Source organism: Protopterus annectens, chromosome 2.part1, assembly GCF_019279795.1.
Source record: "Protopterus annectens isolate FY-2018-M chromosome 2.part1, PAN1.0, whole genome shotgun sequence".
Classification (NCBI taxonomy): Eukaryota; Metazoa; Chordata; order Ceratodontiformes; family Protopteridae; genus Protopterus; species Protopterus annectens.
In genome coordinates this window covers 1,134,336,125-1,134,408,213 of record NC_056729.1, presented here as the reverse complement: position 1 = coordinate 1,134,408,213, position 72,089 = coordinate 1,134,336,125, and positions in this window count along the sequence as shown.

The window sequence follows — 72,089 nt, the reverse complement described above, 5'->3', positions numbered from 1 at the left end:
AGCAGGCTCAGGTTGTTCCTCCTCTGAGTCACACTCTGCCTGTGATGACCTTGGCAATGGTGGGGGGCTGTTTGGCCCATGCCTATGCTGGTCCTGCTGCAGCTGTTTTTACAGGATCATATTATATAGCATAGCACATACCATGACAATTTGGGTACATGTAGGTGGTGAGTACTGCAAGGCTCCACCAGATGTGTCCAGGCACCAGAATCGTGACTTGAGCAGCCCAAACACACGCTCAATTACATTTTGTGTTTGTGCGTGTGCTCATTATGGCATTCCTGTTCAGGTGTGTGTGCATTTCTGATGGGTGTCATCAGCCATGGCTCCAGTGCATAGCCAGCATCCCCCACTAGGTGACCATGTGGGATGTCCCCATTGGCAACTGTCTGGTACAGCTGCGTCAGATGCCAGATATGGGAATCATGATAGCTTCCAGGGCAGCCAGCACACACATTCAGTATTATGCCCTGGGCATCACACACGACCTGGCAGTTGATGGAGGGGAAGACCTTGTGGTTGAAGTAGACCCTACACTGCTCACCGGCTGGTGCTTTGATGCATATGTGCATGCAGTCTATTGCACCCACTACCTCAGGGTATTCCGCTATTTGCTGGAAGAGACGCATATTGCTGGCCAATACCTCATGGGAATTGGGGAAATATACATGATCACCGACATGTACTGACATGGCATCCAGGAACTGGTGCAGTACCCTAGATGCTGATGCCTGTGATATCCCCATCATATCACCAGTTGGTCTCTGGAAGGTACCTGTTGCTAATATTCTTAGGCCAACACATACCTTGGTTTCCATTGGGATGGGTTCCCCTCTGTTGGTTCTGTGTGTGAGGCGTGGCCTGCACAGCTCAACAATTTGCTGCAAGAGGTCTCTGTCCACTCTATAGTGCTCCACTATCTCCAGCTCATGTAGCCCCTGGTAGGTTACCCTGGTCCTGTACACTCTTCTCCGTCTCCTCACTGTGGGTTGTCCAGCAGCATTTCCATTGTCACCACGCTCAGCATGTTGCATATGTCGCCTTATAACAGCAATGGCAGCCCCTAACATTTCTTTGTCTCAGTAAACCTTTTTCACTTTTCACTTCTATTAGCTTACTGCAGTGTCTCTTGTGAGAAACATAATGGACTGTTGTTTGCAGAGTTTTAAGTGCTAGGCTGAGCTGGGCTAGTGTACTGCCTGTGTAATTGCCTGATTCTGATTGTTTTCACCTGCTAGCTCTGCTAGTACTCCCTGGTAGTTTCCTACTATTTGTTGTGCTTCCTATTTCCTTTCAGTTTCCTCGGGGGTCAGCGCCGTGCACACAAGCGCAAACACACTCACAGCAGCTCACACTCGCGCACACATGCTTACACGGACTACAACTTGCTTATTCAGGTTAAAATACACGCGCACCAGTGCAAAAGCACTTATAACACTTTAAACTGCCTTATACATGCTTACTCTGGCTTAAACGCGCGCACTCATGCTTACACACGTGCACACTGTCTTACTCGGGTTTACAAGCCTGCACACGCGCGCATACCCGCTCAGCAAGAAACTTTGATGTTATTCATGGCATACACCTTCCATTTCTTGCCTTTACCTAGCCTACCTGTTGACACACCTCTTTCAATGATGTGTAAATGACAGCTGACACATGCCACTCTGCTCCAATGAGCTTCCCTTCTTTCATACATACCTCACTCGTGATGTCACCTATCTTCTACTCTGTTACTCCCCTTATCCTACTCCTACACTCCACTGACTGTGCTCATTTGCTATGTAAACCTGCAATTCACTATCCTAACCCTCCTTTGCATAGGATTGCCTACTAATGCTTGGTTACATCTCTTAGACTGTGCTTCCCCCCTTAGCAACCTCTACTCGTTGGCCATGTTGTCTTCAGCCTGCCATTCCCTTGCATTGTTAATTAACAATTTAAATAAAATCCACATTTGTGGGTTTTAATTTTTATTTTTCTGGTTTTTAGAGCGCAGCCCATTTGCGCGGTGCTGCGCTATGCTTAAACATCGGAAATCGGAGTAAAAAAATTATTTTTTTTTTTTCATATTGCATCAGGAAACATTGCCATTGGCCATATATTTGGCCATTGACATGCTTCCTACACTGGATGCAACCTTTATTTGGAGCTGTCATGGCTCCGTTTTGCTATTTGTCAACTGAGTACATTTCTGCAGATAACACTGCTCTTACTCGGACAGGTTCGGGTTTCCTGAATCGCAAATCTACCTCATTTGCATGCCTTTCACCTGCAGTTGAGGTAATTTGCATAACCCAGCCCTGTCTGTGTAAGAGCCGTTTTAGGAGCTCTCTTGCATGTCCCTGCAGGCTGTTCCTGGATTGCTCATCGGACATGATGGCTGCATGGAGTCTTACTCTACTCTTAGACTCCGTGCAAGCCATCGTAAATCCGGCCCAGTGTTTCCCCTATACTAGTATAATCTCCTCTCTTAGAGCATTATTCCATTAATTAAGCTTTCTTTCTCTCATATATATTTATGTGTATGCATGTTGGTTTTAAACAATGTGCCGTATTTGCAAATGGAGAAAAAAAATAACAATTTGCAAAGAACAGAAGAATATAAACTGAATTACTCAAAGCAGTACAAAGCTTAAATTCCTGGTGACTAGAAATTCAAACACTCATTTTAACTCATGATTTTTCTAGGGAGTGCTACCAGAGCAGATAGTGTTGTTGTACTGAATGGTGCAAAAATAATGACTTTCATACTGCTTCAAAAATGTTTAATTCATACTTTTCAAGAACACATAATTGTTTACCCCAGTATTTTCAATTGAGTCAAGAATGTCAATGTGTTGCTTAACTGAATTCAATTTATTTCTTTAAATAAATTTCAGATAGCAGCACAGCATAATTATATTATCGGTTACATGTGTACTGTGAGACATCAACAGACAAAGAATACATTTGCCATCACCTATCACCTATATATATATATTACGCTTGAAAAGACATATATATATATATATATATATATATATATATATATCCATATATCTATATATATATATATATATATATATATATATATATATATATATATATTTATATATATATATATATATATATATATATATATATATATATATATATATATATATATACACATATATATATGGGTCTACTATGACCCATCAGAATTACAATTCATCGAACTGCAATTTCACGTGTCCATTTTTTCAAAAGTGCATTTATTCGAAAATGCACTTTTGCAAAATCTAACTCACCACAACAAAAAAAATACACTAAACATGTATGCAGGGGGGCAAGTCCCCCTGCACCCTTACAGCCCCCCACACCCCTGCTACTTATTTATACTAACTCCGAGATCGGACTACAATGGTGAAAACGGAATATTCCCTTATCCTCACTGTACTGCGATCTACAACAAGAAGCTCCCCTCCCGTACACCACTGAAAAATTAGCAACCTCACTTCGCTGAACTGATTTTCGTGAAAGTGCATTTTCAAATAAATGCACTTTTGTGAAAATGGACTTGCGAAATTGCAGTTTGATGAACTACAATTTCGCTGGGTCAAAGTAGACCTTTTTATATATATACATACACAGACACACACACACACACACACACACACACACACACACACATATATCCATATATGGGTCTACTTCATATGGCTGAATTTCATTTGACTGACTTTCATTTGACCGAAATCAAAATACCTAATTTAAAAAATACTGAAAACTCAATTGACTGAAACTCATAATACTGAAACGTTACAATTCTAAATTTCAAAATACTAACTTGTAAACCATAGATATGCACACTTACAACACCAATGACTAACTCTTTCCAGAATTTAAAAACTACTTACATACTCTCTTAACTGAAACTGGGCAATATAAAACCAAACTAGGTGGGGGGTTACTCTCCCCCACATCCCCCTAACTACATATACTAACTCCAGGATTGCACTACAGTGGGGAAAAGGACATATACCTTTTACTTACCTTACAGTAGTCTACACGCTGCCACTACTGCTGGGAATTCACAAAACATCCGCCATATTACTTGAGAGACTTCCCATAAAAAATTTAAACAGACATACCAACATTTAGAAACACTACAACACTACTTTCTACATGAGTATCTGTATTCTGACAATCAACATTATAAGTTACACTAATTCTTTTTATCACAAGCAAGTCACAGGAGAAGGGAAACCCACATCATGTCTATGGCTTACAATTCAGTATAATGAGATTCAGTCAAATGAGTTTTCAGTATTTTGAAAATTTGGTATTATGGTCTAAGTCAAATAAAATTCATTCAAATGAAATTTTAGTCATATGAAGTAGACCCCCCCAAAAAAAATTATATATATATCTATATATATCTATCTATCTATCTATCTATATATATATATATATATATATATATATATATATATATGCGTACACACATAGATATGTGTATATCTATATGTAGATTTGGGACTCATTTGATTTGTCAAAATTACATTTACTTGAACACTAAATAACCAAGACCACTTATGCAAAATTCCACTATTGTGAACCATCAGTATGCCAAATTACAAATTCCCGAAACAAAATTATTTAAAATGTAAAAACAAAAACACATACATTCTCCAATTTTTATTTTAGAACAGCAAGCCCACCTGAACCCCCAATGTAAGGGGCTGCACCCCCCTAAACCCCCTGCAAATTGTATATACCAACTCTGAGATCACACTACAATGACAGCAAGGGTAGATTTCCCTATCCTTACTGTAGTGCGATCTCCATTTGAAAGCTATAACCAGTGTGAAAATAATATGCTGAAGATTGCTGACACTACTGTCACATCATGCCACAGAACTTGTACGATGCATGAGAAATTGCATAAAGACTGTATATATATATATATATATATATATATATGAAATTCAGTATTTCGAGCCCATAAAGTGGAATCCTGAAAACAACGAAACCTCAGAAGCGCGAAATTCAAAACCTCGCACACCGGAGATTTTGAATTAGCGCTTCTGGTGTTTCACTGTGGTTGTGGATTCAGGTAAGTGTTTATTTGGTAAGGGTTTTAGGTAAGGGCTGTGGTGTGTGTTAGTGTGTTTTGTTGCTGTGATGTGTGTGTGCAAGGAGAATGTAGCTTGCGTGGTGGTGTTTTGTGTGTGTTTGTATGTAGTACGACCTCAGAGTTAGAATATTTAAGTCGGGGGTGTGTGCAGGGCTTGCCCCCCTGCTTTTATGTAGTAGAGAGCTTGTGTTTGTGGGAGGGGAGGAAGGTGTGTGTGTGTGTGTGTGTGTGTGTGTGTATGTGTTTGTGTGTGTGTTTGTGTGTGTGTGTGTGTGTGTGTGTGTGTGTGTGTGTGTGTGTGTGTGTGTGTGTGTGTGTGTGTGTGTGTGGAGTAGAAGCCCTAATTCAAAATCTCCAGTGTGCGAGATTTTGAATTTGCACTTCTGAGTTTTTGTTGTTTTAAGGCTTTGACTTTATAGCCTCGAAATACCGAATATAAAGTTAATCCATATATATATATATATATATATATATATATATATATATATATATATATAGATATATAGACATATGTAGCACAAACAGACCAAAGGTAACCAAGTAACAATCAGCCAAGCCACAGCGTAGTGAAGGAAAAATAAAGCCAAGAAAAAAACTTTTTTACGCGTTTCGTTCACATTTAATGCCACATGAACTTCATCAGAAAAGGTTTACAAAACCCACATTGTGGTTAAATACACTCAATAAGGTCACATGAAATACAAACTAACCAATAGTTAAAGATACCTAAAAAATTATCACAGAATTAAAGACATATTACAAATAGTAAACATAAAAAGACTACTTAGAGTCTTTAAATATATATGTTAAAACATTTAAATTCTATTTAGTTGCAAGAAACATTTGATATTAATAACGTCATTCAACCCAGGTGGTTGATCTGCATTTAACATTATCTGCCATATGGCTTCTCTGCATTCTAAATATACTTTAAAATTACCAGTGTTGCATGTCCTATTCTATCCACTACTCATTTTATATGTGAACATAGGTGCTTTCCCGATTACCGAACACAAATCATTGTTACCAAAAATAACCTTCCAATGTGTATTCTATCCACTACTCATTTTACAATTAGAGGTAGAAATACCAATACTAGTTCTAATAGTTTCTCTTTGGCTTTCCCTATTCCAATATCAAATGAAATGGATTGGATAAGGGGTATTATATCTAACAATTGGAAGGTTATTTTTGGTAGCAATGATTTGTGTTCGGTAATCGGGAAAGCACCTATGTTCACATATAAAAAAACTACTAGTATTAAGACTATAGTTGAATCAGTTAGGCAACCTAAGGATGAGGTAGATATATATCAGGGAACAGTTCAATTCTTTTCAAACATCTAAAAAAGACTATCTATAGTAATGGTCATTACACTTGTAAGACAAAATTTGTTGTTTATGTGGCCATTTGTGATTCCTGTGAACAATTTTATGTAGGCAAAACTATAAGGGAATTACATAAATGTGTTTATGAGCATAATTTGACCATTAAGAAAAAGGACTTGTCAAATGCTCTTGCTAGACATGCTTTAAATTGTAGTTTGTTCAAAAAGTTTAGATTTTCAGTGCTGGAAAGTGTTAACTCTGATTTATTAGCTGGAAATTTTAAAGTATATTTAGAATGTAGAGAAGCCATATGGCAGATAATGTTAAATGCAGATCAACCACCTGGGTTGAATGACGTTATTAATATCAAATGTTTCTTGCAACTAAATAGAATTTAAATGTTTTAACATATATATTTAAAGACTCTAAGTAGTCTTTTTATGTTTACTATTTGTAATATGTCTTTAATTCTGTGATAATTTTTTAGGTATCTTTAACTATTGGTTAGTTTGTATTTCATGTGACCTTATTGAGTGTATTTAACCACAATGTGGGTTTTGTAAACCTTTTCTGATGAAGTTCATGTGGCATTAAATGTGAACGAAACTCGTAAAAAAGTTTTTTTCTTGGCTTTATTTTTCCTTCACTATGCTGTGGCTTGGCTGATATATAGACATATAGCTAGAGTAATGGTGAATGTGGACGAGAGGTGAAGAAGAGAGTACAGGCAGGGTGGAATGGGTGGAGAAGAGTGTCAGGGGTGATTTGTGACAGACAAGGGTAAAGGGTACCAGTAAGAGTGAAAGGGAAGGTCTACAAGAGGGTAGTGAGACCAGCTATGTTATATGGGTTGGAGACAGTGGCATTGACAAAAAGGCAGGAGTCAGAGCTGGATGTGGCAGAGTTAAAGATGTTAAGATTTGCACTCGGTGTGACTAGGATGGATAGGATTAGGAATCAATATATTAGAGGGTCAGCTCATGTTGGACAGTTTGGAGACAAAGCAAGAGAGACAAGATTGCGTTGGTTTGGACATGTGCTGAGGAGGGATGATGGGTATATTGGGAAAAAGATGCTAAGGATGGAGCTGCCAGGTAAGAGGAAAAGAGGAAGGCCTAAGATAAGGTTTATGGACGTGGTGAGAGAGGACATGCAGGCGGTTGGTGTGACAGAGCAAGATGCAGAGGATAGGAAGAAATGGAAAGAGATGATCCGCTGTGGCGACCCCTAATGGGAAAAGCCGAAAGATGAGGATGATGATGATGATGATATATGTATATATATATATATATATATATATATATATATATATATATATATATATATATATATATACATATATATATATATGACCATTATGTTTGTGTACATATATATACTGTATATATATATATATATATATATATATATATATATATATATATATATATATATATATATATATATATATATATATATATATATATATATATATATATATACACACAGATACAGAAACTGATATGTAATATATAACTTATAACTGTAGGTCAAGTGTGTCCTTTGTTCAATGTGAAAAATGTGTGATTAAATATCAGCTGATCACGCATATTAGTTTTACTTGTATGTGAGATTGTAGTACAGTGAGCAAGGGTCAAGGAATTTGTCCTTTCCCCACCTCACTGCGATCTCAAAGATAGTAAATATAATTATTAAGAGTTGTGGGGGTAATGTTTACCTTTTGTTTGTTTATATCTGTTTCCCGCTTTTGTGCTTGATCAGTTTAGATGCTTTGTTTTTCACTTTTGTAACACACACACACACACACACATATATATATATATATATATATATATATATATATATATATATATATATATATGTATATAAGTAGGCACTAATAAACTAAAGCACTACACCCTCTTATACTTCCTTTAAGTACTTGGTTCCCTATTGGTCCTTTTTGATCAGTCAAAAAGTAGTTCCTTATACTATTCTGGCATGTCCAATAGTCAGTTTTGGGTTTACTCTCCAGTCCAGCTGGTGAATCTGGGAATCTTGAGGCAATGTTACAACTGCCTTATGTACACAGACCACCCTCTCCTCCTCCCAACAAGCTTAAATATATGTGAGAGGTGCAACTTTATAGCCAAACTGGAGGCTGACCTCTCTCAACCCAGTACTGGCGCAGTCAATCAGGAGGAGAAGGTAACCACACACACCAGAAATCCAGTCTCACATAGACCTATCGTAACAGCAAACCAAACACATAAACACACAAAAACATACTCGGAGGCTCTAAATAAAAATCTGCCCAAGCAGCAGAGACCTCCAAAGCAGAAATCCAAGCAACCGCTACCCCACAACAATACCCACGTAACACATAGTTCACAAAGTCAGTGTGCCACACAGTCACAGCCCTTAAGGCTAAACAACATACCTAATACACTTGTAATAGGTGAATCTATTGTCAGACACACTAACGTCCCACTCACCAGGCTGAACAAGGAGAAGGTCACTGTAAGCTGCCTGTTGGGTGCCAGGATCCGCCACATAACACAAGCACTCAGGTCACTCCAAAGCAAGTACAAATATGACTCCATCATTGTCCATGCTGGTGTGAATGACCTGAGATGTACCTCCCTGGACTACATGAAAAGAGACATAGAGGAGCTCTCTGATCATGTAGCCCAGGCCGGTATGACCTTGACCTTGAGTAGCATCTTACCCTCACCAAGAATGATGCCACAGTATAAAGACAAAATTATCAATTTTAACAATTGGCTAAAGTATTGGTGTCATTCAAAGGGGATCCAGTGTCTGTCAGCCAGGGATGACATGCTCGACAAGCCACGTTGCTTCACTAGGGACAGCTTGCACCTGTCACCCCTGGGCTTTCGATTATTGGCTAAGGCTCTTGCCACCCCCATAGTGCCTTTTTTAGGTAAGGCTCAAAGGACAAACCCACCTCCATAGACAACACAAGGAAAAAGAAACTAAGGGTAATGCTGCTCAATGCCAGAAGTCTAAACCGCAAGATGCATGCACTTGAGGATCTCCTCAGTATGGAGAATATCGATATCGGTGCAGTAACAGAAACCTGGTTCAAGGCTCCCAAGAGCACCCCAGCACTGCCAGGTTATACCTCATACCATGCTTTTCAGCCCCAAAACTCGGACCGAACCACAAAAAGAGGGGGAGTATCCATATTCATCAAAGATACCCACACCTCCAGGTTAGTGGCACTGCACGAAGCATCGGAGACCATCCATGTGCAACTAACAGTGGGCAAAACTGCCTTTCAGTTTGTAGCCTGCTACAGATTACCCTCCCAAACTCAGGAATCCCACTCAGCTTTCCTGAGAACACTGGAGAATATGAAGGTCTCTCCAAACACCATCATATTGAGTGACTTCAACTACCCAAACATAGACTGGGAGCACTACTCAAGCCCCAACATCCTCGCCCAACGGTTCCTAGAATTTATAAACTCAAATGCTATGGAACAACTGGTCACCACTCCCACAAGAGGGGAAAACATATTGGACCTGATCATCACCAACATGGAGACTCTATGTTCCATATCAGAGGTATACCCCTCATTGGTAGAATCTGGCCATAAATTAATCTCACTGGACATCCATATCCCATCCCCACCCCCAGCCAAGGAAACCACAGTGAAGAACTTCTCAAAAGCAAACTTCACACTTCTCAAAACCGAGGTGGAATCCTTCAAAGCCCCCGGGCCAGTGGAAAATACGGCCCAAACCACAGAATCCTTTAAAATGCATTCTATGGACACCTACAGGAATGCATGGATCATGCTATCCCAAATAAAACCAAGACTCACTCCTCCAAAGGCAGGAGACCTGTCTGGTGGACCCCAGCCATAAATAAGCTATACAACAGAAGGAGGAAGCTACTACATGATAGAGCAAAATCCCAAAAAGGGAAGGCATCTCTGATCAGTACTAGCAAAAAACTACGATCTCTCATAAAATTATCTAAGGCCAGCTTCGAAAGAAAAATTGCACAAGACGCTGAAGATAATCACAAGGCCTTCTTTAGTTATGTCAGGAACCTGGGTGGCGACTCCCAGATATAATCTGAGTTAGTGCAAAAATGACAAAAAATACACTGAACCCACAGACATTGCCAACATCCTGGCAGACAGGTTCAGTGCAAACTTCTTTCCCCCTTCCCCCCCAAAAGAGCAAATGTCTATTCCAACAGAGTGTAGCCTCCCTGACTTCACAGATGCACAGGTGAGAGCTGCCCTCTCCAAAGCAAAAAAGACAGCACCAATGGGACCGGATGGTGTCCCGGGCTGCGTCTTACATGAGCTCCAAGAAGAACTGAACCCTCACATAAAGTCACTGTTCAATCTCAGCCTTACTATAGGATATGTACCCAAGGAATGGCATACAGCAACAGTGGTCCCACTCCACAAAGGTGGTGCCACAATGGACCCTGGAAACTATCACCCTACAAGCCTGACTAGCCTGGTCTGCAAAGCTATGGAGTGTATCATCATGGAACTCATAAACAAAGACATTGGGAACCTCCAAACACTGGATCCTACCCAATTCGGCTTTGTTAAGGGCAGATCTTGCCTGTTGAACCTGGTCGTCTTCTTTGAAACAGTCACCAAGGCCATAGATGAAGGGAAGGTAGTCCACATAGCCTACCTGGACCTCGCAAAAGCCTTCGACACAATACCCCACTCAGGCATCATAAATAATCTCACTAGCTTAAATATCAACCCCTATGTCACAAGATGGGTTGCAAACTGGCTCAGGGATAGAACCCACATGGTCAGAATTGCAGGTGCCATGTCAGACTCTAAACCAGTTACAAGTGGCATCCCACAAGGCTCAGTCCTGGGACCTCTCTTGTTCGGTATATATTTCTCTGAGGTACAGGCTAACATGGGAGGACTGGGTGCCATAATCGACTCGCCGACTGACACAAGCATCCTACAAAAGGGTCTCACAGAGACGGATAACTGGTGCCAGAGCCATGGCCTAAAGCTAAATGCCAAAAAGTGCATAGTCATCCCCTTTGGGAAAAACAAAGTGCCCACAAATTACCGCATAGGTGGTAATCCATTAAGTACGGAAGAAGTAATTAGGGATTTGGAGACCCAAGTAGATAGCAATCTCTCCTTTGACAATCACGTTGCCAAAGTGGTTAGAAAGACCTTCTATATAGCCCACCTTATCAGGAAAGGGTTCACATCTAGATCAAGAGAGGTCATTGTGCCCCTCTACTCATCACTCATCAGGCCCATAATTGAATACAATGCCCCATTTGGGATGTACCTTACCCGACACCTGCAGCAACTGGAAAGACCCCAAAAGTACCTCACCAAGAGGATCAAGGGACTCAGACAGATGTCCTACGCAGTTAGGCTAAAGAAACTCCAGCTCTACTCAGTTGCTTATCGCCTACTCAGAGGCGATCTGTGCCTGACGTATAAAGCCATGTCCAAACCAGAATTAATGGACATGCTCCACCTCAGGAAATCTAAATCCATTAGAGCTACATGCTCCAGGGACTTAAACCTCAGCACAGAAGTAAATAGGGTATGCTGGAGGGACAGATTCATATCCTAGAGGCTCCCCTCATTCTGATACAAAATCCTAATCCATGTTAGGCAGAGCCCCTCAATGACCCTCTTCAAGAGAAATATTGATGAGTGGATGGGAGATCGTAGGTTTACCCCTGGGACAGATGCACAGTAAACTAACCTTAAAAGGGCTATCTTCTGTGACCTACTATACAGAGGCACAGTCAACTAATCTAAAAGGGTGGCGAAAGCCAAACACACTCTGGCTAGGCTTATAAATGCCCTAGGGCAGATAGCCTAGTATCAACCTATGAACCTATATATATATATATATATATATGGATACACACGCACGTAAACACACACACACCCACAGACACACAGACACACACACACACACACACACACACACACACACACACACACACACACACACACACACACACACACACACACACATATATATATATATATATATATATATATATATATATAAATATATATATATGGATACACACACACGCAAACACACACACTCACACACACACACCTAGTTAGGTATGCTAGGGAGAGAGACAAGTGGCGTATGTTGGGCTTTTAATGCAGGTGTTTGCACATGGGCCACTTGTAGATTTTTGCATACTTGTTTAATTTTTTTGGGTGTGCACCCGGCGTCCCGGTATGGTAGGCATGAGGGAAATTTGACATATGGGGATTCAGCATTAACCGATACTGGGTGTTTTCCCACTCTGCAATAGGGACTGCAAGGGTTTAGAGGGCAAGGTATTTTTCACTTTCTGGAATTAGATATTGTGTCTGAATTCATTTCAGGGTTTTCCAGTGGGTTTTCTATCAAATCAGGGGTTTGTGGGGATGGTTTAGTTTGTAATAATTTGCATTTGATAATGGGGAATGAGGTGGTGTTGAAAGGTTTGGTGGAGAAGGAATTGTATGAGGATAGGTTACTAGGCCCTTTTCAATAACCCCTTTTGCCAATTTCAAAGTGTCAGCATTGGAGTTGGTTCCCAAGAAGACTCCTGGTGAATTTCAGTTGATTAATCATTTATCTTTTATGGAAGGGGAATTGGTCAACTCTTTTGTTTGCAGGGAAGATGTGAAGTCTAGATATATGTCATTGGAGGATGCAGTGGCAATGATTAAAGGGTTTAAGAACCCTTGGTCGGTAAAGGTTGATGTTGAATCTGCATTCCATTTGCTGCCAGTTATGTGAGGAAGAGTGGACATTATTGGGTATGATCAAGAATCAGTTTTATTTTGACAACCCCATGACCATGGGCTCCTCAGTGGCTTGTGCCACATTTGAGAAATTCAGCTCTTCACTGGGTCTGGCAGCAAAGGGTGGGTACTCAGAAGGCCATGTATTATCTGGTTGATGTCCTGTTAGTTGGTGAAGGTTTTGAAGGGGCTGTAGAAGGCATGCAGGTGTTTCTAGCACTGAGTGAGGAGCTGAGCATTCTGTTGGAGAAGCAGAAGCTTGAAGGCCCTGCTAAGGCATTATGTTGTTTGGGTCTGACAGTGGATGTGGGGAGGAGCTTTTTCTGTCTTCCTCTTAAGAAGATACAGCATTTGAGGACAAATTGCATGGGTGATGGCTAAAGGTAATGTGTGGGGCATGGAGGTCATGGAATGTTTGAGTCTCTTGAACATTGCATGTTGGGCATTTAGTCCCAGTTTAACTTTTTGTAGGTCAATGGCATTTCAGTTTAAAGGGGAAAGAAACAAGTTTCACTGGGTGAGGGTTAGCAAGTTGGTGTAGGTTGATTGAGAATAATGGTTGTACTTTTTAGACTGTTTCAACAGCATTTCATTTTGTCAGAAAGATTGGGTTAATCAGGATGAAGTATGGTTGTTCACAGATGCTGTGGGGGGTGTATTTTAATGGGGAATGGTTTGCAGTTTTTTGGCTGGAGGATTGGAAGGAAGAGTGAAAGAGGGATGTGGCCTTTCTGGAGTTGTTGTCAATTTGGGCAGTTTTAGTAGTTTGGCAAGATTGATTGCATGACTGGAAGATAGTTTTTAATTCAGACAGTTTGGCAGTGGTGCATATGTTAAAGTCAAAAACAAATCCAACGGATGTATACAGACACTGAAAATGCTCATTTAAGTCGAAGTTTTTAATATTCCACAGTATACACAAAGCTTTCAGGTATGGCTACCCTTCTTCAGTGTGATAACAAAAGACTACATTTAGCACAATGACTTCAATATTTAGTGAATTAACAAGATCACATGACACAGTCAAGAAAATTCTTAAAGAGCTAGCACACTCATCACAAGCAAAGATAAATGCATTCAAAATATATGCAAACAAGTACATATAAATAGAAATGAAAACAATAAAAACATATATAAAACATTTAAAATTACATGCAGGGAAATGGATGTGAAAAATAAATTTAAAGGTAGAGAGAGTGTGGTCTGTGAAGTTGTTGCTGCAGTACTTTGCAAAGGCTAGGATGAATGGGAGGGTGGTGCAGTCAGTTAAGGTGGATTTGGCTGCTATTAGCAAATTTGCATTGGGTGGCAGATTTACAGGATTTGACAAAGTCATGGGTGATAGCTCAAATGTTCAAAGTTTGGGGTCAGGCCAGTGGGAGGAAGGCTGATGACAATGCAAGCCCTTAAGTTGTTGATGTCAGATCTGAATTTATTGACAGGGAATTCAGTTGATTACACTCTGCGGTATACCTTGTCAGTATGGATGTATAGTAGGGCATTTAGGGTGAATGAGCTACAGGGTTCACTGGTGTTGTTATATTCTCTTCCTCTTTTGAGACTCGGTTGTGCCACTTGAAAACAGATCTAGTAGGCAAGGGTGTGCAGATTGTGCTGCGGACATGCAGGGATGAGTCCTTATGTCCAGTGTCATGGGCCAGGAGGTTGCAGTTGATGCATGGTGGGAGACCACTGCATTTAGTTTTTCTGTCACATAGTGGCAGGGTGATGTGAGACAATCAGTTTCTGTGTTTGAAAAAGAGGGCATTTCAATGTGTAGGCTTTTGGAGAAAGAGGTGTTCTACCCATTTTTTTTTTTTGCATTGGATGGGTACCTGATTTGATGACAAAAGGTAAGTAGGTAGAGGTTATACAAAAGGTGAGGAGATGGTCATCTGGGGGCTTTTTGTCTTATATTAGATAAGTAGATTTATGTTGTTCCCCATGTTTAAAAAAAAAAAAATTTGAGGCCATAATTAGACCAGATGGAAGTGAGTTGGGTTGTGTCGACACAGGGGGAGAGTGTTTTGGCATGGTGTTAGAGGACTCAGGTGGTTCTAGCTCAAGTACAAGTCTGCAGACATATGTGGTTGGATTGAGATGCCATGAATTTTAGTCGCCCGCATAGCAGGTAATGACTTAGGGCTTATTCCAAAAAGGCATTTGGTCTTTAAGGTGCTGAGGGACTTGGAAAGTTTAAGTAGTAGGTTTCCTTTCCTGATTATTATGTGGTCAGAAATTGTAGCATGGTTGCTTTGAAGGAATATGGGCAATTATATGGGCATTGAGCATGCTCAGCGCTTTGTTAACCATAGGCTTTCCAGGCACTTGAAGCATTTCGGTATTCAGACTATTGATCATAGAGACTTTGATAATAGGGATCTGGTGTGGTTTAAGAAGGATGAAGCACATGTAAATGAGTTGGGATTGGACCTGCTCAATGTGCAGCTGTCATTGTTTTTGGAAAGTTTAGTGGAAGCATTGTAGTAGTTTCAAGTAGGAACAGCCTACATCAGGCTGGTGGGCAGAGAAGAGGGGCTGGGATGTCCCTCTTCTGTTACCTCTCTGGTGTTTATGTTTCGGATCTTACAGTGTGGTTAGTTGGTTGGTTATTGAAGTGAGCAGTGGACCGCTGCTTCTGGTGTGAAGTCTGAGTATGTAAGTCGTTGAGGTAATATTGCTTACATTATGATGGGTGGGCGATGCTGTCTACAGTAATTTATTAGGTCAAAGTTATAAATTTTGCGATTAACATATTCTGCGATTATTAAATTCTGTGATTTATAAAGGTTGTCTTATGTCAAGATGGTGTTGGGTGTTTTTTGCAGGATCTGGACAATACCATTTTCTGTTCATAAAAATCTTCCTGTTTGCTTTGTCACCCGCTTTCTGCATTGTTCAAAGTGTCTTTACTAATATTATTTTCCTGATCAGGGATAACATATTGTCCTTTTCTCTTGTCTTAAATCCTTACCATCTTGACTGTTAGTTGTATTTTATTATTATTTATTTATTTTGCATTTGTTTACCAGGAAAGCCTGACTAGACAAAAATGTATTTTTTCAGCAGAGGCCCGCGGAGAAAAGCTCCACATTTAAACATAACAGTAAGAAAAACAGATACAGTGTACAGGTACAATTATTAATCAAATACAAATACAGTACAGAATATAAATACATGTTTATACATTTCACTGATACATTAATGTAGTAAGGTAGGATACATAGAATAGAAGTACTGTGATTGAAGGTATAAAACAAGCAAGTTGAAGTAAACATATACTTAGTATAGTATACTTTTGAATACAAAAATAAAAGGTTGTGTTCCTATAGCTGCCTTAAGATATCTAATTTTCTAACCAAGAATTGTGCATGACCAGGTCCATGATTCAGATAGGTGTGATTTGAGTATTTTTTTTTTAGTTGGAAATATTAATAGTTGTTCTGATATTTAGTGGCAGGGAATTCCAAGTTTTGGCTATGCATTTGGAGTAAAGGGAAATTCCAGCTGCATTGTTCAATTGAATACCTTTTTATTTGAGTAGTGCTTCAATAAATTTTGAAGTATTTGCATTTTTTCTGGTTGATTTAGTATTCGATGGGTGAAGATGAGTTGATTATAAGTTAGTAGATCTGGTAGTTCAAGCCCAGATAGTTATTTTAAAGCCAAACAATGGTAGGATCTGAAATTGGAATCAGTGGCAAACTTTGTAAATTTATTATAACAAGTTTCATGTTTTGCTAAGTCAGATTTCTTAGGATTTGTAAGAATTTTTGATGAGAGTCTGCATCTTTAGTTGGACAGAAGAGCATGAGTTTTGTTTTGGTAGAGTTACATATAACTTGTGTATTGCTTAGCCAAGATCCCACTGCATTGAATGATTGGTGGGTGACTTTTTGGAGATTTTGTAGTGTTGTGGCAGCACAAATCAGGGTCGAATCATCTGCATATTGAACTACAGAGGCAAGCCAGGTGGCAGTATGAAAATTATTAGTAAAGATACTGAAAACAAGAGGGCAAATAAAAGATCCCTGTGGTTCTCCGAAAGTTACAGGCAGTAGTAAAGAAAGATTTTGTTGCCATTTTACAGCTTGCTGGTGACCAGTTCGATATTGCTGGAGCCAAGCAAGTGCAGAATGGCTAAGTTTAAGTTCAGAGAGTGTAGTTAAGAGTTTAGAATGAGAAACAGTATCAAAGGCTTTGGAAATATTAAGAAAGATGGAAGAAACTTGTGTTCTGTGGTTAGGACGAAAACCATACCTAGTGTTAGAAGATTATTAGTTATCAGGTAGTATAAGATTTGTAAATGGATGTACCTCTCGAGAATTTTTGATAACAGAGATAGTATAACTATTGGCCCATAATTTTATAGTTCTGTCAAGTTTCCACCCTTATGTAGAGGGATAATATATGATATGTTCCAGATTTTTAGGACTTCTGCAGGTAGATAGTCGGCAGCAATTGTACTAGGTTTAAGCCTTTTGAAGTATTTAGCTATGGTGTTTATTGGGACAAGCTGGAAGGAGAAATTATTGGGATCTAACACGGATGTTATGTGAGTGAGAGGAGGGGAAGAGAAATTATTGTTTGTGAGGACTAGTATGGATTCAGTGAAGTGTCTGTTAAATTGTGAGGCTACGCTGTCTTTAGTATTGGTGAGTGTTGGGGAGGGAGTACTAATTTATCCTGGCTGTAGGATTTTTTTGATGACAGCCCAGAATTGTTTGGGGTTTCTTAGATTTTTAGATTGGATATTGCTATAGTGAATTATTTTGTCCTGCCTAATATGCTATTAACTTTGTTTTTAAGTTCTAGTTATGTTTGTTTGTTGTAGTCTTGGTATTGAACCATTTCTCACAGGCCTTATCTCTAGTTTTTAACAGAGATCTTGTTTTTTAGTTAGCCAGGGGGGTATAATTGAAGTTTATCCTTGTTTTTCTTGGGGGGGGGGAGCAAGATGTTTAGCATATTGAGAATGGTTGAGTCAAAGTATTCAACTGCATTATCTAAAGAGAGATATCTGAGTGGTGCCCAGTTGCATTTTTTTAAACAAGTTGTGTTGGGGGATAAATTTTTTCTTAACATGGATTTGGTGGTAGATGAAATGTTTTTGTGGATTTATTCGGTGTCGGAGAATATAGGTTGGAATATGGTCAATGAGGCTGTCTGGGAGGCAGCTGGAGTGTAGTGACAGATTAGGCCTGTTTGTAAGAATCCAGTCTGGGACTGAATGTTTTTTTTTTTTTTTATGTTTTGTCTGTTCTAGTACAAGTTTGGATTGTTTGTGAGAAACCGTGTAGGTTTATATGGTCAGAGGGATTTTGAGATTTGCAGGAGAGCCAGTTCACATTAAAGTCACCAATTATAATTGTCTCCTGAGGTAAGAATGTTGTTGTCCAATTTAGGATGTGTTCATGAGTTGTCAGATTGGTTCCAGGTGGGATGTAGCCTCCAACAATGTTCAGATGTTTCTCTGGGTTCATTTTTAGTTTAGTGAACAGTATTTTGATGTTCTTAAAGATTGGGATGGTTAGATCTAAAGTTTTTAAATTGAGATTGTTTTGTATAGGAAGGCGATACCACCGCCTCTTTTCTTTTGTCTATCTAGTCTATGCATGTTGTATCCTGGGGGCAGTATTTTGTTACTAATGATGTGTAGTTTTAACCAGGTTTCTGTTATAACGGCTATATAGAGCAAGAGTGTCATGCAGTTCTTGAATTTTGTTCATGATGCTCCTGAGTTTTATATTGAGTCAGTACCTTTTCTGGGGAAAATTAATATTTGTTGGAGATGGGTGGGGTTGTGAAGATCTAGATGGGCTGGATTTGTTTGGGGGCCAGGGTTTGGGTGAATATCTCTACTAAGTATGAGCTGTGATATAATGTGAACAGTAATGTGAACAATAAATTTTAGGTATTTTGATGTAAACTTGTCGAACTTCTGTGTAACATTAAAATAAGATTATTTTATGAGTAAGGTAAATGGTACATGGTTTATGTTAGTGAGATTATAGATAGTTGGTGCTATTATGAAATGTGTATGTTTTAGCTGAAATGGGTTTGGGAAAGGTGTAGGATACATTGAATGTGTGGTGTTAAGTTCTGTATGGTAAGAGTTTATATGAGCCATAATACATAAAAATAGCAGGAATGATAAGTATAAAGTTATCATATTGCTTAATAGTAATGCTTCTGATCTTTAAAGTTAAAGTAATAATGTTGTAGGTGGGTAAGATCATTGCTGATTGAACTGAATTTTGATATGTGGAAGACTAAAAACTATTCGTTTGTCTGGTTATGACCTATTACACTGAGTGACGTTAATTGTCAGGTAAAGTAAGTGGATTGCTATATCTGGGAGTGGATTGTTATATGTGAGAGTTGGGAGTTAGTACATTATAATTAAACTGGATAATTAGAATGCTATAAAGTTGTAGTATTCTTTGTTGTGATTGGTTTTCTTTAATTAATTGCTGTAGTTTCACTTCTTCATTTGAGTAGGTAAAAAAAAAAAACAAAGAGTACAGTGTACAAGTACATGTTCACAAGCCTAGCATTATAAAAAACTGGGCCTTGAATCAACTGTACTCAGTTTAGAACCTTATAAATTATTAGTTATTTAACTTTTGATAAGTTCTAAATGTTTGCATTATTTTACAGTATCTACTTGCTCTAGGCATACATCTGCATTTTGAGCCTTTTTTGGTTCACTATGCATTGGCTCAATGGATAAACACCCTTTTACAATCTGAATGTTCCTTTCTTTGTACTTTTGTCCAGTCTTCCATTGTTCTAGCTGCAGCCCGCTATAAAGTATCAGATTGGTCACTAAGCAAAAAGCAAAATAACAGAGAAAACCCCATATTTTAATGTGATTTTTTTTTAGTTTGTGTGTACCGCTTGTCTGGGTAGCATGTCCATATTGTTGTGAAATTAATACAATGAAACTGGTGCAAATGTACTGAAGCTGACTTTTCCTTTAGGAACTCCAAATCTGTCTGTTCAACTTCTTTGCTTCCAGATTAAAAGCTAAAGACAAACCCCCCCTAGGATTTACTAATCTTCCATACAGGACTAGCTTAGTCCAGCACAGAAGCGACTGTATAAGAGCAGGATGGCAGTGTACCATGCATAATAATGAGGCACGCTGCCTGAGCCTCCAATCTTACAGAGTGGAGGGGATGTGTCTGAGAGCAGAGCCGTCAGAATATACACTCCCCCGCAATGCAGAACAGCAGAAAGGGGTAAGAAATGAGCAAGAACACTCATAGGTGTCCGTGTATCCCCACCAACAGTCCCCCATTTGTACAACAGCAACAGTACATATAAATAAAATGAAGAAACCCTTTTATTTATTTTTTTAATAGTCTGATTAAAGCTAACAGTAGGCGCGCGGGTGTGCCCATCACTTAGTTACGGTTAATGTAGCTTAAATGGCTGAAAAGGATAACAAGGAAGATATATGCAGATTAAACAGCATAGCAATAGTGTAGTGGGTAGAGCAGACATTCCCGGTTCGAATCCCACTGCAGCAGATTCTGTTTTCCATGGAAAAGCACGTTATGAGTAATATTTATGTTGTATAACCCACTAAATAACATATGTTTATGAATTGGAGTACTGCAGTAAATGCACATGTGAGGTGTCAGTGTCATAATGAATAAGGTACTAGTAAGCAGGTTTAAGCACAAATAAGCAGTAGTAAGCATATTTAAGCACTAGTTAGTGGGCGTAAGCCCATTTGTGCGGCGATAAGCAATGCCTACACTGGCTAAGCAATTCTAAAGCTAACTCCCTGTAAGCAGATATTACGGCAGGTTAGCAGTGCTTACCCTCATGCAAACCCACTTACAACTGCTCAAAAGTGATTTAATCACTCTGTATGCACTGGCCATCAACAAAATAAACAACCATGCAGGTCTCGAACCCAGGACCCCATACCATAGTCACAATAGTTAACCACCAAGCCATCACAGAAGTACAGAAAAATGAGGTATCAGCAAACAGGTCCTTAACATAGTAAAACCAAACTGAACCTGTGAAAGGAATCAGTATACAGTTATATGTCCCATAACCCACTAAATAACATAAATATGTGAACTGGAGTACAGCAGTAAGCCCAGAAGTGAGGTGTAATTGTAATAGAGTGTTGAAGTCCCCAATAAAACACAAGGACCCTATAGAGTGTACAGACACATTAATCGTGATACCTAGCAGATATATAAGATGTAATGAATCAATGCCCAAAAGGAAATATAATGCAAAGTGTAATATAATCAACGCTAAGTATTGCACAGGCCAGCTTAGGAGGTGTAAGCAATGTGTAGACCAGCTAACTCAATGTGCCCAGTGGTATAAACCTTTAAACAATGCCAACCCTAGGTAAGCAGGTTTGCCCATAGCTTAGCCTTTTCAAAACCAGCCAATCATGTAAAAGTGCGAGAAATTAGCCCTACTTAAGCCCAAGAAGTGGGAATACATCTCATAACTGGTTGTAGCTTCCCCTTGCAGGCACTATGGCAGTAAGGGGAGACGGTGTGCACTTCCAGGTGCAGCGCTGGTGCATCCAGGAGTCCAAGGTCATGGCAGGACTCCTAGTTAAAGACCATGCTCAGAGACTGCTGTGGGGCCAGTACCATGGCTCCCAATATAAGAGGGAGGCCTGGGACCATCTCGCCAGTGACCTTGCCAGTGCCACTGGCATATTCCATACTGGTGAGTAGGTCAGGCACCACTATGCTGACCTGAAGCGGCATAAGGGGGATGTCTTAGAGGAGTGGCTCCAAGAGGCTAGAGCATCAGGGGATGTTCCAGACATGTGTAAGTATAACCCCAATATGTGTGTAATAATTGCCAACTCAGGTATATCATGGATAGATATGGCTAAATATTCCTCTTATCTCACCCACAGCTGCATTTACTGTCACAGGAAATAAAAAATAAAAGTAGTAGTAAATGAATTGCTAGTATAAAAACCTGTATTGTTCAAGGCAAGTACTGCATACACTACAGAATATGGCAGTAAGAGTCTCTTATTGTTTGTAAGTCAATAAAAGTGTAATAGCCTGACAAAATAGGTCTAACTGCTGGACTGCATGTGTATATCCTGGTATCATACGGTAATGTAGATATGCAATCATGTGGGTGGCCTAATGGATAAGGTGTTTGCCTTACAAACACAAGATACACCGTTTGAATCTCACAGGGGATAATTGGCTAGGCTTAAAATGTCTCGCAAGGGCAGTTAGCCTAGTAGTAATCTATGAACCTATGTAATAGTACTGTAGTATTAAGCACTGTTACCTACACTGTGCAACATAAATTGAATGTGTAGGAATGCCTGTATATGACAGGCGTAATCCCCATAGGCCAGCTAGTATAACTGAGACACACAGACAGTAAACAGGGAAAATGCGAAGAACAAAAACTAAATAGCACATGCAAATGGGCTGTGAACTGTTATTTTTGTTTAGCACACACAGCCACAGTTCGAATCTGGCCAGTGGTAGTGGTCTGCATACAGAACCATTCCCCACAACTGTACAGATATGTCCAGAATGTCTATTAAAGTGGCCTATATATGTTGCCTATCAACCTGTCCCCCTGGGAAATCAGTGGGATGATCCCAGACATATAGGCAGCAAACAGGAAATACAACTGATTGACAAACAGCTATGAGAACAAAGTTGGCACACTAGCAACTCCCCAACACCTTATGTGACTAAGAAGCCACGTATTTCCCATTTACACCCCAACTTGCCAAGCTGTGGTCAGAGTGTGTACACTAACAGAGTGAGATGCATGTGCATAATAGTAATGTGGAATCTGGTACTGTGTGTGGGAACATTCAGGTAGTGCTAATAAACATTCCTCCCACAGGTCTGTCAGATACCACCACTGTGCCCAGTAATACAAGAATGATATGCAGTTGCACTGAATAATGTGGTATTACACATCACTATGTATCCAGGCCCTTGTTCTGGCCATCAACAAAATAAACAACCATGCAGGTCTCAAACCCAGGACCCCATACCATAGTCACAATAGTTAACCACCAAACCATCACAGAAGTACAGAAGAATGAGGTATCAGCAAACAAGGCCTCACCATAGTAAAACCAACCTGAACCTGTGAAAGGAATCAGTATACAGTTATATATTCCATAACCCACTACATAACATAAATATGTGAACTGGAGTACAGCAATAAGCCCAGAAGTGAGGTGTAATTGTAATAGAGCGTTGAAGTCCCCAATAAAACACAAGATCCCCATAGAGTGCACGTATACATTAATCGTGGATACCTGGCAGATGTATAGCATGCAATGAATCAATGCCCAAAAGGAAATATAATGCAAAGTGTAATATAAGCAATGCTAAGCATTGCACAGGCCAGCTTAGGAGGTGTAAGCAATGTGTAGGCCAGCTAACTCAATCTGCCCAGTGGTATAACCCTTTAAACAATGCCAACCCTAGGTAAGCAGGTTTGCCCATAGCTTAGCCTTTTCAAAACCAGCCAATTATGAAAAAGTGTGAGAAATCAGCCCTACTTAAACCCAAGAGGTGGGAATACATCTCATAACTGGTTGTAACTTCCCCTTGCAGGCACTATGGCAGTAAGGGGAGATGGTGTGCACTTCCAGGTGCAGCACTGGTGCATCCAGGAGTCCAAGGTCATGGCAGGAATCCTAGTTAAAGACCATGCCCAGCGACTACTGCTGGGCCAGTACCAAGGCTCCCAATATAAAAGGGAGGCCTTGGGCCATCTCGCCAGTGACCTCACCAGTGCCACTGGCATATCCCATACTGATGAGCAGGTCAGGCACCACTATGCTGACCTGAGGCAGAATAAGGGAGATGTCTTGGTGGAGTGGCTCCAAGAGGCTAGAGCATCAGGGATGTTACAGACATGTGTAAGTATAACCCCAATATGTTTGTAACAATTGCCAACTCAGGTATACCATGGATAGATATGGCTAAATATTCCTCTTATGTCACCCACAGCTGCAATGGAGTAGGCCGTGAACCAGGAGGCCCACATCAGTCATGTGACGAGGTTGCAACACAAGGTAGGTCAGTTATACTCATGCATTTACTGTCATAGGAAATAAAAAATAAAAGTAGTAGTAAATGAATTGCTAGTATAAAACCTGTATTGTTCAAGGCAAGTACTGCATACACTACAGAATATGGCAGTAAGAGTCTCATATTCTTTGTAAGTCAATAAAAGTGTAATAGCCTAACCAAACAGGTCTAACTGCTGGACTGCATGTGTATATCCTGGTATCATATGGTAATGTAGATATGCAATCATGTAATAGTACTGTAGTATTAAGCACTGTTACCTACACTGTGCACCATAAATTGAATGTGTAGGAATGCCTGTATATGACAGGTGTAATCCTCATAGGCTATTTAGTATAACTGAGACACACAGACAGTAAACAGAGAAAATGCAAACAGCAAAAACTAAATAGCACATGCAAATGGGCTGTGAACTGTTGCTTTTGTTTAGCACACACACAGCCACACTTCGAATCTGGCCAGTGGTAGTAGTCTGCATACAGAACCATTCCCCGCAACTGTACAGATATGTCCAGAATGTCTATTAAAGTGGCCTATATTTGTTGCCTATCAACCTGTCCCCCTGGGAAATCATTGGGATGATCCCAGACGTATAGGCAGCAAACAGGAAATACAACTGATTGACACACAGCTATGAGAACAAAGTTGGCACACTAGCAACTCCCCAATACCTTATGTGACTAAGAAGCCACGTATTTCTCATTTACACCCCAACTTGCCAAGCTGTGGTCAGAGTGTGTACACTAACAGAGTGAGATGCATGTGCATAATAGTAATGTGGAATCTGGTACTGTGTGTGGGAACATTCAGGTAGTGCTAATAAACATTCCTCCCACAGGTCTGTCAGATACCACCACTGTGCCCAGAAATACAAGAATGATATGCAGTTGCTCTGAATAATGTGGTATTACACATCACTATGTATCCAGGCCCTTGTTCTGGCCATCAACAAAATAAACAACCATGCAGGTCTCAAACCCAGGACCCCATACCATAGTCACAATAGTTAACCACCAAACCATCACAGAAGTACAGAAGAATGAGGTATCAGCAAACAAGGCCTCACCATAGTAAAACCAAACTGAACCTGTGAAAGGAATCAGTATACAGTTATATATTCCATAACCCACTACATAACATAAATATGTGAACTGGAGTACAGCAATAAGCCCAGAAGTGAGGTGTAATTGTAATAGAGCGTTGAAGTCCCCAATAAAACACAAGATCCCCATAGAGTGCACGTATACATTAATCGTGGAAACCTGGCAGATGTATAAGATGCAATGAATCAATGCCCAAAAGGAAATATAATGCAAAGTGTAATATAAGCAATGCTAAGCATTGCACAGGCCAGCTTAGGAGGTGTAAGCAATGTGTAGACCAGCTAACTCAATCTGCCCAGTGGTATAACCCTTTAAACAATGCCAACCCTAGGTAAGCAGGTTTGCCCATAGCTTAGCCTTTTCAAAACCAGCCAATTATGGAAAAGTGCGAGAAATCAGCCCTACTTAAACCCAAGAGGTGGGAATACATCTCATAACTGGTTGTAACTTCCCCTTGCAGGCACTATGGCAGTAAGGGGAAATGGTGTGCACTTCCAGGTGCAGCACTGGTGCATCCAGGAGTCCAAGGTCATGGCAGGAATCCTAGTTAAAGACCATGCCCAGAGACTACTGCTGGGCCAGTACTAAGGCTCCCAATATAAAAGGGAGGCCTTGGGCCGGCTCGCCAGTGACCTCACCAGTGCCACTGGCATATCCCATACTGATGAGCAGGTCAGGCACCACTATGCTGACCTGAAGCAGCATAAGGGGGATGTCTTGGAGGAGTGGCTCCAAGAGGCTAGAGCATCAGGAATGTTCCACACATGTGTAAGTATAACCCCAATATGTGTGTAACAATTGCCAACTCAGGTATACCATGGATAGATATGGCTAAATATTCCTCTTACGTCACCCACAGCTGCAATGGAGCAGGCCGTGAACCAGGAGGCCCACATCAGTCACCTGACGAGGTTGCAACACAAGGTAGGTCAGTTATACTCATGCATTTACTGTCATAGGAAATAAAAAATAAAAGTAGTAGTAAATGAATTGTTAGTATAAAACCTGTATTGTTCAAGGCAAGTACTGCATACACTACAGAATATGGCAGTAAGAGTCTCATATTGTTTGTAAGTCAATAAAAGTGTAATAGCCTGACAAAACAGGTCTAACTGCTGGACTGCATGTGTATATCCTGGTATCATATGGTAATGTAGATATGCAATCATGTAATAGTACTGTAGTATTAAGCACTGTTACCTACACTGTGCACCATAAATTGAATGTGTAGGAATGCCTGTATATGACAGGTGTAATCCTCATAGGCTATTTATTATAACTGAGACACACAGACAGTAAACAGAGAAAATGCAAACAACAAAAACTAAATAGCACATGCAAATGGGCTGTGAACTGTTGCTTTTGTTTAGCACTCACACAGTCACACTTCGAATCCGGCCACTGGTAGTAGTCTGCATACAGAACCATTCCCCACAACTGTACAGATATGTCCAGAATGTCTATTAAAGTGGCCTATATATGTTGCCTATCAACCTGTCCCCCCTGGGAAATCAGTGGGATGATCCCAGACTTATAGGCAGCAAACAGGAAATACAACTGATTGACACACAGCTATGAGAACAAAGTTGGCACACTAGCAACTCCCCAATACCTTATGTGACTAAGAAGCCACGCATTTCTCATTTACACCCCAACTTGCCAAGCTGTGGTCAGAGTGTGTACACTAACAGAGTGAGATGTATGTGCATAATAGTAATGTGAACTTTGGTACTGTGTGTGGGAACATTCAGGCAGTGCTAATAAACATTCCTCCCACAGGTCTATCAGATACCATCACTGTGCCCAGAAATACAAGAATGGTATGCAGTTGCTCTGAATAATGAGGTATTACACATCACTGTCACCCACACTGTCCTACAACATAAAACTGTCTAGGAAATCTGTATAAGAGTGTTGTAATACAAGGTCAGTATGCAAAACCACAGGGGATTAATAAGATAGAAAGCAGACAGGAGATATACATCAATATCTATATTGCAGACACAACTGTGATGGATAGTGTTTAGGTTGTAGCAGACACAGCCAAGGTCTGAATCCCAGGAGTGGAATTAGGCTGCATACAGATTCATACCCTACAACTGTACAGATGAGGCCAGAATGTCCAGTATATGTGCCCATATCTGCTGCCTGTCCCCCTGGTAAGTCTGTGGGATGATCCCAGATGTTTAGCCAGCAAACAGGGAATACAAGTGATTGGCAAACATCTATGATAACACACCTGTCACTGTAGCAACCCCCAAAACTGTTAGTAGAGTAATATGTCAAGTATGTCCTATCTACACTCCCATGTTGTCACGCTGTGACCAGAGTGTGTACAGTAACAGAGTGAGATGTATGTGCACGATACCAATGTGTAATCTGGAACTTTGTGTGGCAACAGCCAGGTAGTGCTAACAAACATTGCTCCCACACGTACAGTGGATATGAACACTGTGCTGTAAAATACAGACCATTATAACCTGTACTAGTACTGTTCACTCTGGTATTGTACAGAATTGTGAGTGTTAAGATTTCTCTGAATAATAAAGTATCACTGGTCATTGTCACCCACACTGTGCTACATAATATAACTGTGTAGGAAAACATGTATATGTGTGTGTCAGATCAAAGACATGCATCTGGAGCATTTCTCCCCATGCCTCTGCTGAAAATTGGCTTTGTTCCAAGTCGGACTTTCCTGGTTAACAAATGTTAAATAAAATATATAAAGGTGGAAGATGGCAATATTCTAGATATGGACAAGCACACCAGCATGTGGTCAATACATGGCCAGAGTCTGTGCAGGAAGAATTGGATAGCATAGTGCAAAACATCAACCTGGAATCTGGGAGTATGTGTACAAACAGTTAGTTAGTGTTAACAAACTTTCCCTCCACAGGTATACCAGGTAAGAGGTGTATACTGCAGGTAATACCGGTTCATGTGTAATGATGATGACAACCATATCACTGTCCAAACTAATGCTATAGGGTAGTGTAGTAAGACTTGTAAGGTACAGATAACCACACTGACTAGGAAAGTAATGTGGACTACAGGAATATACTAGTTGCTAATTGACATCTTTCTCCCCCCCCCACACCATATCCCCAACAATAATCAACATACACACCCCAACCAGTATGTAATGACACCTATGTTCTGATAATGTCCAATTGTTTGATAAAATGTTAATGGTTCCCATGCATGTGCTATATTGAAATATTCCAACACTGGTGGCATGGTGCCATCAATGTACCTACATGCTGTTCTTATTACCACTGTGGTCCCATATATGCATGTGTTTGTTTGCTATGTAACTGTTCTGTATCTGGTGTCTGGGTTAATAGGAATATCTATGCATGCTGTTATACCTAACCCTGGAATGTGTTGACTATTACTAACACACAAATGAGGATGAAATGTAAACTCTATAGCACCTTGGAAAGACTGGTCCCAGCAGACCCACCTGTCCTACTTCAGCTGGCCATGGTACCAGGCACCAGCATGTCTGGGGCCCAACCAGGGACCTCCCTGTCCATTAGTCCTGCACCATGTTTGGGAGGAACTGCCTCAGGGTATGGGGCTTGCCCCCCCTGGGAATGGGCACAGACAGTCACCTGTTACCCATTGCCAGGTTGAGGTTATGGTGTGTAGAGCGATCAACGAGCAGTTTTGTGATCTTCTATGCAAGCTCAAGGGCCACGTGTTGTGATTACAAAGTCAGCCAGGCTCTGTGACTCTGCCCACAGCACAGCCACCTTCGGGGCCATGAAGGTGCACTGGTGACTTCCCATGGGTGGGGACCTCAGTCCAACTGTTACCACTACGGGTCTTGTGGGCCTCCGATATCCCAACACCCCTCCCCATCAAGGTGCTTACCCCCCCATATATGTCATATACTGCACTTGTATGTGTCTTGTTTGTCTTTTCTGTTAACCTACCCAATCTACCACCCCAAATATACCTACTACCCCTTCCCAACATCCCACTCTCACCTAAAAAAAAAAAGACAATCTGCTCCCACAAAAAAATCTTGTCCCATACATAGCTGTCCATTTTACACATGTGTCCACTGGATACATGCAATATAGTCTAATTGGCATCACGACTTATTATTGTTGTCCTCACCCCTCTCCCAGAGGTTTGAGTGTCCAAACCTACCTCCAAATTCACTGTATATGCACAGCTGTTGCTGTAGAAGAATTGGGCAGCTATGGACTTTCCCTACACCCTTCCTACAAATCCCTAGCAATTTTTCCCTACTGTCTTTCCCTCTTTGTGCCTCTTTTTCACCACTTTCCTATCAGCCTTCTTTTCTTTTAAAGAAAATAGCATGAGGGTAAATGGGAGTAAGCACTTTTAAGCAGCAGTAAGCGGGTTTAAGCCTGTTTGCCTGGGGGTAAGCAATGCCTACACAGGTTAAGCAATACAGAAGCTGAGCATAAGAAACTGTAACCGGAAGTTAGCAGTGCCTACCTCTGCACAAACCAGCACAAACCTGCTTACAACTGCTTTAAAGTGCCTTAATCACTCTGTATCCAATGGCCTGTGTTCTGCCCAGCAACAAAATAAACAGTCTCTGCAAGGCTCAAACCCAGGACCCTGCACACAATATACAAAGTGATTTGCCACTAAGCCATGCCAGATATACATAACCCTGATAATTTCACAAACATATCATCCAGCCCAGACATTACACAGTACAGAGAATGTATTCCACCATTTAAATGTATGTGTGTGTAAATATATTAATATCTAAACAGATACAACATATCTATATATATATATATATATATATATATATATATATATATATATATATATATATATATATATTCACATAATGAATTACTGAAATCTCGAATTTCGTATGGTCGAGACCATATGATCGAGATTTCAGTAAATCGAATATGTGTAGTGTTGAAAAATAAAAGTTTACTTACCTTAATACATTGCATAAACACAGAGGCAAGGATTCTTGTACGCTCTGTGTACGTAATGTTTTTTTTTTTGTGTGGTGTTGACAGGAAATGAGAAATCTCCCGTTTTGCGCTTCCGCATACAGTGCAAGACGGGAGATTTCCCATTTCCCTAGTGTAGCGCGATCTTGGAGTTGGTATATTTAAGTCGGGGGGGTGTGTGGCTGCAAAAGCCAAGTTTGTCTTTTTTTTTTTTTTTTTTGGTTTCATTTCAGAAGTTCAAGTTTACAAAACTCGATGTTTTGGTTTCGGTTATTTGAAGTTCGAGATTTTGTAAATTCGAGCTTCTGAAGTGAATCCATATATATATATATATGGTTCTACCTGACATAATCGAAACCACACAACACCGACAACCACATCACCGACACCACATATTCGACAGTCCATAAACACGAAACCACACATAACCGACAACGAAATAACCGACGGTACACAAACACGAAACCCCATACACTGCACACACAATAACAATTAAAACAAAACACATCCCCATTCCACAAACCACACACACAACACAAGCACACCAAAATCCTTACAAGCCCACACTAAACCTTACCCTAACCCTAAGGTCCGTCACTATCGCACACTTACCTACCCCCTCCCTAACCCTAACTCACTTAACCCGCCCTATCGCCCCTAACCCTAACTCACTTAACCACCCCTATCGCCTCCCTAACCCTAACTCACTTAACCCACCCCTATCGCTCCCTAACCCTAACTCACTTAACCCACCCCTATCGCTCCCTAACCCTAACTCACTTAACCCACCCCTATCCCCACAGACCGTCAATCTCCACACTTACCTGCCTTAACGTCCGTCACTACCGTGTACTGACAGCCTTTCCCCATGTCGGCATCCTCGGCGTTGGTGTTGTCATCCGTCGTGTCGGTCTTCTGCATTGTCGATGTTCTGCCACTCGCGATTTGCGTCGGTCTTCTTCGTTTTCGATCTTCTGGAGCTCAATTCGCTGGTCTTCTGCTGTCGAAGTCAGGTAGAACCATATATATATATATATATAGATATATATATATATATATATATATATATATATATATATATATAAATATATCTGAACATATATACATGCAAATGGCTACATCAACACATATATATGTATACACCTATATGTCAACATATAACCAGCAAGCTACATATACGTAAGCAGATATATATCTATGTAGGTATATACGGACATAGCTATATATAAGTAAGCAGAGATATATATATATATATCTATATATATATATATATATATATATATATATATATATATATATATATATATATATATATATATATATATATATATATATATATATATATATATATGTATATAGGTATATATGGACATACATGTGTAGATATCAAAGGGAGATTAACTAAAACATATATTTCCACATGCACAGTTAATGGGGTTGAGAGGCCCCAAACAAAATTCGTCTTGCACGAATAGGTATACCCACCCCCCGACAGCCAAATACGTCTGCCCTGCAATACACTACCAAGTGTTACAGATCACATAACCAGGACCTGATACGACATGGGCGCAAAATGTTAAAAGTACTACATCCCACCTGTATGATATTAGGCTGGTATTGGTAACATATCATGCAGTACAGTCTGGCTCCCATAGGAAATGTAAATAGTGGAAGCTATCAACATCCCCAGGATAAATATACACAGACACATATATGCAGATACAGATATATATATATATATATATATATATATATATATATATATATATATATATATATATATATATATATAGGTAGATACACCTACACACGCAGAGATATGTATAGTAAGATACTTATGTAGTAGGTGCACACAATATGGAACAACCACTATGCCTACAGTTAACACCTTAATGACTGGACACTGGATGAGCATCTCATACAAATGACAGTCGTTCCCTGCTACATAAAGCCACAGAGAGGTCATAGGATAAAACGCCACACACAGGTCTGCAGAAATGGAAAACCATTATTTGTGTACTATTACAGATTTATATGCCATGTCATATAGCTGTTCAGACACTGATATCCATATAAACAGAGTAATGCAGCTGTGAAACAGTTATACTAATACAGTAGTCTGGAAAGGTTCACAACTGTTGCTGTCCAGGCCAAGCCCTTCAAATAATACAATAGTAAAGATAGACTGGGCCACAGGATACCAAACAATCAACAGTAAGTAATGCAGGTGTATAGTTCAGCAGCCTCTATCTACACTCTGTACACAATCACTAGGTGGTAAGTACTTCAGTTGACCAAATGGGATGTAACTGTTACATAACAAGTCATAACTGACATCATCACAAGCACACTGACAAGCAGGACAGTCTATATGGCAGGAGGCAGTAAGCCTGCATTAACCCAATTTATGTAAGTAATGTCAGTATAGGTGAATTGTATGGTACTGTACATCCAGATACATTAAGGCAGCTCACACCTGATACCCCCACATATTGTAACAGCCTAGGTTATTTATGGTGCACCCCCCCAGACTCAATAATACAAGCCCATATACCACTGTTACATACACTGGCCTCTGGAGTGTATATGGGCTCACATGTATGGTGTAGGTGAAGCCCACACATATATGGCCCCAGCCCCACCGTATGTGTGGGGGATACAACAGCAGTGGGCTGCTGGCAGGAATGGCAGCGTGATATACGTATATGTGCATATGTATCACTATCTGTATAAGTGTAGCCATATATCGCTCTGTATATGTATATATCTGGGTGTGTATATGTATTTCTATGTACATATACATACCCATCTATATATGTCGATATGTATATGTGTATATATCTATATAGATATCTGGATAATTATATATACATATATTGCCACCATATGCCCTGAACATGGACTGTAGGCTTACCTCAGCCCCTATAGTCCCAATTACATAGTGCAAGGGGATGTCAGGTATGTCTAGCAGGTATATCAGTAGACTATTGCTACTGTAATAGTGATTGTCTTCACAGACATGGTGTATGTGGGAGGTCACATCTGCTTTTCACATGTGCACCATTGGCTACTGACAGACATCCTAAGGACATGATAGTACAGTACTGCTGCTAGCATGTAATGCTACTGTGGACAACAGCAGAGATATTGGCCAATATATGTGGACATTCTGACACACTCTGGACAGTCCAGATGTATACACAGAACCCCTTAGTGCAAAACATGTGGCCAAGCCTAACAATGTGGATGCTAACAGCCATGTAGATGGGTATAACACGTAATGACTGGTATACATATGCCCCCATAGATTATGCATACACATACCCCCGTCTGTCCTGACACATTCTAACTGCTGGTACAGAGGTGCCATGGCCACATACTACCCACTAGATATTGACATGCATCTGTGCAGCATCCAACTGCTCTGTCTGGCATACATGACTGTTAAGGGAGGGCAAGCAGCAGTACTACTGGCAAGTATCTGGACATGACATCTCACTGGGTAAGTACATTAAGTGGCTAGGCATGTAACAAAGCACTGCACAGGCTACAGGCAGACTGGCTCAACACTGGCCTACATTTCCTATGGGGTAATGCACATGTACCTGCATATATAGCCATCTCTACAGGCATGTCACAGCACAGGGAAGATAGACCTGTGTGACAGTGCATAGCTACATCCAATGTGAACACAGCCACAGTCACATATGGTATACTAGCATATTATTACAGTATATGGACTATCTGTTCAACCATCCTCATATGTGCCACTCACACAAAAACCCTACATATACTGGACCACTACACAGTCTGGTCCGATGCCTGTCTGTGGTATGGAACATGTGTGTGTATAGCCCTACAAACATGTAAGCTGATATGGTAACATACAGTGGAGCAGCATGTAACATCAGATAGGATGGGACCAAGAACAATGACATCTACCACAGTCTGTACACAGGCTAAAGTACATATTAACATTACACACACTGTCGACATTCATCAGAAGTACACAGACCTCAGTACTCTACACACAACCACAGAATGTCCAGGTTATGTCATCAAATATAACCCCTACTGTGCATAACATGTGTATCAGTCTGATATCTCACTGGCTTGTTATCAGATATGATGTCACTAATTATGGTGTAGAGCACATTCTTCTTCTTCTTCTTCTTCTTTTGGCTGCTCCCATTAGGGGTCGCCACAGCAGATCAACTGTTTCCATTTCTTCCTGTCCTCTGCATCTTGCTCTGTCACACCAACCACCTGCATGTCCTCTCTCACCACATCCATAAACCTTATTTTAGGCCTTCCTCTTTTCCTGTTACCTGGCAGCTTCATCCTTAGCATCTTTTTCCCAATATACTCTGCATCCCTCCTCAGCACATGTCCAAACCAATGTAATCTTGCCTCTCTGGCTTTGACTCCAAACCTTCCAACTTGGGCTGGCCCTCTAATATACTTATTCCTAATCCTGTCCATCCTCATCACATCCAGTGCAAATCTTAATATCTTCAATTCTGCCACATCAAGCTCTGACTCCTGCCTTTTTGTCAATGCCACTGTCTTCAACCCATATAACATAGCTGGTCTCACTACCCTCTTGTAGACCTTCCCTTTCACTCTTACTGGTACTCTTCTGTCATAAATCACTCCTGACACTCTTCTCCACCCACTCCATCCTGCCTGTACTCTCTTCTTCACCTCTCTTCCACACTCACCATTACTCTGAACTGTTGATCCCAAGTACTTAAACTCATTCACCTTCGCCACCTCTACTCCCTGCATCCTCACCATTCCTCTATCCTCCCTCTCATTCACACACATATATTCTGTCTTAGTCCTGCTGACCTTCATTCCTCTTCTCTCTAGAGCATATATCCACCTCTCCAGGGTCTCCTCCACCTGTTCCCTACTGTCAGTACAGATCACAATGTCATCTGCAAACATCATAATCCACACAGCACATATTCACCTCTTAATGCTTGACATATGTACAAAGGTTAACAGACGTGTAGCTGGAAGCACATACACAAGGCCAATATTGACATATTGCTGTGATAATCTCATAAATTTACTGTTGTAACAGAGCTTGTTGCAGCATATGTCATATGAGGGATATGAAGTCAGTAACTGTCATGGTTCCACCATCTATAGACTGCAATTCTCACACTACCTTCTGCAGTTTATAGATAGGTGTCTGTGGGTAACACATGAAACCAAAGGCACCACACACTGCCCAGTCTGCAGATGACCCTACAGATGGGGATTCCTCATACACAGAGCACTGAAATGGTAGGTATTGCAACATGTAGGACAGCCATATCCACACCCATATCATACACTGTTAAACTAACATCACTCCAAATGCAGTATAGCAGCACTTACAAGCTGTAGTCAGGTCAGGCACATCCCCCTCCTGTGTGTTGGCCAGTTTCCACAGTGTATGTTGTTAGAGGTAAATCCCCAATCCATCTGATATGCTGTTTGTCAAACAACAGATCAAGTTCCTGCTCACAAGGAATGGAAAGGCCCAACACCAACATGATGTTCCTAGATATTGGAGTGTGTTTCCATGCAATTGGCTATGGGAATGTTACCACAGCTGTTCCACATGCAATTAGCTAGAGGAGGGCTGTAATTCATGCAGAAGCCATCAGCTGATCATGAGCATCACTTAAAATACACATGCTGCTGCCTAAGCAAAGGAGGTGTAGGTCTGCACATCCACCAGAGAGTGAGAGTGAGTGTGAGAGAGGCAGACAGAGTCAAAGTCAAGTCAGGGAGGGGTGGGAGAGTAAAACCTAAGCATGTTTGTGTCACAAACCTACCGGCACAGGGTATCAAACCCCTGATGACTATGCAGTGCTATCACATTTCCTTGTAGTTATTAGATATGCCACATAGGTTACATGGTAAAGAGCCCCCAGAACGTATATGTGCTGGTGAGTGACATCTGCAATAAGCATATGGTAGCTATACGGTAGGTGTAGTACACATGCCTGTCCAAATGACCAGTTGCCAGCGACAACACAGCCACACTCTCTCAGGGATGCACACACATTGACACACTTGGCAGGGCCAGGAATACAACTCATCACTAGGGAGATTGCCACAACACATTACTGTGCAGGTATCACATGCACCACAGGGATCATATGGAGGTTATATGGGCAAAGGGTATGGGGAGGTGTCTGACATCAGACAGCATGCTTCAGTATGCCACTGGGGGTTGTAGTGAGTGTGAATGTGACCAAACGCATCATACAACACACACACACACACACACACACACACACACACACACACACACACACACACACACACACACACACACACACACACACACACACACACACACACACACACACACACACACACACACACACGGTGCCAGTACTGACATACATGGGTGCAATTCTTCATGGGTGTGTGGTGATCAACTGTGCCAGATGGCTATACAAGGCATCAGGCCACATGGCAATGATCTGTATTGTGGCTAGGGGTGCAGTTTCTGGATTTGCCCACACAGGTGAGTATTATATCCACTATCCAGTCACCTAGGTGACTATTCCGTGTGGCCAATGCTGTGCATCACTTGCCATGTATGTGTTCCTTAGCCCATAACATGGATGGTGTCTGTGATGTGCACACTTCTCACATGCATGCACACTGACATGTGGAACTGTACTTGGGGTGTCTGGCCCATGTTGTGTACACAGATTATCATCACATGTGCCAGTCTTGGCCTCCTGTGGCAAGAACAGGTAATGGACAACAGGTTTACCTGCACCTACATTGATAGCATGCTAATGGCATTCCCTGGTGTCAGTGGAACATGTCCATACTGGGAATGTTTTCAGGCATGGTATGTCCTTTGTGGATCACATTTGATGGCACCACAGGTGTTGCAGTTCTTTAGTAGGGAACATGGGGAAGGTGCACTGTCTGCATGTGTGTGCCTATTGGACAGATGGACAGGGTGCCATTCCCTCTGTAGCCCACTGCAATCACTCCAGAGTTGCTATTAGTAAGCAATATGCAGTGTACTACCAACATATTGGTTGTTGCCTATGCAAGTGTGTGTGTGTGTGTGTGTGTGTGTGTGTGTGTGTGTGTGTGTGTGTGTGTGTGTGCATGTGTGTGTGTGGGGGCTGGATTCATGAAGGCTTGCACGGAGTCTAAGAGTAGAGTAAGACTCCATGCAGCAAACATGTCCACCTAGCGATCCAGGAACAGCCGGTAGGGGTGTGCAACAGAGCTCCTAAAATGACTCTTACACGGACAGGGCAAGGATATGCAAATTACCTCATTTGCTGCTGAAAGGTATGCAAATGAGGTAAATTTGCGATTCAGGAAACTCTAACCTGTCCGAGTAAGAGTAGTGTTATTTGCAGAAATGTACTCCGTTGACAACTGAGTACGTTTCTGCAAATAGCAAAATGGAGCCGTGACAGCTCCAAAAAAAGGATGCATCCAGTCGAGGGAGCATGCCAATGGCCAAAAATATGGCCATTGGCAATATCCACTGATGCAAAAATAAAATAAATTAAAATAATTTGTTTTCCCGATCAACGATGTTTAAGCATAGTGCAGCGCCGCGCAAATGCGGTGCGCTGTAAATACCAGAAAACCAATAATTAAAAATGTGGATTTCACAGTAATCCCTAATATACAATGCAAGGGAATAGCAGTCCAAAGACAACATGGCTACCGAGTAGAGGTTGCTAAAGGGGGAAGCTCAGTCTAAGAGTTGTAACCAAGCATTGGTAGACAATCCTATGCAAATGAGGGTAAGGATAGTGAATCCCAAGTTTACATAGCAAAAGAGCACAGTCAGTGTAGTGTAGGAGTAGGATAAGGGGTGTAACAGAGTAGAAGATAGGTGACATCATAAGGGGGGGTATGTCTGAGAGAAGTGAAGCTCATTGGAGTAGAGTGGCATGTGTCTGCTGTCAGATACTAATCACTGGAAGAGGTGTGCCAACAGGTACCCTAGCTAAAGGCAAGAAATTGAAGGTGTATGCCGTGAACAACACCAAAGTTTCTTGTAGAAATGCCTGCACCATGTATGCGCGCATGTGTGTGCCTGTAAAACCGAGTAAGCCTGCGTGCGTGCGTGTGCGGCTGTGTGCACACGTTTAAGCCAGAGTAAGCAAGTGTAAGGATATTGAAATCTGTGTAAGCGCGTTTGGACCTGTGTGTGTGTGTGCGTGTTAGCAAGAATAAGCAAGTTGTAGTCCATGTAAGCATGTGTGCGCGTGTGTGAGCTGGTGTGCGCTTGTTTGCGTGGCGCTGCCCCCTGAGGAAACAGAAAGGGAAAAGGAAGCACAACAAATAGTAGGAAGTTAACCAGGGAGTACTAGCAGAGCTAGCAGGTGAAAACAATCAGAATCAGGCAATTACACAGACAGTACACTAGCCCAGCCCAGCACTTAAAACTCAGCAAAAAAACATTCCAGTATGTTTTTCTCAGACACCCTGCAGTAAGCTAATAGAAGTGAAAACTGAAAAAGCTTTACTGAGACAAAGAAATGTTAGGGGCTGCCATTGCTGTTATAAGGTGACATATGCAACATGTTGAGGGTGGTGACAATACAAATGCTGCTGAACAACCCACAGTGAGGAGACGGAGAAGAGTGTACAGGCCTAGGGTAACCTACCAGGGGCTACATGAGCTGGAGATAGTGGAGCGCTATAGAGTGGACAGAGACCTCATGCAGCAAATTGTTGAGCTGTGCAGGCCATGCCTCACACACAGAACCAACAGAGGGGAACCCATCCCAGTGGAAACCAAGGTATGTGTTGGCCTAAGAATATTAGCAACAGGTACCTTCCTGAGACCAACTGGTGATATGATGAGGATTTCACAGGCGTCAGCATCCAGGGTACTGCACCAGTTCCTGAATGCCATGTCAGCACATGTCGGTGATCATGTATATTTCCCCAATTCCCGTGAGGTATTGGCCAGCAATATGCATCTCTTCCAGCAAATAGCGGAATACCCTGAGGTAGTGGGTGCAATAGACTGCACGCACATTTGCATCAAAGCACCAGCCGGTGAGCGGGGTAGGGTCTACTATAACTGCAAGTGTTACCCCTCCATCAACTGCCACGTCATGTGTGATGCCCAGGGCATAATAATGAATGTGTGTGCTGGCTGCCCTGGAAGCTACCATGACTCCCATATCTGGCATCTGACACAGCTGTACCAGACATTTGCCAATGTGGACATCCCTCATGGTCATGTAGTGGGGGATGCTGGATATGCACTCGAGCCGTGGCTGATGACACCCTTCAGAGATGTACACACACCTGAACAGGAACGCCATAATGAGGCACACGCACAAACAAGAAATGTAATCGAGCGTGTGTTTGGGCTGCTCAAGTCACGGTTCCGGTCCCTGGACACATCTGGTGGAGCCTTGCAGTACTCACCAACTACATGTACCCAAATAGTCATGGTATGTGCTATGTTACACAATATGATCCTGCGAAAACAGCTGCAGCAGGAGCAGCATAGGGCCGGGCACAACAGCCTCCCACCATTGCCAAGGCCATCACAGGCAGAGCATGACTCAGTGGAGGAACAACCTGAGCCTGCCCCAGTAGGCAGAAGAAGGCATGCCCAGTATGCTTTGGCCTTGACAAAGAGGCAATGCATAGCATATACACTGGCTCTTTAGGAACCCTGGAAATTATACCTCTCTCTGACTCGCACATATAGTAAAAGGGATGCCTAACTTGGCACTACCTGTTAACATACATGTCTAGGGAGTGTAAAATGTGCATCTGACATAGGCAGCCCTGCAGCACCACCTGAGGCATGATTGCTATATATTAAGCAATATAAAGCACTGTTAAGCAGCTCTCACCACTGTTTAGTATATGTAAACAAAAATGCACACACTAAGCACAACTACAGGCAATGTTGAGCAATATTGTGCACTGTCCAGCAATGTTGTTCAACATTGAGCAATGTTATGCAAGTCTGGTCAAATGGTAACATAGTTTAGAAAAAGCAGGTTAACATGCTCATATTTGCTTCACTTTTCTTGAAGCAGTCTGTTCTGGCATGTATGAAAATATGAAGCAGTGACAGTCCTCAAACCAAGGATACAGTGCACTATAGTCATAGTACAGAACCACTAAACCATGGCAGTATGTCAATGATCAGCTTGTATGAAAAAATGTTGATAAGTCAATGCTAAGTATCTCATGGAAACCTTGCAGGCATAGCATAATCCCTGTCGAGTTAAGACACAAAGGTGAGGCCTGCGGTAATAATAGAACCTGATATTCAACACACATATAGTATAAATGTTAATATTGGTAATGTTCACACACATCAACAAATGTAGTGGACCTCAGACAGCAACATACTGCAAGGTCACACTGGGCATGCTCACACACTTGAATATATGAGACAAATATCAGGCAACAAAACACTGAAAGTCTGAACTGGGCATGCTCACACACTTAGGGCAAGTTTGAGTACAGCAGTGGGCCACACATATCCCTCAGTTGCATGTGTCAACCCAGGAACCTTGCACTATTCACCAATCTGCCATGTGCACACAGTGAACAGACACATATATAATATAGTGAAATCCTGTCACAATCACATATGTTATGCAGATACCTAGGTTGTTCATAGAAAGTGGTAAAGCAAAGAAGAAACAAAACTTGCAATCAGTACCATCACTGAACAATGTGCATCCCGAACATTAGCATAGGTTCAGAGGCTGACACTAGGCTATCTGCCCTAGGGTATGTAGAAGCCTGGCCACAGTGTGTTTGTATTTTGCAACCCCGCTAGATCAGTAGACTGTGCCTGTTAATAGTAGGTCACACAAGATATCTCACATATGTTCATTTCATTCTGCCTCTCTCTAGCAGGGACCCATAACATATCCCAGGGCTAAACATACAATCACCCATCCACCTGTGAAGATGTCACCTGTAGGTGGTCAGTGTGGATCTGTGTGTATGTGGGACTGTGATCACATTCCCAAGTGAGTGGAGACTCTGTGATGGGAATCTGCCCCTCCAGCATGTCCTATTAACATCATTGCTGACGTACCTGTCCCTGGAGCATGTAGCTGTAAGGGACTTTGATATCCTCATGTGGTGCCTGTCCATCAATGCTGTGATGGACATGGCTTCAAACAAAAGGCACAGACTGCATACAAGTAGGCAGTAAGCAACTGAGGAGAGCTGGGGTCACCATAGCCAAACTGTGCATACCATCTGTGTGAGTCCCTAGATCCACTTGGTTATGTACATTTGTGTACATTCCAGTTGCTGCAGGTGTTGGGTAAGGTACATCCGAAATGGGCCATTGTATCCAAGCATGTGCCTGATGAGTATAGGGTCACAATGACCCCACCTGATCTGGATGTAAAACTGTATGGGATAAGGTGGACTAAATAGAAGGTGCGCCCAACAACATTGGCAACATGAATGTCAAAGGTGAGAGTACTAAGCATTCATGTCCCCAAATCACAAATCACACACACTGTACGTGATGTATCATCACCTATGTGGTAATGTGTGGGCATGATGTTACTACCAAAGGTGATGACTATGCATCTAAAGGAAGGTAAGTGTAGGCCATGGCTCTGGCACCAGTCATCCATCTCTGTGAGACCCTTTCTGAGGATGCTTGTGCCAGCTGTGGAGTCGATTATGGCACACAGTTTGCAGTCATCTGCAAACATGGTCAGCCATATTCCTTCTGTGTTAGCCAGTACATCTCAGAAATATATACAGAACAAGAGAGGTACCAGGACTGAGCCCTGTGGGATGCCATGTGTAACTGGTGTATAGTCAGACATGGCACCTGCAATACTGACCATGTGTGTGCTATCCATGATCCAGTTAGCAATCCATCTTGTGACATATGTGTAGATATTCAATCTGGTGATCTAATGTATAAAGGCTTAGTGGGGGTATTGTGTAGAACCGGTGTGCGAGCTCCAAGTAGGCTGTGTGGACAACCCTCTGTATGTCTATGGACCTGTTAACTGTTTAAACAGATCAAACAGGTGCAAGAGGCAAGATCTGCCCACAACAAAACCAAATTGTGTAGGATCCAGTGTATGTAGGTTCACAATGTGTATGTGAATGTGTTCCATGATGATACACTCCATAGCTTAGCAGACCAGGATAGCTAGGCATATATTGGGATAATGTCCAGGGTTCTTTGTGGCACCAGCACTGTGGAGTGGGTACACCGTAGCTGTACGCCATTCCATGGGTACATATCCTGTAGTAACTGTGATATTGAACAGTGACATAATGTGAGTGTGAAGTTTGTCATGAATCTCGTGTAAGCCACAGTCTGGGACACCATCTGGTCCCACTGATGCTGTGTTGTCTGCTATGGAGAGGGCAGCACACACCTGTTCATCTGTGATGTCAGGGAGGCTACACCCTGTTGTGATGGGCATGTGCACTGCAGTGGGGGATGGTGGGGAAACATTCCCACTGAACCTGTTGTCCAGGATGTTCGCAATGTCAGTGGGTTCACTGTATCATTTGTAATTATGCAGTAACTCACAGCATATCTGTGAGTTCCCACCAAGGTCCCTGACATAACTAAATAAGGCCTTGTGATTGTCCATAGTGTCTGTTGCAAGTGTCCATTAGAAGTGGGCCTTAGATGAATCAACAAGTGATCGTAGCTATACCATAGTACTGATCAGAGATGCCTTCCTGGTTGTGATTGTGCTCTATAATGTAGTAGAATCCTCCTATTCTTGTATAGCTCATTAATGGCAGTGGTCCACTAGATAGGTCCCCTGCCTTTGGAGGAGTAAGTCTTGTAGTTATCTGGGATAGCATGATCCATGCATTCCAGTAGTTGTCCATAGAATGGGCTTGTAAAGGATTAAGTCTTCTGAGCCGTAATTAACACTGTCCAGGGTCATTGAGGGATACCATCTCATTTTGTACAAGTGTGACATTTGCTCATGAGAAGTACATCACTGGGATCACATAGGATGTGTGTGTGTATGGGATATGTATGTCTAGTGAGATGAATGTATGTTCTGACCTTAACAATGACGGGTATACCTCTGGTGTGGAACATAGAGTCCCCATGTTGGTGATGATCAGGTCCCACATGTTTTAGCCCCCTGTGGTTGTGGTGACCAGGTCTGCCATAGCATTTGAGTGTAACAATCCTAGCAACTGTTGTGAGAGGGTGTCAGTGCTTGAGTAGTATACCCAGTCAATGTTTGTGTATTTGAAGTCACACAATATAATGGTGTTTGGTGAGACCTTCACATTCCCCAGTGTTCCCAGGAATAACGAGTGTTGTTCCCAAGTTTGGGAGTGTGGTCTGTAGCAGTCTACAAACTGAAATGCAGTTTGGCCCACTCTCAGTTGCACATGTATGTTCCCCGATGCTTTGTGCAGTGCTACCAATCAGGAGGTGTGTGTGTATGAATGATGTATATGGATACCCCCCCTATTGTTGTTGTCCGGTCCGAGTCTTGTGTCCAAAAAACATGGTATGAAGTAAAACCTGTTAGTGCTGCTGTGCTTTTGAGAGCCTGAACCAGGTGTTTGTTACTGCACATATATCGACAGACTCCATACTGATGTGAGTCCTGAGTGCATGCATTCTGAGGGTTAGCCATCAGTTGTTGAGCACCATCACTCTCCGTTTCCTTTACCCTGTAACTTCTATGGCTGTGGTTATGTCTTCTGAGCCTCACTTCAAACAGCCACTATGTGTGTGTCAAGAGCCTAAAGCAGTCTGTGAAAGCCTAGGGGTGACAGGTGCATGGCGTCCGTAGCGAATGTACGTGGCATGTTGAGCATGTAATCCCAGGCTGACAGACACTGGATCCCCTGTGAATGACAACAATATGTTAGGCAACTGTTAAAAGTAATCATTTTGTCTGTATACTGTGACATAGTACTTGGTGAGGGTAAGATGCTACACAAGGTCAGGGTCATACTGGCCTGGGCTACATGATCAGAGAGCTCCTCTATGTCTCTTGTCATGTAGTCCTGGGAGGAATGTCTGAGGGTTTACACACCAGCATGGTCAATGATGGAGCCATATTTGTACTTGCAGTGGATTGACAACAGTGCATGTGTCATGTGGCAGATCCTGGCACCCGACACACAGCACAAAGTGATCTTCACCTTGTTCAGCCTGGTGAGTGGGATGTCAGTGTGACCGACAATTACAGTCACCTAATACAAGTGTATGAGGTGTGTTCTGTAGGCCTAAGGGCAGTGACTGTGTGGCACAATGACTTTGTGAACTATGTGATATGTGTGTATGGTTGTGTGTTAGCAGTTATTTGTGTGTCTGCTTTGGATGTCTCTGCTGCTTAGGCAGAGTATATTTAGATGCTCCAAGTATGTCTTTGTGTGTCAGTGTATATGGTTTGCTGTTGTCATAAGTCCATGTGCGACTGGATTTGTGGTGTGTGTGGTTACCTTCACCACCTGATAGATTGTGCCAGTCATGGCTTGGGAGAGCTCAGCCTCCTGTCTGTCTATACAGTTGCACCTCTCACATATATCTGAGTTTGTTTGTAGGAGGACAGCGTTCCCTGTGTACATAAGGCAGTTGTAAAAATGCATCAAAATTCAAATATGCACCAGCTGGACTGGAGAGTATATACGAAACCGACCTTTGGACATGCAGGATATAATGATGACATACACTGTCGACTGATCACAAAGGATCAGTAGTGTGTGAAGTGTGTAAAAGAGTATAACAGGGGTTTAGTGTTCAGGTTTGTTGTTGCTGTGGAAAGATAATCTGCAAAGGAGTACAGACAGAAACATTACACCTCCTTCAGCTATGTCAGAAATATCGATGTACAGTCATATATGTCCTGAGTCAGGGTCAACTGTACCTGACTGACAATGTCAACATCCTATCAGACAGGCCCATACATACATACCCACCTCCCAGTGACAAAAGGCCCTAACATCATGCCAGGAGATATCACATGTAGAATGTGTAAACTGGTCCTCCCAATGCTAAATGAATCCCATCACGTGGATAACATTGTTTCCCCATATGTGTCATAAGTGAACAACAGGACAAACAGACTCTGCACCTGAACAGTCTGTTGAGCTTCACACTCTCTACAGGATCTTACACCATTGAATGTGTTACAGCAACATGTGGCACACCCCACAAGTGTTGGTGCACAACACACCATGGGAACTATAGTCCTATAAGCTTACGAAGTCCAAAATGCTAGTCCATGGAGTCCATCATGATTGCAGTCAGGAATAGAGCTATTATAAACCGACAGACACACAACCCAAATGTCTGTCGTATGTTAATGAGCACATCATGTTCCCCAAACCTGCTAGATTTCTTGCAAGGCAGCCACCCAGGACATACATCACTGAAATCAGCAACAGAGGTCCCACATAGACTTTGAATAGCCCTTTACCAACATCACAGACACATGTTGTATCCACAAAACCAATAATCCGTGGATGAATATGTATTGTCATATGAAGGAATGGTAATTTGTCCACAGATAGATCGCACAAGCTACAAATTGTGTATTCCTGTTCAAGATGTTCACACTTGCTGACCCACAAGGTTCATTCCTGGGATTGCATAACACTAAGTGCACACACATTACCATGTCCAGTCTGATGATGTCAGCAACCTACAAATATAGCATGTGAATAGAATAGTCTGTGTGTGTGTAAGATTGGCTTTGAGGGGAGTGGCCTTTTTGGAGACTGTGGAACCACATTAGGAGTGGTGAATACCTCTTTGCCACGTGTGATGATGTCAGCATCCTACAAATACAGCATTGGAAATAAATGCTCCCAGTAAAGCAAATAGCGCATCGTATTAATGCGTATCTCACTAGTGTCATAACATAGTTAGGTAGGGGTTTGATTCTTGTGAATGTGTGTGTGTGAGAATCCCTTTGAGAGGAGTGGCCTTTTTGGAGACTGTGGAAACACATTAAGAGTGGTGAATACCTCTTTGCCAAGTGTGATGATGTCAGCATCCTACAAATACAGCATTGGAAATGAATGCTCCCAGTAAAGCAAATAGTGTGTCATGTTAATGCATATCTCACTAGTGGTACAACATAGCTAGGTAGGGGTTTCAATCCTGTGAGTGTGTGTGAGTTTGCCTTTGAGAGAAGTGGCCTTTTTGGAAACTGTGGAAACAAATTAGGAGTGGTGAATACCTCTTTGCCAAGTGTGATGATGTCAGCATCCTACAAATACAGCATTGGAAATGAATGCTTCTAATAAAGTAAATAGTGCGCTGTGTTAATGCGTATCTCACTAGTGTCATAACATAGTTAGGTAGGGGTTTGAATCCTGCTAAGTGTGAATGTGTTTGTGTGAAATTGCCTTTGAGAGGACTGGCCTTTTTGGAGACTGTGGAAACACATTAGGAGTGGTGAATACCTCTTTGCCAAGTGTGATGATGTCAGTATCCCACAAATACAGCAGTGGAGATTAAAACGCGCAGTAAAGCATATAGCGCGTTGTGTTAATGTGTATTTTACTAGCATCATAACATAGTTAGGTAGGGGTTTGAATCCTACAAATGCTGAGTATGAATGTGTGTGTGTGTAATCCTATGAGAGGAGTGGCCTTTTTTGAGAATGTGAAAACACATTGAAAGAGGTGAATACCCCTTTTCCTGGTTTGATGATGTCAGTATCCCACAAAAACAGCAGTGGAAATGAAAACTCCCAGTCATGCATATGGCGCATAGTGATAATGCATATGTGTCTAGTACCATGACATAGGTAGGTAGGGTTTTGAATCCTGCAATCGTTGAGTGTGTGTGTGTGACACTATTGAGCAAAATGTTATGTGTTTTGCTACTACTCCTGTATGACATATCAGTAAAACAACAGTATGTGCACTGCACACTGCAGGCATTTGTGTGGCAAATAGATATATGTACATGTGACCTAAATTGGTAACTGTGTGGACAAGACATATATGTACATGTGACCTCATTCACATCATAGGTGTGAAGCCTGCTGTCAACACAACTACATCTGTTACCATTGACAGTTTTTGCTGCTGCTTCTTGGACCGTAGCTCACATATGTATGTATGTATGTATGTGACAAGTCCAGCCACTGTAGTGAGCTGTGCACTAGGTCATCTGTGTCACACACACACATGACAGTTGTTATAGAATAGTGTGAGTGTGGGTGTATGCCTGTGGCATATGACAGACATGCCAAAACACAACACAGTCTGTCAATAATGGCCATTCATGGTAGGTATACAACAACCCCATGTATATGCATACAGACACCTTATTACTTATGTGATACACTGAGGGACATCAGCATAGCTTTGGGGATGTGGATATCAAAGGACAGATGAAATCACATGTGGCTGTCTGTACACATCGGTACCCCTGCTACATGTGTGCTACTACCAATGTGGTGCAATCAGGATACTTTGTGTAGCAAATGTGGATGACTGTGCTGTTGTGGATCATAGCTTCACAACATGTGTTTGTCAACAGGTATGTGTCTGTATGATACCCTCATGGAAGATAGGTGTCTAATCCGGGGAATGCTTTGTAGGCCACTGTATGCATCACCAGATGTGGCTGTACATATCCCTAGTGTGTCTGCGTGTACCTAGTATTGACACATGCCAAACAGGAGTGGTCACGGGGATGTCTGGTGGTCATTACCACTGGTAACTGGTATAATACAAAACCAGAAAGATTCTAATGCTACTGTGTATCCTACAGCTGTGTATCAATTGTCAAGACATCATGTAACGATTTGTTAAAATCAGGCTGTTGAGGTTATGTACACTACCAGAATGCTAACCAATGACTGATATCAAAAGTATCACCCACAGCATAGTGTCATACACACATGTGTACCCAAGTTGTGACATATGTGTAGTGACATGCATATTGGACACCAATAGGAAATATGAAGTATTAACACTGTGTAATACAGGGCATGTCACCCTTTATATGTGCCCACCATGCACATACATGCAAACAGTGCACCTCCACCATGTTCACAAATGTACACCTTGGAATCTATACAGCACACATCATAGACATTACATCCACTCAACAACACATGCTGCCAGTACCACACACATCAGCCAACTGTCACATGTGTGGACAATCCATGTTTGCTATTAACACTGGTGTATACAAAATGAAATTGATAATCACTGCTGGGATGCATCATTCCTGCTCAGATACACCTACAAGGATACCATTACCCATTACTGTTCACAACATGCTATCATTGCTACACTGCTAGTAGGTCACCCTGTGCATCAGCACCATGTTATCCTGTTCCTGCATCAATGTCACAGATGACAGGAGGTGGAACAGTTTCATCATATACACAGGGTGTGTGGTTGTTTTCCAGAGCCCGACAATGACCCATCCAATCAGAGTGTATGTGTGCGTGTGTGTGTGTGTGTGTGTGTGTGTGTGTGTGTGTGTGTGTGAGAGAGAGGGACAACAGTACAGTATGGGTCAGTGTTGATGTGATGTATGTGTGTATGTGTTAGCCCTACGTGTTGATAGCATGTGTGTGTGTCTGCATGCACACAGTACCCCCTTGTGGCTGCCAAATACGGGAGTTTGTGGAACAGCCACAGACTGTACCTGCCAGGCTGTAGAGATCACGGTCTCTGGCCACGGACACAGTATCTGTGCCTGCCAGGGGTGACATGGACTATATTGGTTACTAACCAGACTGAGTACTATTGTCAGAGGCAGAGGGATGTTGTCTGGACCCGTGTCCCTGCTGGGACTGGCCAAAGCCACGTGCACATGGTCATCTCAGATGGTCTACCGACAGCCCAGCCACAACATTGCTGGGGCTGATACTGGCACTACAGGAGCGGCTGACACTTGGTTGCCATCCGCATTGGCTGCCAGCTGAAGATGTTGCTGGCATATGTCCACGTTGACATCCCAGCCGTCCTGCACTGTCCTGGCACATGGACATGTAGTGTCTCCCCCCAACATCTATCAATGACATTGGTGTAATTGCAGATGGCACCGGCAAGGTCACGGATACTGTCATTGATCGCAGTGTTATGAGCCCTCTGCACCCTTAGTCCCTGCCTGGTGTACCATTCCATACGTGCCTGTGCTTGCATCACAGCCCAGAACATACCTGAGGTTGTGAGACCTGTGCGGGCATGCCTGCCAGAGGCATTACGGCCAGCGATGCTCCCACGAGAACCCCTGAACATATGCCTATGTGGTACCATTCCATGTGTCTGGGCATGGCTGCTGTGTGGGGTTGCATGTGCCATGGATACCACACTTTCCTGGTCAATGCCTACCGTATGCTGTTCCTCACCTAAGGCCATTGGCATTGAGGGATGTAATGGCAGTACGTATGTGCGCATAGATGGGGTCGAAAGCTGTGTACTGTCGATTGGTGGACCACCGACAGAGCCTGTCAAACATGCCTGTGCCACTACACATGTATCATCATGGTCACTATTAGTGGCAGTGACCTCAGGTTCCACGCTGCACCCATCCAACATTACCTCAGCACCTGTGAGAGGGAGACAGGAAGCACACTTTATCATTTGTACAGGATGTTCGCACACATGCACACATGAACACATGCACACATGCACACATGAACACATGCACACATGCACACATGAACATATGAACACATGCACACATGCACACATGCACACATGAACACATGCACACTGCACACATCAACACATTAACACATGCACACTAATACACTACACATTCAAGTTGACACACACACACACACCAACAGCAATATGGAACATAGTTGTTAGTGGTTGATGGTGAAGTACAGTATCACAATACAAAGAGTCCTCTCACACGTGTCAGCATGCAGGATGTGTGTTGCTCGACAGCATGCAGTGCGATTGTAGAGAGTCCTTGTAGTTAACAGTATACAAGTCATTGATGCATGTGTGTTGTTCACTGATTGCCCTCACCCTGGTAGATAATGTGTACATGGACACAACATTGCACTGCAAGTCTGAAACACTTTCCAATGTCATGTGCACCATCACTCATAGGTATACAAACTATGTCCGGATGCATACAACTGTCAGGTGTCTAACAATGAATGCTATGTGTAGTACTGCAGGTACTGTAACTGGATATAGTGTAGTACCATGAGCCATCATCAGGCAGCATCATGTGGTCACTCAAGGACACTGATACATGTCACACTGGCAACTATCTTGCTGTACCTGACTTGCACCACTTAGGCAACATTAAACAGTTCACAGACAGTCATTGCATGGGCATGTCAGGTGTTTAATAGGGAACATTACCTAACATGACTGTGTTGTGTGTTGACGCATGTCACACTGCCCCATGATAGGGCTCTACTCCCAGGCATAGTATCTGTGCTGTGTTGATTACATATGGGATACTGGAGTACGACCTTACAGCAGGTGTCTACATACGCCATGTGTATCATATTAACACATACTGCATATGACAAAGTGGTGTATGTTGTGTGCATGTGTATTGACGATGCCTATACAATGTCCACTACAATGTACCCCACTTATTTGTGATGCTCTGTGTGTTGCATGTGTATGAGTCAGCTACTCATATCATTGTGAAGTGCATAGTCACACGGAGAACATGCAGAGCATGCACTATGCGTAGGAGTTTAACATGTGTATATGGCCTACAACTCTCCTATGACATGCAGATGTTATATGCTAAATTGACTGTAGCCCACTCACCAGCATGGGTCACCTGTCTTGCTATCACACCAGAGGGACCTGCAAGGATATGAGACAGTATGTCAGTGTCAACAACTATGGCATTGCTGCTGTGAGTCTGCAATTATACAGTAGTACATGGGGTGACAGTCACAGGCATACAGATAATGTCCCGAATTATCAGTATTGCATGACACCAGGCCCTACATATTCTGCATACACAGTACACATCTGATTAATGCATATTATAGCACTTTGGATAACAGTGGTCTACGGATATGCCATGTTACCTGCACGCTCGTTGTCGCTGTGCTGGGTGATTCCGGCCTCCATGATGACACAGGTGTGGATCTTGAAAACAGTAGATTATAATGTTGGATGAGTGCATCTATGATAACATCCTCCTCCTCAGGGGTATAGGATGGCTTTCGGTTATGTGCCATAACCCTGAAAGACAATTAAACAGTAACTGTGAAAAAGTCATGTTGCACACTCAACATTCTAATGTACAGACATCATTGAAATGCCAAATATAGCAACCTATTGGCTGTCAGCAGATACACACTTTTAATAACACATATGACTGCTAAGGACACGACTGCCTGACAGTGCCTGGCACATGCTAAATACAAAACCATGTTCCGCACAGCCACAAAGTGAAACCAGTATGTAGAACTATACAACAGTACATGGCACACTGTATGTGACACAATGCAACACCTAGCCACAGGAGGTGTATATGAAGCTAATGCATACAGACATTTGTCATCCATTTAAATCTATGTACAGTACGGTTACGGTACTAGCAGTACACCACACTACTTGTTGATAGCAAACCCCTCAGTAACATATGTGCACATTCACCACTATAGGTGGCATACTGTACTACACTATACATGTTGCTAGATACGCATCTATATCCTGTGACACGCATACCACCGAGGACATGTTACAGGCATACCCACACACACATCAGACATACCTACAAGACACAAGGGTATGGCAACCCAGATTACAGTTACCTGTGTACCATACATTACTGTGTGTCAGCACATACATAACCTCATGCCTGAGGTGATGTGTGAGGACTACAGGTAACAAACAAAAGTGTGTTACCAAGCCATGTGGATATAAACCATACTGTGCAGTTGAGGCATACAGCTTCTGGTAGTACTAGTCCATACGTGACTTGTATTCACTAGTGTTAACAATCAATAAGCATACATATACTGCTTTAGCCTACAAAGGCACACTCCATTCGACAACATGGGACTACATCACAATGTATGCCATAGTGATTTTCAGGCCTGGCAATAGCATACAGACCTTTTGATGGGATTAGAACTACAACACTATATACCATGGTATACACAGACTCCCACTAGGCTATCACACATATACACATCACTGACACATTCACATACACATTCTCCATCACACACAGTCAACCTCACATAGCATGTGTTGCAACAGGTACATGCGTGTGTGTATCATGTCCTAGGTAGTTGATAGGCTGTTATTCATAGGGCCTATGGAAGCATAGACATATGGTACCCTGCACTATGACACACATGTAATGTAGGTACCTGTGCCCCTGTCATGCAGAGCCACAGGGGTGATTACCGGGTTGTGTTTCCTATCTCACATGCAGTCATCATGGTTATTGATGGCAACTGCTAATGAGGACATTCATATGCTGTTGATAGGTGGTTGGTTCCACAGTATGGTATGTGTCTGTGATGATGATGTGCCAGTCAAGCATGTTCTGCTTTTTACATTACAAGGTGTTGATCAGTAGAGTGTGTATCTTGTCTGGTGTTCCATCTGTTTACATGGAGCACGTCCAACACCTGTGGGTTTGCCATAGCTTTGTATGTTGGGCAGGGGTAGCCTCTGGGTAGGCGGTATGCAACGCAGTGTACAATTGGTTTGGTAAGACAGTCAGCATAGTGCATCTGTTGGAATCCGGTAACACTCTTTGTGAGGTATGTGTCTGGCATTTACTGTTGCTGTGTATGTGTTCTGAGGTACATACCAACAGGGACATTGTACTCTATGATGGGTGTTATGACTGATGAGTGGAGTGGAACCCTGACCTCTATTTCCATGGATGACACACATTTACTGATGACATATGGACTGTACAAGGGTTACATGACTAGTGTGGCACAGTGATCATCATTAGGGACACTACTGTCCACCTGTGTCCCGTAGTCTTTTATCACACCTTTGGTGTTGAGTACACTACCACCTATGTGTTAGTTCATGGGTACAGGGCTTTTAACAACAGGGATGGCAATAGATGTACAACATTCAGCTGGAGCGTACATTTCAACATCCACTGGTGTACACATTGATATGCATATCAGCACATATACAGTCCACTTTTCATGGTGGGAATATCAATACTGCTAAGGTTGAGGGGGATACAGTTATGTAATGATATTGCACAGTCTTGTGCAGAATGCATGGAAGGTGTTCTCACCCCATATATGTTTAGCAGGACCCCATATCTGGGAGACTATATACCTAACAAAGCATACTCACGGCATTTGAACAACACATGTCATATGCCAGCACTGTATGCTGTCTTGTTTGACACACACTACAACCTACATATATATATATATATATATGCACATAACCTGCACCAACATATAAATGTCCGCCTTTCACAAACAGTTGCAGTATGTCCATTGCTCTATGCACATGTTCAGATGCTCAGAAATCAGACACACATGTATCTCGACATATGTGTGTGCCATACAGACACAAGGTCCACACTGTTGTAATTCTATACACCTCACAGATGACCTGTTGGGCCTTGCTACGACATGGACAGTTGTCACATGTGTGCATACAGTAATAGTACAAGGGTATACATAGTTGCAAATGATACATCACTATGCTAGCCTGCTACAGCAGTTGCCAATGCTAAGCTACACATTATGTGACTATCATGCATGTCTTACTCTGTGACATCCAAGTTTATCTAGGTGTTTGCAATACTCCACAAAACTGCCATTAAGCACAGTACTGTACAGACCATAGATAACATGTTCAGATGTTTGACATGTACTGCTGACCTACAACTGTCACACTTATGTCCCACTGCACACAGCTACCCAACAATTTCTCCATGGCAATACTTATGCATGGCATCAGTGCATACATACCTACTGCTGCCACATATGCATGTATCAGAGGAGCAACAGTACTAACCATAACCATCTACTACCTGCCGGTAACTACAAACTGTTACATACCTGTATGTCCCTTCCAGGTCCGTCTGTGTATTTTTTTTTTTTACTGCTTGGCATTGTTCACTATGTTGAACTTGCAATGTAATGATTGCATGTGGGGATAGCAAGTCTTATCTGCTTTTATAGGTGTCTGCACATGTGCATGTGATGCCCTCTGCACCAGTTGTTGCACAGCATTTGTTAAATGCATACGGCCTGCTGAGTGGCAATTGCAGTACTCACTGTCATAGCAACCCAATGCTATAAATTGCTAAGGTATGTAGGCGTAGCCCTTTCAGATATCCAGATATCCAAGCCCATGCTTGTTTGCTGTGGAGACTGTTGTGTAAGTCAGAAGGTTGGTATACATTTTATAAATGAAGCTAGAGGTATAGACAGTGATGTGCATGTTGTACTCAGACCTGACTGTTGCCACTTCCAACACTGAGCTATCAGTGTAGAGTTTTACTCACCACTACAAATGCTTACACAACATTTATGTGACTATACTGGGAATATTAATGTACTGACTTCTGCAGGGTTATGTTTTTTACTGTTGACATTACCACAGGGTTCGCAGGACAACTGGACAATTCCTGTACTGAGTATGCCTACCTACAAACTTGGTAGACCCTAACCGCACAAGTATCTTTTAATTGGGGGGAGCTTACATACTGAGAGCATTATGCATTAATGTGTGAATGTTATCTTACTGGACTTGCAGGATTGGTGTGTACCTGTGTGTTTATCAGGGCAGGTTCTCTCTCTGCATGGTTCCCATCTGTGAACTTACCCAGATGGTAGGCAGAGGTTACACTGTCATTCTTTGTCTGTGCAACTCACAGGTGTTTTCAGCACTGTTACAATGGCATTGTTACAGTCAGTTGCTACCAGTACATGGCTACATCCATTGGTATTTCTGTGTTATACTCCTACATAAGGTTATGCGTGGGCAGGGTCTAAGAAAGCTATTTGCAGAGTGTGTAACAGCAGTATAGCCTATATGCCTGTTTGTTTGGGCCTCTGTTGGGTCTATGGAACAGTCACATACATCTTTGCATGGTGTCATGGATATGCAGTTGAATGTGAGGTACACCTTACACATAATAGGAACAGTAGGTGTATATTTCAGTGAAGCAGTACATATGGATTAGTACTCCTTTCATGACATACAAGCTGTGTCTACTGTAATTATTGTCAGTATTCATTGTGTAATAGCCCACCATTCTGACTGACATCAGTATTTTTCTGTGAGATTCTGTGGGACACAGCTAAAATATGTTTCACAATCAGGGACATCCCTGGAAAGTTGACTGAGTTAGGAGGTATGGCCTCTGCCCTACTCAGATATGCCAGTGTTTGTGCTGCTATGATACTGTGTGGGGGTTGTAAAGTGCCTCTGCAACATTATTTTCTGCTTGATTGGCTGCTTCTCACATCACACTCATGTAATGCAATCCCACAACAATTGCTGGTAAATATCCACAGAACAGGCTTTGTGTTATGGCCTTCCTATTTTTCCTTTACATTCACTCATTGTAATGCATGATATATTTTTTGCAGCACAAAGCTATCATATATCAGTTGTGGCTTAGTGGTACTTCATGCAGTCTTATGTGCCCAAGTTCTGGGGTTTGAGACTGACAAAGGTATTTTTTAATTTTGCTGCTGAGCAGAACAAGGGCCCTGACCTAGAGTAACTAAGGCACTTTTAAGCAGTTGTAAGTGGGTTTGCTCAGGTTTGCATGACTCTTAGCGAAGCTTAGCTAAGCGCACACATGCGCACACTTGCTTAATCCCACTTACTACTGCTTAAAAGTGCTTCCTACCCCCGCGCTAATTTCTTTGAAAGAAAAGAAAATGGGGAGATAGGAAATTGGTGAAAAAGGGGGCACAAAGAGGGAAAGACAGTAGGAAAACAAGCTCGGGATGTGCAGGACGGGTGTAGGGAAGGTCCATAGCTGCCCATTTCTTTACCAGCAACAGCTGTGCATATGTTGCAAATTTGGAGTGAAATTTGAAACCTTCCACCTCTGAGAGAGGTTTGACGACAACAAAGTTTGTTGTACTGCCAATTAGAATTATCAGTGTACATGTCCATAGGACATGTGTGCTAAATGGGCAGCTATGTATGGGGCATAATTTTTTTTCGGGTACAGATTGCCCTTTTCTTTTTTTTTTTCAGGGGAGAGTGGAAAGTGAGGTAGAGGAAGTAGGTATATTTGGGGAGGTAGGTTGGGTAGGTAAACAGACAAGACAAACATACGGGGTGGAGTATGACACATGGGGTGGGTGAACACAATTGATGGGGACGGATATTTGAAAATCGCAAGCCCATGAGCCCACAGATGGTAACAGTTGGACTGAGATTCCCCACCCATGGGTAGTCACCACTGGACCTTCACAGACCCGAGGGGGGAGCTGCGTAGGAGGGGCAGGCTCACCTGTGAGTCACGCCACACTCGCCTCGAGCTGGCATAGAGGATCAGCGACTAAATGCTGGATCTCCCCAAGCACCACAACCAAACCCTTCGGAGGGTGACAGGAGGCCCTTCTCTGCCCACGCTTGCAGGGGGGGGTGAGCCCCATCCCCTGCAGCACTTCCACCCGAAGGTGGCACAGGATCTATGGAAGAGGATGGCCCAGGCTGGGCACCAGACCTGCTGGTGCCAGGTGCAACTGCCAGCTGAGGAGGGACAGGTGGGTCGGCTGGGACAGGCCTTCCCATACATTCTGTGATTAGGTGTGTTTACTTACAACATAGACAACAGCATTCCAAGTTAGTTGTAACAGCATGAAGTAATATTCCCATTAACCCAACAAACCAGGGTTACAACAGTTGAACAGCAAGCATAACACATGCCTGTATTGAACGACAGTGGACATTACAACAGCATGCATGGATGATTGGTGGCAACAGGCCATCAAGATTGTGGTGTTTTAACAGGAGACATGCATCAAAGTAAGTGCAGATTTTATATAACAATAGGACATATGTCCCAACAAATGTTATGAGATTACACATACCCATTGAGGTGTGGAATTGCATTGTTTATGCACATGGAGTAGGGTGTAAAAAGAAACCTCCATTAACATCTTATTAGTACTTTAACTGTACACTACATTCCTATTGACTGCAGGTGTATTTCCCCTACATGTATTCTTACACTAGGCAACATGCATTTGATTGCGATATGGGTTTTGCTACTTCATTATATACCTGACCTATATCTGACATAGTAACTGTCCAAGATGCAGATGTTACTCATACATACTTGCATTAAATTGACTTGTTTATGTATCTGCACATCTGGATGTGTCCACATGCCTTTTTCACTGGTTTTCTACACAACCCTACTTTTCAGGTAGCGCACTAACATTTCTGGGGAACACCTTGACAGGTTACTCGTGTGCCAGATTTACCTATGCATGTCAGCCATTTCACAACTGTTGAGGACTGTTACATACTTCACAGCTACTGGCACTTCCTTCATCCACTTTATATGGGCTGCACTTCTGGGGTTGTCAGCACTTAATACAACAGTAACATTTCTTCACTACAAGGGTACAACAACATTTCTGAGTAACTGGCACATACACACTGCAAGTATTATACCTTTCTTATTTACATTAAAACTCTTTTCTACAGACTCTCTCCTTTGTTTGACATTACACTACATACAGTAGACCTATTCAGGACATATTATACCTTTACTGATAGGTTACAAGACTGTTTTTAGGCTCACTCACTTTTTATCTATGACAGTGCATGCAGAGATAGTATTCCAGACATGTTTTTGCTTTATTCATGGGTTACTATACTATATACTCTATTCCTGGCTATCTGACTTATGATATGTAACAGTACATGCAGAGAATTTATTCAGGGAATGAATGTTTTATGCTTCACAGCTACTGCCACTTCCTTCATCCACTTCCTATGGGACTGCACAACTGTGGGTTGACAGCACCTAATACAGCAGTACTATTTTTATTGCAAGAGTACAACAACATTTCAAAGTAAGTGACACAGACACACTCCAAGTTTTATACCTTTATTAATTACATTGAACACTCTTTTCTACAGGCTCTCTCCTTTACTTGTTATTACAGTGCATATGGAAGACATATTCAGGACATATTATACCTTTCTTGATAGGTTACAACACTCTTTTTCAGGACTGCTCACTTATATGTTATGACAGTACATGCAGGGATAGTATTCCAGACTTATTTTACCTTGATTGGTGGGTTAATACACTCTATTTCTGGATCACTGATGTTTGTTATATAACAGTACATGCAGAGGATTTAATCAGGACATTTTATTGCTGTATTATTGGGCTGAAACACTTTTGTCATGCTCACTCACATATATCATGTAACAATACATGCAAAATATTTACTAACCTGCCTGGTGGCGCAGCCTTAGCAGCCGATCTGCATAGGCTTGCTGATTCATAGCATGAGGACCTGCAGCTGTGGAGTAAATAAAGGGATATTGAGACATACCTATTCATTATTTAGACTATATTAGCTTGTCTTGCATACTGCATTGCATGGCTACCTACTTAGTAGTGGGGCATCACACATTTGACAGGCCTCCTGGATCCACTGGTTCAGAAGGTCCTGCTTCCGCCTCTTCATGTCTGCATGGTGGTGATGGACCTGCTCACCAGTCCGAGGGATGCCTGTGGCACTGGTGAGTTCATGAGCCAACCGGTTCCAAGCCTCTGCCTTATACTCCGTTCCTTGGAACTGGCCCTGCAGGAGTCGAGTCTCATGCCGATGGACTAGGAGCCAAACCATATATCTTGACTCCTCGATGCCCCAGCGTTGCACTCGAAAGCATGTACCCTCTCCAGCACCAGACATTCTAACTGCAGATGGGAGCTACAATCAGTTACGGCGAGTATTCCCACCTATGCAGCTTAAATAAGCCGCATTTCCTGCACTTTTCTGTGATTGGCCCTTTTTGAATATTCTCGGCTGACTGCAGACCTGCTTAGCAATTGTTAATCTAACATTTATTATTATATATATGTTAACAGTGGATGTTTATCCTAAGCTATCGTAGCTTAGTGGTTCAGTACTTTGATTATGGTGTACAGTGTCCTGGGTTCAAACCTTATCATTGCTTTTTATTTTACTACTGTCCAGACAGGTTAGGGGGGTGTGGCTGTGTTTAAGCAACTTTGCTCTGCATTGCTCCACGTTGCCCGACGGTGTGCTGGTTGGGTAAAGTGCTATTTAGTTATGGGCAACTATTTTGCACTGGGTAAAGCGCGATTTAGCTATGGGCATCTACATTGCGCTGGGTAAAGCGTGAGTTATCTAGGTGCAACTATATTCCGCTGGGTTAAGCGTTGCTTAACTGCGGCCAATTATATGACAGGTTCCTTTATAAATATACATTTTGTTCACTGATACATAAGCCATTTGAATGCTTTTTAGTAAAAGTTTCATCATATAGGTCAGGAATTATTTCATATACTAATTTGGAACATAAAATAGGAAGGGGAATGGTGGGACTCAAACTGTGAATGCCTCCTCTTTGTGCGAACGCTCTACCACTACGCTATTACTATTTGGCATAATTTGCATAAACATTCTTTATTATGCTCTTCCATGTCAAGATTGCTAACTGCAGCTAAGCAATGGGCACACCCACGCACACACGTGCAAATACGGGCGGCTATATTTGGAATTAGAAAAAAAAATAAATGTTTTACTTTTTATAACTGTGCTGGGGTTTATGTCAGGGGTGGACATTTGAGCGGACCAGCTCTTGTGTGTTGACATTTTGTTTTTTCACACACTTGCAGGGGTGTAGACCTTTACACTGCTCGGCAGTCGGACACGCCCCCTGCTTGCCTGCACGGTCCGTGTTGGACTTGGGGTTGGGTCAGCGTGCCCTCATGAATATTCATGGCACGCTGACATCATACCATTCAACTGCAGCCTCCGAGTAAGACTTATTTAGTCTTACATTGAGGATTCGTGAATCCGGCTGTGTATGTGTGTGTGTGTGTGTGTGTGTGTGTGTGTGTGTGTGTGTGTGTATGTGTGTGTATATGAGACATGGGTTGAGAGTGTTCTCTGGGTAATACTGGTGTTGTGAACTGTGTTTGCCTGGCTTTGATGTCAAATGCATTGGTATAGATCTGCACCCCAGCATCTCGGATATTTCACATCTATTATGCCTGTACGGTGGGCATCGTGATATATACTAGGGCCACCATATAAGAAATTTGCAAAACCCACTCTACATTGGGCCCAGTTGTTATACACTCACAACCACCTCCACACAGGATATGAGTTACAAACACACACACCTGTCACACTGAGATTTGAACTCTTACCTAACTAGTTTATTATACTACAGGACTACGCAGTTATAGTACACGCCATGGAGATTACTGCAGTACAACTTCCCCAAAGGTGTATTTCATATTGGATGACATCAGCAGGATTGCCAAAGTAGGGCAGTTGAATTGTAAGGATTGTGGCTAGGCTAAAATGCAATACTCCCTACACAGACATTGAAATGCACAAAACATCGACAACCGACATGTGTAGGCATAGAACCCCTAACAGGGGTTTATATCACACTACAGCATGGAGCTGTTATAGGACGCACCATGGGGATTATTGGAGAGCTCTTTCCCCAAAGGTGCATTTCACAATGAATGCCATCAGCAGGATTGCCAAAGTAGGGCATTTGAATTGTAGGGAGTGTGGTTAGGCTAAAATTCATTACTCCCTACACAGACATTGAAACACACACAACACATCTACAACCAACATGTGTGGGTATAGAACCCCTAACAGAGGTTTATATCACACTACAGCATGGAGTTGTTATAGTATGCACCACAGGAATTACTGGAGAACATCTTCCCCAAAGGTATATTTCACAATGAATGACATTAGCAGGATTGCCAAAGTAGGGCATTTTAATTGTAGGGAGTATGACTAGGCAAAAATGCATTGCTCCCAACACAGACATACACATAAACACTTGCTAAGTCTGGGTTCAGAACTCCTACCTAAGTAATACATTACTCTACAGCAGTACACAGTTATAGGACACACTACAGAGATTACTGGGCTCTAACCTTCCCAGAGGTGTAGTTCTAGGTGGATGAAATCAGCAGCCTTGCCAAAGTTGAGCATTTGAAGTTTAGAGAGTGTGACTACCCTAAAAAAATATTGCTCTCTACGCAGACACACACACACTTGCCAAGTCTAGGATTAGAACTCCTACCTAACTACTTTATAACACTACAGCAGTACGCAGTTATAGGACGTGCTATGGAGATTACTTGGCTACAACCTTCCCAGAGGTGTATTTCTAGGTGGATGACATCAGCAGCCTAACCAAAGTAGAGCATTTCAGTTGTAGGGAGTGTGACTAGCCTAAAAAGCATTGCTCTCTACACAGACAGACACACACCCAAACACACAGTTGCCATGCCTGGGATTGGAACTCCTACCAAACTAGTTTATTCCACTACAGCAGTACGCAGTTATGGGATGTACCACAGAGATTACTGGGCTACACATCTCCCAAAGATGTATTTCACAGTGGATAACCTCAGCAGCCTTGTCACAGTAGGGCTATGAGGAAGGCAATGTGTGTGCATGGGCCATAACCCATTCATCTAGAGGTTGACACACACATCATGCGGCCACACACAGGGTCATATTTCACAGGTACATGTATACAGATGCTAGATGACTACTTCCTTGTACAGTCATGTTGCACAACTAGCACATGCACTACATAGTCTGTACTGCTGACAGATACCAGTGGCTAGTATCGACAGTGAGTGGCAGCTGGACCTCATGTGGTTGTGGCCCTTTGGCTGTGTGATGGGTGGGACAGCCCTGGAAGGCTCCTTGTCACAGTCACCCTCTTCCACACATCTATGTAGGTCTACCTTTGGCTTATTATAGTGTGTTGTCTTTAGCTATATGTTTGTATTCCTGTCCACTGTGTGTGCAAAGCATGTGTGGTGCATACTGAGGAGTGTCTGCACTAACATCTGAGACTGCCAGATATGTCTGGTCCACTGGTGTTTTCAGACATGGTCTTCATGTGTTTAAGTGTGTGAGCATGCCCAGTAAGACCTTTCAATGTGTTCTTGACTGACATTGCTTTCATTTCTCTAAGTGCGTGAGCATGCCCAGTATGCCCATCTATATTGAATGTGTGGATCAAGTCCAGGTAGCATGTACTGCAGTGCTGACCTATGTGTTGTACACCTACAAGTAGCATACTGTTTCTGCAGGGTATCCGTCGATCACTTGGCATTGACTGTTACTACATTTCTACATAGGATGGGGGGCACACCTGACTAATTCTGCATTTCTACACAGGATTGAGGGCACACCTGACTGTTACTACATTTCTACTTTGGATGGGGGGGGCACACCTGACTATTTCTACATTTCTACACAGGTTTGGGGGGGGGCACACCTGACTGTTACTACATTTCTACATAGGATGGGGGGCACACCTGACTATTTCTACATGTCTACACAGGATTGGGGGCACACATGACTGTTACTACATGTCTACATAGGATGGGGAGGCACACCTGACACTTGTACACGTTTGTTATAACTGTACTGGTATATCAGGTACTCCATTTCATTCTGAAGTCTTACCTGTCATGCTGCCTAGAGGCATACCAGTGTACTACAGATCTTAGCTTGTATTTATCTACATATTAGTTTCAGACTTCCTACCTTTCAGAACTGACATCCCACTGCTTGACCTGCTGTAGTCTGTCTGTGTAGGCCTGGGGTGGGAGGTTACTCATAGGCATCATTCAGAGGCCATAGCACAGCCTTTGTTTGTGTTTCTCTACACCTGTCCTGCTGGCTGTGACTGTTGTTGGGTATGTGAACCTCCATGACTGGCATGTGTGAGTCACTTATCTTGTGGGTGTCCCAGTATTGAGGGTGGTGCTGCAGGGCTGCCTATGTCGGATGTACATAGTACACTCCCTACACATGGTTGAACACAGATAGTGTAATGTTTGGCATCCCTTTTACTGTATGTGAGAGTCAGAGAAAGGTGTTATTCTCTGGGTCCCTCCTGTGTCAGTATATGTGCTATACATTGCCTCTTTACCAAGGCCAGGGCATACTGGGCACGCCTCCTTCTGCCTACTGGGGCAGGCTCAGGTTGTTCCTCCTCCAAGTCAATCTGTGCCTGTGCAGGCCTTGGCAATGGTGGGGGGCTGTGTGGTCCTGCCCTGTGCTTTTCCTGCTGCAGCTGTTTCCAACAGATCATATTGTGTAGCATGGCACATACAAGAACAATTTGGGTACATGTAGCTGGTGAGTACTGCAAGGCTCCACCAGATGTATCCAGGCACCGGAACCATGACTTGAGCATCCCAAACACACACTCTGCTATAATTCTGCTCTGTGTGTGTGCCTCATTATGGGGTTCTTGTTTGTGTGTGTGTGCATTTCTGATGGGTGTCATCAGCCACAGCTCCAGTGCGTATCCAGCATCCCCCACTAGGTGACCATCAGGGATGCCCCCATTGGCAAATCTCTGGTACAGCTGTGTCAGATGCCATCGCACATGACCTGCCAGTTGATGGAAGGGAAGCCCTTGCGGTTGATGTAGACCCTACCCTGTTCACAGGTGGTGCTTTGATGCATATGTGCGTGCACTCCATAGCACCCACTACCTCAGGGTATTCTGCTATTTGGTGGAACAGTTGCATATTGCTGGTCAATGCCTCACAAGTGTTGGGGAAATATACGTGCTCACCGACATGTGCTGACATGGCATCCAGGAACTGGTGGAGCACCCTGGATGCTGATGCCTGTGAGAGCCCCATCATATCCCCAGTCTGCCTTTGGAGGGCACCTGTAGCTAGTCTTCTTAGGCCTACACATACCTTGGTATTGACTGGGATGAGTTCTCCTCTGTTAGTTCTGTGTGTCAGGCATGGCCGACACAGCTAAACAATTTGCTGTAGGAGGTCCCTGTCCACACTCCATCTATCTCCAGCTCATGTAGCACCTGGTAGGTTACCCTGGGTCTGTACACTCTTCTGCATCTCCTCACTGTGGGTTGGTTGACAGCATTCACATCCTCACCACCCTCAGCCTCTTCCACAAGTTGTTGTATGATAGCGATTGCAACCCCTATCATTTTGCTGTTATGAGTGTTAAAAGTTCCCTGTTTGTTTACACTGGTGGTGTAGAGTGTGGAAAAAAAGAGAGGGGGAGGTGTTTGTGTAGTTTATAGTAGTGTTCTGGACTGGGCTGGTCTGCTGCCTGTGTAATTGGCTGATTCTGATAAATTTCACCTGCCAGCTATGCTACTTCTCCTTGATTACCTTCCTACTGCTGTTTTCCCTTCCCACTGCCTTCCTGTTTAAGCCCGGGGGCATGCCACGCAAACAGAGTGCTCAAATATGCACAGTGCTGCTATTTCCTGGTTTAACTTTTTTTTTCTTCCTTTAAAACCCGGTGTATGGCGCGCACACTTGCTTAGGCAATGTAAAGAGTGCTAGGCAGATTCAGACACACACCCTTGCTTAGCTGTGCTAAGCTAGGAGAAAACCCGAGCCACAGGGCTCCAATCCGCTTACAGTTTGCCTGACACACACCTCCCATGATGTCACCTAACCCCTAGGCCTGCACCAAGCTATTCCTACTCTTACACTGTTGGGACCTAACTCACATGCTGGGGAAAACTGGCATTCACTATCATTCCCCTCATGTGCATAGGATTGCCTACTAATGCATAGTTACATGTCTCACACTGAGCCTCCCCCCTTAGCAACCACTACTCACTGGCCATGCTGTATTCTGCCTGCTATTGACTTGCATGGCAGAATACTGATTTTAGTCAGAATGCTTAATTTAGGTTTATTTTGTTATTTTCCCCCAGATCCCCTTTGCACGCCGCTGCCCTATGCTTAAACAGCCGAGATCGGGTAAAAAAAATTAAAAGTTGATTTTTGTATTTTTTTCACTATTTGCAATGCTAATGGCCTTATACTTGGCCATTGGCATGCTTACTACATGATATGCAGCCTTTATTTGGAGCTGTCACAGCTCTGTTTTGGAGTTTGTAGAAATGTGCTCGGTTACTAACCGAGTACATTTCTGCAGATTGCACTAGCCCTGCATGGCTGGTTGCAAGCTTTCTGGGTCACAAATTCACCTCATGTACATGGATTTCTCCTGCAAATGTTGTAATTTGCATACAGGGGCTTAGTCCATGCAGGCCTAGTGCAGGAGCGCTCGTGAATGCCCCTGCAGGCTGTTCCTGGATCGCATGGCAGACATATTGCCTGCTAGAGCTCCTGCACCGATCTTGCACACCGTGCAAGGCATAGAGAATCCGGGTGAAAATTTTAATAAAAAGTTCTGCATTGCATCAAATAATTATGTTAACTTAAAAAGGCTAACACGTAAGCTTCACTTTCTTTTGCTTTGATTAAGATATAATATCCACTGCTTTAAGTGTTTAGAACATTTGCTGATGTTCTTGACTGCTTTTGAGCTGATGTGGTTAGCAACTGTTTTGTAGAACAAATATTTACATTGAGCCTGCTTAAACAAATGAAATCCTTATGTTTGTCTAATTACTGGCAAAGCTTTCTCACGTTTAACTTAGGAAGAGTAATCAACACCTTTCCATAACAGGACTGCAGGAACACAAAATTATTATTTTGCAGCAGGATGTTTACTCGGTATATTGCTCATGCTCACCACTTACTACATACCCCTAATTAAATATGGACTGCAGCCACACATCTTCATTCTTTCACAAAGTAAATTGTCAGTTCTTTTCTTCACTTAGTTTGAAATTCATATCACATAACAAAGTAACCCCCTTTAAGACTCTGCAACTATTTTATTGCTTGCCAGTGATTTACTGCAGTGTCAGTACCCCCACCTTGTTCTGCTATTTGCTTGCATTTTTCCACCACTGTTTTTGATGCATATATTCTGCTTTACACTCCTGCATTGCAGCTTCATTGGACATTTTCTTTTCTTTTATATGTGGCACTGCTCTTCTCCTATTATGCACAATAATCAGTATTGCTCCCTTTCAAGCACCTGGCTCACAGGTTGGATCCTGCCTGGGGACCTTATGTGTGGAGACTCCATGTTCTCACTGCAGAACATTTTTGCAGAATTTCCATGTCTGGTTTCAAAAGAATTGCAACTTTCTTCTGCAGTCAAAGACACAGATGTAGATGAATTGGTGGTGTTTAAATTGCATTTAACAGACTGATGTCCTAGCCAGGACTGTATCCTGCCTTGCAGCTGCTGCTTCAGCTCTCAACAAGTATGCACTGGCTAAAGCAGATGGATGAATGAATGAATTAGTTGCCTGATAACATCTTATACATTAATTAACTCATGTTCTGTCCCTTCAATCACATTGTATAGCCTTATTCATATTATAGTGTTCTCTTTCTGCAATGAGAAATTCAATAAATGTTGCTTTTCTTCAGACCTTCACAATAGCTTAACAAGTAAGCACAGTCTTTAGGTTCTTTTAGCTTGTAACCAGTTTTGCAAACCACTAGTCCCTTTGGCTGATATTTTTTTCTCTTTAGAAAGAGCATTTGGGAACAGACAACATTGTCCTGGCTCTGCTCCTCCTCCTCTTCTTTGCTGGAAGTTGTAGAAAAGCAAGTCAGAGGAAATAAGGGGTGAATATCAAGCTGAAAGATTGTACAGGTATTAATCAGGCATCTCTAGAGGTAAGGCATAAGTAGGAAGTGAATGACAGGATCCTGAAGCAATACAGCAGGTGTTCACTTCAGGCAGGATATCTGAGCTGGATGCAATGAAGTAAACAAGCACTTACAAACTAAAGAGCTGAATACTTTAATCATACATAGTGTATATTGTTAAGATGTTTGTGGGTGGCTGCTGTAGTGTAGATGGGCTTAAAGAGTTTACTGTTAAATATGCCAAGTCTTGTTTGGAGCTAGTGGGATAAGGCTATGTTGTGTGCTAGCCACCCAGTGGTGTAAAATTTGGCTGTAGTTTATTGTCACTTTTGAAGCGACACCCCCACCCCCACCCCATGTGTATAAATGGAAAAAGGGGTTGTGGATGGATTATTTTGGTTGGAAAAGAAGGAAAAGGTAATATGTTTCAAATAAAGAGTTTATTCAAGGTTGTTGATGAGAATCTGGAGTAGTCACAACTTTGCATGAATAGTTTGCTCATATTTGCCGTTGGAAATTCTGATTTGGTTTATTGTAAAATAAAGAGTTTGTGCAAGGTTGTTGAAGAAAATCTGGAGTAGTCACAACACTGCATGAATAGATTGCTGCTGGAAATTTTGATTTGGTTTATTCTAAAATAAAAAACACATATAAGTAGGGTATTGGGAATAAGCATTGTCATAATCATAGACCAGAAATATTAGCATAATTATAATTAGAATGTATTATTTTGTATGCCTTATCACAAAAATCTGAATTTGAAAGTTTAACAGAAAACAGCACGCAAGGAAAAAAAATTACCATAAAACTAAACAGTACTAAATTCTGAAGCTAAAATAACAGCTCTACAATTTTATGTTGAATATTAAATATAACAGGCAAACACTGTATGAAACTAACATGCATATTCCTTAGAATCATCAGCTGTATAATTCTCTTGTTCAAAGAGGTTTAATAAAGTATGTGCAGCACCCGCACAAAATCTAGTGTGAAGGGTCATGGTGAATAAATAATCTACTTCTTAACCTGTTAGTTTATATCCACTGCAAGTTGTGTTATGTGGTCCGATAAGTTAGGGTAGTTGCTAATATACAACTGGAATGCACTGGAAATTTTCCACAAATCAAACCATGAGTTAATACTTTATTTCCATAAAATAACTGAAAGCTTTGTTATCTTTTTAATCTGTTAGCCACAGAAATATTTACCCCTGATGCCTATACACATTATCACCAGATACCATTCTGTAAAAATATTATTCATGAGAATATAAAAAAGACAATTGTAGTCTTGGATATTCAAAATAAAATGACTAATATAAATAACCATTATGATGTGAAGGTAAACACTTTAAATTGTCTTGCATTAACAAAATATATGTGACAAGTCAGCAAATGTGCTGTATTTACATATTGAGGGAAAGATAATAAACCCCCTGCCATCAGTTTGTGAGGACACAAGCATAATACAGTTGCATAAACTGCTGATGAATGCATTTTATTAAAGTATTAGTTTATAAGGTATTCTGACAGATTAATAGCCAGTTTGGAAAAAAATAGTTTGCTATACACACATTTGTCTGGAGACACCAGTGTGAGAATTGGAGGTGTGGGTGAGGACTTTGGATTATAACCACATAAGCAAGACTAGAGGGGGGGGATTCAATAAAGCCTACATGGCCAGAGACAGTTTTCGATTCAGTAAGTGCCATGTAGAGGTGTGCATCTCCGCACAAACAAGATAAACACTGTGGCATGCTAATTACAGCATAAGCAGCTGAACTGCATACTAATCAGCCAATTCAACTTGGTGGAGTTATTCAACAAGCTATAAAACATCTGTGTAGACTATGTGCTGGTTTTTCCTACAAATTCCAAAACTTTTGGAATACAGCCACGGAAAGGAGTCTACACAGACAGATTGTTAGGGGCTGCTGCTGCTTTAATTCATTTGTATGTGCTACCGGCTGAAGCCAGTGCTGCTGCTACTGCTAATAGGCCTAGGACAAGAAGGAGAAGAGTTTTCAGGCCACGTTTAACTTACCACAACCTACATAATGTGGAAATTGTAGAGTGCTACAGGGTGGACAATGACTCACTACAGGAACTCTGCAACTTCTGACATCCTCAGCTCAGAGAAAGAGCCAACCAAGGGAAACCCATCCCAATGGAGACAAAGGTATGTATAGCCCTTAAAATCTTAGCTACAGGTACCTTTCAGAGACCAACAGGGGATACCCTGTTGGTGTTACAGCCATCAGCATCCAGGATCCTCCACCATTTCCTGAATACTATGCTCCATCCTGCTAGTGACAACATATATGTTCCCCGTAATTCTGAAGAGAGGGCCAAAAATATGCAGGAGTTCTACTATGCAGTACACCACCCTGAAGTACTGTGTGCCATAGACTGCACACATACAGAAATGAAGGCATTACCCAGGGAATAGGGTAAGCCTAACATAACAGAAAGGGCTAACACTCTATCAACTACAAAGCTGTGTGTAATGCCAGGGGAATAATCTTGAACATGTCTGCTGGCAACCCTGAAAGTTATAATGATTCACATATCTGGCACACTCCCAAATGTACCAGATGCTTGCTAGGGGGGATATCTCACAGGCTCATTTACTGGGGCATGCAGGCTATACACTGGAACAATGGCTGATGACACCCAGAAGAAATACACATGCAACCACAGAAGAATGCCATAATGAGGCACACGCTCAAACCAAAATATCATAGAGCATGTATTTGGGCTGCTGATATCATGGTTCCAGTGCCAAGATACATCTGGGGAAACCCTGCAGTACAATCCATGGACATGCACAGAAATATTCACAGCTTCAGCAGGATCAGCAAGGGGAAGCGGCACATATCCCACCATGGTCACCACAGCTACAGGCAGATGAGGAGTCAGAGGCGGAACCACCAGCTGCTGTGGGTGTAGGCAGACATAGGCATGTTCAGTGTGCCCTTGCACTGGCTGAGAGACAACACAGAGCACACTACCTCACTCAAACAATGAGTAAAAATGTCACACAGAAAACCAATTGGTTAAAAATCACAAAAAGAAAAATCTAGCAAAGCTAGACTTTCCACTGTGTGATACCTTAAACCTCTTGTATCAGAGGTAACATGGGATATATGCAAATTACACTTTAAGGATATCAGATGTTTCAGCTAAATGGCAATTCTGAATGTCCAAGACTTTTTCATTTACTTGTATGTCTATTTATGGACATTTTCAGGCTAATAAAGCCAAATCACTCTAGCTGTGGACATGCATGTTTCTGCCTTCTTATGGCATCTTCAGCACAGCATAAGAGGAAACACTCACTCACTCACCACCTAAGGGCCTAAAACTTTCTTCCTATTCACATTCATATAGTTACACTGATGCCAGGCAACTCACACAACCTTTACCTCCCCTTGTATTGACTGTGAACTGCTTGCATCAGACAGAGTCAGCCCTGAACTAAAACTGTAGCAACTTCTGTATTTATAATGTAAGTCCTAAACCTGGAGTGTATTGTTTAATAACATGAATGTGTGGCATATCATTGTATTTCATTACTTGATCCAGTAAGTAAGTAAAAGGTGGCAGATTTGTCCAGAAAGAACCTTAACATGTGACAGCAGAGACATATTTAACTTATATGTGTCCATTAGTAAGTAGTAGGCTTCAGGCATCAAAGATTCACGCAGTCATACCTCACAAAAGTACTGATGATCACAGCATGCCCTCAGTTTAGCATCAAACCTTTGTACTGGAAAATCATTAAAGACAGAAGTTAGAAAGTAATGATACACATTGCAGGTACTGACTTCATAACCCTCACATGATCATTCACTATAAGGTTAGGAAATTTTGATGCTGTCAGCTGTTTAACTTTCCAAGGCCAATATATGTCAAAGGTACAATTAACAGTTTAACATTAAAAATGCATATATACTAAGCACTAAGTTAGCTATGAATCCTGAGCATCACACAAAGCTTATGTATCCCTGAATCCAAAAGACAGAAAACAGGGATATGGCACAGTTATCATCACTAGCACAGGGTGTTGTGTGGGGGGCAGAAGCCAATGCTAACACAAAAGGTTGGTGAGTATGTGTGAGTAAGAAGAGAAACATTTAGACTGTAAGATACACCAACAAATGGCCAGTGAGACAAAATGACTAGCTGTTTTGTGTGTGTGTGTGTGTGTGTGTGTGTGTGTGTGTGTGTGTGTGTGTGTGTGTGTGTGTGTGTGTGTGTGTGTGTGTGTGTGTCTCTAGAGGTCCTTCAGGTGTGAGTGTCTGCATGAACATGGCCAAACACTGCGCTGGCTCTACATCTTGGTATGTTGGACAGGTGTGAGCCATGAATGGTAGAGGTGGCAGTTCATAGTTGCCATCCCTGACCATGAGAACTGGCTTTGCCCAGAGTTGCACTGGCACATCCATGCCCATGGTTAGATGCAGTGCTACCACCTAAATGTGACTGATGTCTGCTGGATGAGCTCCCTTCATGGGACACCCAGGACTATGACCCCATAGCCTGCCACATCTGGGTGTGGACAGCACACTCACTAATGGAGCAGTGGAAGTACTGCCACTCTCAGAGCATGATCAGAGTCAACCACATTGGCTGGCAGCTGACAATGTGACTGACCTGCGCCCAAGTGGATGCCATTCCCCTCTCATCAGACATTCCATCACAGACACTGGTCATTCCAAAGTGTCATTCATCCAATCTACCGAATAGGCAACATGGTGGAGGCAGCCACGCATGTAAAACTGTACCACATCCACAACCTTGAGCATTTGTCTTGAGCATCTATGAAACCATGCCTGTGACTCCATGATGGCCCTAAACACCTGCACCAAGTGGAGGAGGGACAGCAAACTACCTTAGAACACCTGTATCAACCCTCCTGCATGACAACTCAACCACACTTTGGCTATGGACAGACGCAATAGGCACTGAAGCCACAGTGGCCAACCTTTCCTGATCAATGGGCTCACCCTCCATTATCTGTGACCTCACTGGC